This window comes from Durio zibethinus, chromosome 1 (assembly GCF_047325235.1).
Source record: "Durio zibethinus cultivar Kanyao isolate XHJ-2024 chromosome 1, ASM4732523v1, whole genome shotgun sequence".
NCBI classification, from domain to species: domain Eukaryota; kingdom Viridiplantae; phylum Streptophyta; class Magnoliopsida; order Malvales; family Malvaceae; genus Durio; species Durio zibethinus.
In genome coordinates this window covers 14,409,645-14,481,733 of record NC_143162.1, presented here as the reverse complement: position 1 = coordinate 14,481,733, position 72,089 = coordinate 14,409,645, and positions in this window count along the sequence as shown.

Sequence of the window (72,089 nt, the reverse complement as noted above, 5' to 3'; positions counted from 1 at the left end):
GGCTTGCGCATCCCGTCTCTCTGGCGGCGTAGTGCCCGCCTGCCAGCCCACCCGCTCATTTCGTCGTTTGGCTTATTCTTACGAAGTTCATTCCCAGTCTAAGATTGGACTGGACCGAAGGTTGGGGCAGCAGGATCGACAGCACACAGAGGGGCACCCGGCCGATCCCCGGCTTGCACATCTCACCCCTCTTGCTGGCTAAGCGCCCGCACGCTCGTTTCGTGGGTTGACTTAGGCATACGGAGTTCAATCCCAGTCTAAGCATACAGAGTTCATTCCCAGTCTAAGATTGAACTGGACCGAGGGTTGCGCCAGCAAATGCTGGGCTCAGGCATGTGCTGGTGCCACATTTGTCTTCGCCAGGAACCATCGTCGGAGCATCACCGGAGAACCTGACCGACGGCATTGAGGTTTCGACGATCGAGGGGGCCAGGGGGTGTGCGCACATGACGTGCAATGGGTGCTGGTACTTGCCCTTATATTGGCCTCCTATCCCTCATCAAACCTCGAGAACTCACACCCCTTAAACAGCATTTGAGATTTTACAGGTTTACTGCCAGTAGCCATTAAAGTGTCTAAAATGGGGACACTTTTTTCAAATGGTCACAAAATCTTGTACACTTGGAGTTTTTAGCTGAATTTTTTTGTGCATGCCAACAAAAATACAAGGATCACGTCTAAAAGGTTTAGGGCCAAAACTCCATCCGAAAAAATTTTGAAAAATCCCGGATCGCAAAAAGTTTCAAAAATCATGAAAAATAGAAAACGAGTCATCTTGCCATGAAACTTCACGTGAAGGCTTAAGGGACCATTGTACGAATTTACAAGCCATAAAAATGACATTGGCATGCTGAAATATGAAGATGTGCCTAAACCCACCTACCACCCTAGTAATCCACGGCTTGCACATCCCGTCTCTCTAGCTGACGTAGTGCCCGCCCGCCTGCTTACCTGCTGGTTTTGTCGGTTGGCTTAGGCATACGAAGTTCATTCCCAGTCTAAGATTGGACCAGACCGAAGGTTGCGACAGCACATGCCGGGCTCGACAAGTTCTGGTGCCACATTTTTCTTCATCGGGGCACCGGCATTGGGGTTCTGGCGATCGGGGGGGCCGAGGGGGGTGTGCGCACATGATTGGCAATGGGTGCTGGTACTTGGCCCTTATATTGGCCCCCTATCCCTCATCAAACCTCAAGAACTCACACCCCCTTAAAGAGCATTTGAGATTTTACAGGTTTGCTGCCAGTAGCCATTAAAGTGTCTGAAATGGGGACACTTTTTTGAAATGGTCACAAAATCTTGTTCACTTCGAATTTTTAGCTGAATTGTTTTGTGCATGCCAATGAAAATACAAGGATCACGTCTACCAAGTTTGGGGCCAAAAATCCTTCCAAAAAAATTTTAAAAAATCCCAGACCGCAAAAGGTTTTGAAAATCTTGAAAAATAGAAAATGAGTCGTCTCGCCATGAAACTTCACGTGAAGGCTTAAGGGACCATTGTATGAATTTACAAGCCATAAAAATGGCATTGGCACGCATAAATATGAAGATGTGCCTAAACCCACCTACCACCCTATCAATCCACGGCTTACGCATCCCATCTCTCTGGCTGACGTAGTGCCCGCCCGCCTGCCCGCCCGCTCGTTTGGTCGGTTGTCTTAGGCATACAAAGTTCAATCCAATCTAAAGATCAGACCAGACCGAGGGTTACAACAGCAAGATCGGTAGCACGTAGAGGAGGACCCGATCGATCCTCGGCTTGTGCATCTCGCCCCTCTGGCTGGTTGAGCGCCCGCACGCTTGTTTCGTGGGTTGACTTAGGCATATAGAGTTCATTCGCAGTCTAAGCCTATGGAGTTTTTAGCTGGATTTTTTTGTGCATGCCAACAACAATATGAGGATCGTGTATACCAAGTTTGGGGCCAAAACTCCTTCCGAAGAAATTTTAAAAAATCTCGAACCGTGATCTTGCCATGAAACTTCACGTGACGGCATAAGGGACCATTGTATGAATTTAAAAGCCATAAAAATGGCATTGGCACATAGAAATATGAAGATGTGCCTAAACCCACCTACCACCCTATTATCCACGATTTGCGCATCCCGTCTCTTTGGCCGTCGCAGTGCCCACCCGCCCGCCCATCTCGTTTCGTTAGTTACCTTAGGCATACTAAGTTCATTCCCAGTCTATGATCAGACAGGGCCAAGGGTTACAGCAGCAGGATCGACAGCACGTAGAGGGGGACCCGATCGATCACCGGCTTGCGCATGCTGCCCCTCTGGCAGGTGAGCGCCCGCACGCTCGTTTCGTGGGTTGACTTAGGCATACGGAGTTCATTCCTAGTCTAAGCATATGGAGTTCAATCCCAGTCTAAGATCAGACCGGACCGAGGGTTGCGACTGGACATGCTGGACTCGAGCATGTGCTGGTGCCGTATTTTTCTTCGCCAAGGCACCATCGTCGGAGAACCTGACCGACGGCATTGGGGTTTCGGCGATCGGAGGGGCCGGGGGGTGTGCGCACATGATGTGCGATGGGTGCTGGTACCTGGCCCTTACATTGGCCCCTTATCCCTCATCAAACCTCGAGAACTAACACCCCCTTAAAGAGCATTTGAGATTTTACGGGTTCGCTGCCAGTAGCCATTAAAGTGTCTGAAATGGGGACACTTTTTTCAAATAGTCACAAGATCTTGTACACTTTGAGTTTTTAGCTGAATTTTTTTGTGCATGCCAACAAAAATACAAGGATCACGTCTACCAAGTTTGGGGCCAAAAATCCTTCCGGAAAAATTTTAAAAAAATCCCGAACCGCAAAAAGTTTTCAAAATCGTGAAAAATAGAAAATGAGTCGTCTTCCCATGAAACTTCAGGTGAAGGCTTAAGGGACCATTGTATGAATTTACAAGCCATAAAAATGGCATTGGCAGAGAGAAATATGAAGATGTGCCTAAACCCACCTACCGTCCTATCGATCCATGGCTTGCGCATCCCATCTCTCTGGCCGGCGTAGTGCCCGCCCGTCGGCTCGCTCGTTTCATCGGTTGGCTTAGGCATACAGAGTTCATTCCTAGTCTAAGATCAGACTGATTTTTCTTCATCGGGGCACCATCACCGGAGCATCGTCGGAAAACCTAACTAGAGGCATTGGGGTTTCGGTGATCGGGGGGCCGACGGGTGTGTGCGCACATGATGTGCGATGGGTGCGGGTACTTGGCCCTTATATTAGCCCCCTATCCCTCATCAAACCTTGAGAACTCACACCCCCTTAAAAAGCATATGAGATTTTATAGGTTTGCTGCCAGTAGCCATTAAAGTGTCTGAAATGGGGACACTTTTTTCAAATGGTCACAAAATCTTGTACACTTCGAGTTTTTAGCTGAATTTTTTTGTGCATGCAAACAAAAATACAAGGATCACGTCTACCAAGTTTGGGGAAAAAACTCCTTCCGAAAAAATTTTAAAAAATCCCGGACCGTAAAAAGTTTTAAAAATCGTGAAAAATAGAAAAAGAGTCGTCTTGCCATGAAACTTCACGTGAAGGCTTAAGGGACCATTGTATGAATTTACAAGTCATAAAAATGGCATTGGCACGTAGAAATATGAAGATGTGCCTAAACCCACCTACCACTTTATCGATCCACGACTTGCACATCCCGTCTCTCTGGCCGACGTAGTGCTCGCCCGCCTGCCCATCTCATTTCGTCGGTTGGCTTAGGCATACGGAGTTCATTCCCAATCTAAGATTGGACCGGACCGAGGTTCACAGCAGCAGGATCGGTAGCACGCAGAGGGGGACCCGACTGATCCCCGACTTGCGCATCCTGCCCCTATGGCCGGCTGAGCGCCCACACGCTCCTTTCGTGGGTTGACTTAGGCATACGGAGTTCATTCCCGGCCTAAGCATACGGAGTTCTTTCCCAGTCTACGATCGGACCGGACCGAGGGTTGTGGCAGCACATGCTGGGTTTGGGCATGTGCTGGTGCCACATTTTTCTTCGCTGGAGCATCGTCGGAGAACCTGACCGGCAGCTTTGGGGTTCCAGCGATCGAGGGGCTGGGGGGTGTGCGCTCATGATGTGTGATGGGTGCTGGTACTTGGTCCTTATATTGGCCCCCTATCCCTCATCAAACCTCGAGAACTCACACCTTCTTAAAGAGCATTTGAGATTTTACAGGTTTGTTGCCAGTAGCCATTAAAGTGTCTGACATGGGGACACTTTTTTCAAATGGTCAAAAAATCTTCTGCACCATGAGTTTTTAGCTGAATTTTTTTGTCCATGCCAACAAAAATACAAGGATCACATCTACCAAGTTTGGGGCCAAAACTCCTTCTGAAAAAATTTTAAAAAATCCCGAACCATAAAAAGTTTCAAAAATCATGAAAAGTAGAAAATGAGTCGTCTTGCCATGAAATTTCATGTGAAGGCTTAAGGGACCATTGTATCAATTTACAAGCCAGAAAAATGGCATTGGCGTGCAGAAATATAAAGATGTGCCTAAACCCACCTACCACCAAATCGATCCATGGCTTGCGCATCCCGTCTCTCTGGTCGACGTAGTGCGCATCCGCCCGTCCGCCCACTCGTTTCGTCGGTTGGCTTAGGCATACGGAGTTCATTCCCAGTCTAGGATCAGACCGGTCTGAAGGTTACGGTAGCAAGATTGGTAGCACGTAGAGGGTGACCCGGTCGATCCCTAACTTTCGCATCCCGCCCCTCGGCCGGCCGACCGCCTGCACGCTCATTTCGTGGGTTGACTTAGGCATATGGAGTTTATTCCCAGTCTAAGCATGCGAAGTTCATTCCCAATCTAAGATCGAACTGGACCGAGGGTTGTGGCAGCACATGCCGGGCTCAGGCATGTGCTGGTGCCGCATTTTTCTTCGTCGGGTCACCATCGTCGGAGCATCGTCGGAGAACCTGACCGGTGGCATTGGGGTTCCGACGATCCAGGGGGTCGGGGGGTGTGCGCACATGATGTGCGATGGGTGCTGGTACTTGGCCCTTATATTGGCCACCTATCCCTCATCAATCCTCAGGAGCTCACACCCCTTAAAGAGCATTTGAGATTTTACAGGTTTCCTGCCAGTAGCCATTAAAGTGTCTGAAATGGAAACACTTTTTTAAATGGTCACAAAATCTTGTACGCTTTGAGTTTTTAGCTGAATTTTTTTGTGCATGCCAAAAAAAATACAAGGATCACATCTACGAAGTGTGGGACCAAAACTCCTTCTGAAAAAATTTTGAAAAATCCCAAACCGCAAAAAGTTTCAAAAGTTATGAAAAATAGAAAATGAGTCACCTTGCCATGAAACTTCACGTGGAGGCTTAGGGAACCATTGTATGAATTTACAAGCCATAAAAATGACATTGGCACACAGAAATATGAAGATGTGCCTAAACCCACCTACCACCCAAGCGATCCACGGCTTACGCATCCCGTCTCTCTGGCCAGCGTAGTTCCCATCCGCCCGTCCACCCACTCATTTCGTCGGTTGGCTTAGGCATACAAAGTTCGATAGCAAGTAGAGGGGGACCCTGTCGATCCCTGACTTTCGCATCCCGCCCCTCTGGCCGGCTGAGCGCCCGCACGCTCGTTTCATGGGTTGACCTAGGCATATGGAGTTCATTCCCAGTCTAAGCATACGAAGTTCATTCCCAGTCTAAGATCAAACGGGACCGAGGGTTGTGCCAGCACATGCTGGGCTCAGGCATGTGCTGGTGCCATATTTTTCTTCACCGGGGCACCATCGTCGGAGCATCGCCAGAGAACCTGACCGGTGGCATTGGGGTTCTAACGATGGGGGGAGTCGGGGGGGTGTGCACACATGATCTGCGATGGGTGCTGGTACTTGGCCCTTATATTGGCCCCCTATCCCTCATGAAACCTCGAGAACTCACAACCCTTTAAAGAGCATTTGAGATTTTACCGGTTTGCTGCCAGTAGCCATTAAAGTGTCTGAAATAGGGACACTTTTCTCAAATGGTCACAAAATCTTGTACACTTCGAGTTTTTAGCTGAATGTTTTTATGCATGCCAAAAAAAATACAAGGATCACGTCTACCAAGTTTGGGGCCAAAACTCCTTCCAAAAAAATTTTAAAAAATCTCGGACCGTAAAAAGTTTCAAAAATCGTGAAAAATAGAAAACGAGTCGTCTTGCCATTAAACTTAACGTGAAGGCTTAAGGGACCATTGTATAAATTTACAAGCCATAAAAATGGCATTGGCACACAGAAATATGAAGATGTGCCTAAACCCACCTACCACCCTATCGATCCACGGCTTGCGCATCCCATCTCTCTGGTCGACATAGTGCCCGCCCGCCCGCCCACCCGCTCGTTTCGTCGGTTGGCTTAGGCATACGAAGTTCATTCCCCATCTAAGATCGGACCGGAATGAGGGTTGTGGTAGCAAGATCGACAGCACTCAGAGGGGGACCCGGCCGAACCCCGGCTTGCGCATCCTGCCCCTCTGGCCGGCTGAGCGCCCGCACGCTCGTTTCGTGGGTTAACTTAGGCATACGGAGTTCATTCCCAGTCTAAGCATACGGAGTTCATTCCCAGTCTAAGATCGGACTGGACAGAGGGTTTCGACAACACATGCTGGGCTCGAGCATGTGCTGGTGTAGCATTTTTCTTCATCGGGGCACCATCATCGAAGCATCACCGGAGAACCTGATCGGCGGCATAGGGGTTCCGACGATCAGGGGGGCCGGGGTGGTGCGTACATGATGTGCGACGGGTGCTGGTACTTGGCCCTTATATTGGCCCCCTATCCCGCATCAAACCTCAGGAACTCACTCCCCTTTAAAGAGCATTTGATATTTTACGGGTTTGCTGCCAGTAGCCATTAAAGTGTCTGGAATGTGGACACTTTTTTCAAATGGTCACAAAATCTTGTACACTTCGAGTTTCTAGCTGAATTTGTTTGTGCATGCCAACAAAAATACAAGGATCACGTCTACCAAGTTTGGGGCCAAAACTCCTTCCGAAAAAATTTTAAAAAATCCCGAACCGCAAAAAGTTTAAAAAACGTGAAAAATAGAAAACAAGTCGTCTTGGCTTGAAACTTCACGGGAAGGCTTAAAGGACCATTGTTTGAATTTACAAGCCATAACAATGGCAATGGCACACAGAAATATGAAGATGTCCCTAAACCCAACTACCACGCTATCGATCCATGGCTTGCGCATCCCGTCTCTCTAGCCGGCGTAGTGCCCGCCCGCCCGCTCGTTTCGTCAGTTGGCTTAGGCATACGGAGTTCATTCCCAGTCTAAGATCAGACCAGACCAAGGGTTGCGGTAGCAGGATCGACAACACACAGAGGGGGACCCAGCCGATCCCCGACTTGCGCATCCCACTCCTCTGGCCGGCTGAGCGCCCGCACGCTTCTTTCGTGGGTTGACTTAGGCATACGGAGTTCATTGCCAGTCTAAGCATATGAAGTTCATTCCCAGTCTAAGATCAGACCGGGCCGAAGGTTGCGGCAGCACATGCAAGGCTCGGGCATGTGCTGGTGCCGCATTTTTGTTCGCCGAGGCACCATCGCCGGAGAACCTGACTAGTGGCATCGGGGTTCCGACAATCGGAGAGGCCGGGGAGGGGGTCTGCGCATAGGATGTGTGAAGGGTGCTGGTACTTGGCCCTTATATTGGCCCTCTATCCCTCATCAAACCTTGAGAACTCACACCCCCTTAAAGAGCATTTGAGATTTTACAGGTTTGCTGCCAGTAGCCATTAAAGTGTCTGAAATGGGGACACTTTTTTCAAATGGTCACAAAATCTTGTACGCTTCGAGTTTTTAGCTAAATTTTTTTGTGCATGCCAACAAAAATACAAGGATCACGTCTACCAAGTTTGGGGCCAAAACTCCTTCTGAAAAAATTTTAAAAAATCCCGAACTGTAAAAAGTTTTAAAAATTATGAAAAATAGAAAACGAGTCGTCTTGGCTTGAAACTTCACATGAAGGCTTAAGGGACCATTGTATGAATTTACAAGCCATAATAATGGCAATGGCACGTAGAGATATGAAGATGTCCCTAAACCCACCTACCACCCTATCGATCCATGGCTTGCGCTTCCCGTCTCTCTGGCTGGCGTAGTGCTCGCCTGCCCACCCGCCCGCTTGTTTGTCGGTTGGCTTAGGCATATGGAGTGCATGCCAACAAAAATACAACGAACATGTCTACAAAGTTTGGGGCCAAAACTCCTTCCGAAAAAATTTTGAAAAATCTCAAACCGCAAAAAGTTTCAAAAATCATGAAAAATAGAAAACGAGTCATCTTGCCATTAAACAACACGTGAAAGCTTAAGGGACCATTGTATGAATTTACAAGCCATAAAAATGGCGGTTGGCATGCAGAAATATGAAGATGTGCCTAAACCCACCTACAACCCTATCGATCCACGCCTTGCGCATCCTGTCTCTCTAGCTGACGTAGTGCCCTCCCGCCCACCCGCCCACCCGCCCGCTCATTTCGTCAGTTGGCTTAGGCATACGGAGTTCATTCCCAGTCGAAGATTGGATCGGAACGATGGTTGCAGCAGCAGGATCGGCAGGCAGCACGCAGAAGGGGACCCGGTCGATCCCCGAGATGTACACTCGTTTCATGGGTTGACTTAGGCACATAGAGTTCATTCCCAGTCTAAGCATACAGAGTTCATTCCCAGTCTTCACCAGGGCACCATCGTCAAAGCATCACGGGAGAACCTGACTGGCGGCATTGGGGTTTCGATGATCGAGGGGGACGGGGGGGTGTGCGCACATGATGTGCAATGGGTACTGGTACTTGGCAGTTATATTGGCCCTCTATCCCTCGTCAAACCTTGAGAACTCACACCCCCTTAAAGAGCATTTGAGATTTTACAGGTTTGCTGCCAGTAGCCATTACTGTGTCCGAAATGTGGACACCTTTCAAGTGGTCACAAAATCTTGTACACTTAGAGTTTTTAGCTGAATTCTTTTGGGCCTGCCAACAAAAATACAAGGATCACATCTACCAAGTTTGGGGCCAAAACTCCTTCCAAAAAAATTTTAAAAGATCCCGAATCAGAAAAAGTTTCAAAAATCATGAAAAATAGAAAATGGGTCATCTTGCCATGAAACTTCATGTGAAGGCTTAAGGGACCATTGTATGAATTTACAAGCCATAAAAATGGCATTGGCACGTAGAAATATGAAGATGTGCCTAAACCCACCTACCACCCTATCGATCCTCGGCTTGCGCATCCCGCCCCTCTGGCAGGCTGAGCGCCCGCACGCTCGTTTTGTGGGTTGACTTAGGCATACGTAGTTCATTCCCAGTCTAAGCATACAGAGTTCATTTCTAGTCTAAGATCGGACCAGACTGAGGGTTGCGGCAGCACATACAGGGCTCGGGCATGTGCTGGTGCCGCATTTTTCTTCATCGTGGCAACATTCTCGGAGCTTCGCTGGAGAACCTGATCGACGGCATTAGGGTTCCAGCGATCGGGGGGGTGTGCGTACATGATGTGCCATGGGTGCTGGTACTTGGCCCTTATATTGGCCCCCTATCCCTCATCAAACCTCGAGAACTCACACACCCTTAAAGAGCATTTGAGATTTTACAGGTTTGCTGCCAGTAGCAATTAAAGTGTCTGAAATGGGGACACTTTTTTCAAATGGTCACAAAATCTTGTACACTTCGAGTATTTAGCTGATTTTTTTTATGCATGCCAACAAAAATACGAGGATCACGTCTACCAAGTTTATGGCTAAAACTCCTTCCAAAAAAATTTTAAAAAATCCCGAACCGTAAAAAGTTTCAAAAATCATGAAAAATAAAAAACGAGCCATCTTGCCATGAAACTTCACGTGAAGGCTTAGGGGACCAGTGTATGAATTTACAAGCCATAAAAATGGCATTGGCACGCAAAATATATGAAGATGTGCCTAAACCCACCAACCACCCTATCGATACATAGCTTGCGCATCCTGTCTCTCTAGCCGACGTTGTGCCCGCCTGCCCGCCTGCACGCTCATCTCGTCAGTTGGCTTAGGCATACGAAGTTCATTCCCAGTCTGAGATCGGACCGGACCGAGGGTTATGGTAGTAGGATCAACATCACGCAGAGGGGGACCCGATCGATCCCTGGCTTACGCATCCCTCCCCTTTGGCTGGCTGAGCGGCCGAACGTTCGTTTCGTGGGTTGACTTAGGCATACAGAGTTCATTCCCAGTCTAAGCATACGGAGTTCATTCCTGGTTAAGATCGGACTGGACCGAGGGTTACGGCAGCACATGCTGGGCTCGGGCATGTGCTGGTGCTGCATTTTTCTTCGTCGGGGCACCATCGCCGGAGAACCTGACCGGTGGTATTGGGGTTTCGACGATAGGGGGGCCGGAGGGTATGCGCACATAGGTACGATGGGTTCTGGAACTTGGCCTTTGTATTGGCCCCCTATCCCTCATCAAACCTTGAGAACTCACACCCTCTTATAGAGCATTTGAGATTTTATAGGTTTGCTGCTAGTAGCCATTAAAGTGTCTGAAATGGGGACACTTTTTTGAAATGGTCACCAAATCTTGTACAGTTCGAGTTTTTAGCTGAATGTTTTTATGCATGTGAACAAAAATACAAGGTTCACGTCTACCAAGTTTGGGGGCAAAACTCTTCCCAAAAAAATTTTAAAAAATCTCGAACCGAAAAAAGTTTTGAAAATCATGAAAAATAGAAAACGAGTCATCTTGCCATGAAACTTCACGTGAAGGCTTAAGGGACCATTGTATGAATTTACAAGCCATAAAAATGGCATTGGAATGTAGAAATATGAAGATGTGCCTAAACCCACCTACCACCCTATCGATCCACGGCTTGCGCATCCAGTCTCTCTGGCCAGAGTAGTGCCCGCCCGCCCGCCCGCTTGTTTCTTCGGTTGGCTTAGGCATACGGAGTTCATTCGTAGTCTAAGATTGGACCGGACCAAGGGTTGCGGTAGCAGGATTGGTAGCACACAGAGGGGGACCCGGCTAATCCCCGGCTTGTGTATCCCGCCCCTCTTACCGGCTGAGCACCCGCACACTCGTTTCGTGGGTTGGCTTAGACATACGGAGTTGATTCCCAGTCTAAGCATATGGAGTTCATTCCCAGTCTAAGATCGGACCGGACTGAGGGTTGTAGCAGCACATGCTGGACTCAGGCATGTGCTGGTGCCGCATTTTTCTTCGCCGGGGCACCATCACCGGAGCATTGCCAGAGAACCTAACCGACGGCATTGGGGTTCCGACGATCGGGGTCGCCGGGGGGGGGTGTGCGCACATGATGTGCGATGGGTGCTGGTACTTGGCCCTTATATTGGCCCCCTATCCCTTATCAAACCTCGAGAAGTCACACCCCCTTAAAGAGCGTTTGAGATTTTACAAGTTTGCTGCCAGTAGCCATTAAAGTGTCTGAAATGGGGACACTTTTTTCAAATGGTCGGAAAATCTTGTACACTTCGAGTTTTTAGCTGAATTTTTTTGTACATACCAAAAAAAAAATTCAAGGATCACGTCTACCAAGTTTGGGGTCAAAACGCTTTCCGAAAAAATTTAAAAAAATCCCAAACCACAAAAAGTTTCAAAAATCATGAAAAATAGAAAATGGGTCGTCTTGCCATGAAACCTCACGTGAAGGCTTAAGGAACCATAGTATGAATTTACAAGCCATAAAAATGGCATTGGCATGCAAAAATATGAAGATGTGCCTAAACCCACCTAGCACACTATCGATCCACAGTTTGCGCATCCCGTCTCTCTGGCCGACGTAGTGCCCACCCGCCCGCCCGCTCATTTCGTCAGTTGGCTTAGGCATACGGAGTTCATTCCCAGTCTAAGATCGGATCAAACTGAGGGTTGCAGCAGCAGTATCGACAGCACGCAAAGGAGGACCCCGTCGATCATCGGCTTATGCATCCCGCCCCTCTGGCCGGCTGAGCGCCCGCACGCTCGGTTCGTGGGTTGACTTAGGCATACAGAGTTCATTCCCAATCTAAGATCGGACCAAACCGAGGTTTGCGGCAACACATGCTGGGCTCTGGCATGTGCTGGCACCGCATTTTCCTTCGCCGGGGCACCATCGTCGGAGCATCGTCGGAGAACCTGACCGACGGCATTTGGGTTCCGACGATTGGGGGGGCCGGGGGGTGTGCGCACATGATGTGCAATAGGTGCTGGTACTTGGCCTTTATATTGGCCCCCTATCCCTCATTAATCTTCGAGAACTCACACCCCCTTAAAGAGCATTTGAGATTTTACAGGTTTGCTGCCAGTAGCCATTAAAGTGTCTGAAATGGGGACACTTTTTTCAAATGGTCACAAAATCTTGTACACTTTGAGTTTTTAGCTGATTTTTTTTGTGCATGCCAACAAAAATACAAGGATGACATCTACCAAGTTTGGGGCCAAAAATTTTAAAAAATCACGAATCGTAAAAAGTTTCAAAAATCATGAAAAATAGAAAACGAGTCGTCTTGCCATGAAACTTCATGTGAAGGCTTAAGGGACCATTGTATGGATTTACAAGCCATAAAAATGGCATTGGCATGCACAAATATGAAGAGGTGCCAATACCCACCTACCAACCTATCGATCCACGGCTTGCGCATCCCGTCTCTCTGGCCGACGTAGTGCCCGCCTGCCCGCTCGTTTCGTCGGTTGACTTAGGCATACGGAGTTCATTCCCAGTCTAAGATCAGACCAGACTGAAGGTTGCAGCAGTAGGATCGGCAGAACGCAGAAGGGGACCCGACCGATCCCCGGCTTACGCATCTCGCCCCTCTGGCCGGCTGAGCGCCCGCACGCTCGTTTCGTGGGTTGACTTAGGCATACGGAGTTAATTCCCAGTCTAAGCATATGGAGTTCATTCCCAGTCTAAGATCGGACCGGACCGAGGGTTGCGGCAGCACATGCTGGGCTCGGGCATGTACTGGTGTCGCATTTTTTTTCGCCGGGGCACCATCGTCGGAGCATCGTCGGAGAACCTGACTGACGGCATTGGGGTTCCGGCGATTGGGGGGGCCGGGGGGTGTGCGCACATGATGTGCGATGGGTGCTGGTACTTGGCCCTTATATTGGCCCCCTACCCCTCATTAATCCTTGAGAACTCACACCCCCTTAAAGAGCATTTGGGATTTTACAGGTTTGCTGCCAGTAGCCATTAAAGTGTTTGAAATGGGGACACTTTTTTCAAATGGTCACAAAATCTTGTACACTTCGAGTTTTTAGCTGAATTTTTTTGTGCAACCAAACAAAAATACAAGGATGATGTCTACCAAGTTTGGGGCCAAAAATCCTTCAGAAAAAATTTTAAAAAAAATCCCGAACCATAAAAAGTTTCAAAAATCATGAAAAATAGAAAACGAGTCGTCTTGCCATGAAACTTCACATGAAGGCTTAAGGAACCATTGTATGAATTTACAAGCCATAAAAATGGCATTGACATGCAGAAATATGAAGATGTTCCTATACCCACCTACCACCCTATCGATCCACGGCTTGCGCATCCCATCTCTCTGGTCGGCGTAGTGCCCGCCCGCCCACCCGCTCGTTTCGTCAGTTGGCTTAGGCATACGGAGTTCATTCCCAGTCTAAGATCAGACCAGACCAAGGGTTGCAGTAGCAAGATCGATAGCACATAGAGGGGGACCCGACCGATCCTCAGCTTGCGCATCCTGCCCCTCTGGCCGGCTGAGTGTCCGCACGCTCGTTTCGTGGGTTGACTTAGGCATACGGAGTTCATTCCTAGTCTAAGCATAAGGAGTTCATTCCTAGTCTAAGATCAGACTGGACTGAGGGTTACGGCAGCACATGATGGGGTCAGGCATGTGCTATTGCCGCATTTTTCTTCATCGGGGCACCATCGTCGGAGCATCGTCGGAGAACCTGACCGGCGGTATTGGGGTTCTGGCAATTGGGGGGGCCAGGGGGTGTGCACACATGATGTGCGATGGGCGCTGGTACTTGGCTTTTATATTGGCCCCCTATCCCTCATCAAACCTCCAGAATGGACACCCCCTTAAAGAGCATTTTAGATTTTACAGGTTTGCTGCCAGTAGCAATTAAAGGGTCTGAAATGGGGACACTTTTTTCAAATGGTCACAAAATCTTGTACACCTCGAGTTTTTAGCTGAATTTTTTTGTGCACGCCAAAAAAAATACAAGGATCACGTCTACCAAGTTTGGGGACAAAACTCCTTCCGAAAAAATTTTAAAAAATCCTGAACCGCAAAAAGTTTCAAAAATCATGAAAAATAAAAAACGAGTAGTCTTGCCATGAAACTTCACATGAAGGCTTAAGGGACCATTGTATCAATTTACAAGCCATAAAAATGGCATTGACACACAAAAATATAAAGATGTACCTAAACCCACCTACCACCCTATCGATCCACGGCTTGCGCATCCCGTCTCTTTGGCCGACATAGTGCTCACCCGTCCGCTCGTTTCGTCAGTTGGCTTAGGCATACAGAGTTCATTCCCAGTCCAAGATCAGATCAGACCGAGGGTTGTGGTAGTAGGATCGGTAGCACACAGAAGAGGACCCGATCGATCCTCGGCTTGCGCATCCCGCCCCTCTGGCCAGTTGAGCGCCCGCATGCTGGTTTCGTGGGTTGACTTAGGCATACGGAGTTCATTCCCAGTCTAAGATCGGACCGGACCGAGGGTTGCAGCAGCACATGCTGGGCTCGGGCATGTGCTGGTGCCGCATTTTTCTTCACCAGGGCACCATCGCCGGAGCATCGCCGAAGAACCTGACCGGCGGGATTCGGGTCCCGATGATCAGAGGGGCCGTGGGGGGGTGCACACATGATGTGCGATGGGTGCTGGTACTTGGCCCTTATATTGGCCCCCTATTCCTCATCAAACCTCGAGAACTCACACCCCCTTAAAGAGCATTTGAGATTTTACAGGTTTGCTGCCAGTAACCATTAAAGTGTCTGAAATGTGGACAGTTTTTTCAAATGGTCACAAAATCTTGTACACTTCGAGTTTTTAGCTGAATTTTTTTGTGCATGCCAACAAAAATACAAGGATCATGTCTACAAGTTTGGGGCCAAAACGCCTTCCCAAAAAATTTAAAAAAATCCCGAACCGTAAAAAGTTTCAAAAATCATGAAAAATAGAAAACGAGTCATCTTGCCATGAAACTTCACGTGAAGGCTTAAGTTGTATGAATTTACAAGCCATAAAAATGGCATTGGCATGCAGAAATATGAAGATGTGCCCAAACCCACCTACCAACCTATCGATCCACGGCTTGCGCATCCCATCTCTCAGGCCGGCGTAGTGCCCGCCCGCCTGCCCGACCGTCCGTTTCGTCAGTTGGCTTAGGCATACAGAATTCATTCCCAGTCCAAGATCAGATCGGATGGAGGGTTGCGATAGCAGGATCGACAGCACGCAGAGGGGAACCCGGCCGATCCCCGGCTTACGCATCTCGCCTATGGCCGGCTGAGCGCCCGCACGCTCGTTTCATGGGTTGACTTAGGCATACGGAGTTCATTCCCAGTCTAAGCATACGGAGTTCATTCCCAGTCTAAGATTGGACCAGACAGAGGTTTACGACAGCACATGCTAGGATCAGGCATGTGCCGGTGCCGCATTTTTCTTCGCCGTGACAGCATCACCGGAGAACCTGACCGGTGGCATTGGGGTTCCGACGATCGGGGGGTTGTGGCCACATGATGTGCAATGGGTGCTGGTACTGGGCCCTTATATTGGCCCCCTATCCCTCATCAAACCTCAAGAACTCACACCCCTTAAAAAGGATTTGAGATTTTACAAGTTTGCTGCTAGTAGCCATTAAAGTGTCTGAAATGGGGACACTTTTTTCAAATGGTCAGACAATCTTGTACACTTCGAGTTTTTAGCTGAATTTTTTTGTGCATGCCAAAAAAAATACAAGGATCACATCTACCAAATTTGGGGCCAAAACTCCTTCCGAAAAAATTTTAAAAAATCTTGAACCGTAAAAGGTTTCGAAAATCGTGAAAAATAGAAAACGAGTCGTCTTGCCATGAAACTTCACATGAAGGCTTAAGGAACCATTGTATGAATTTACAAGCCATAAAAATGGCATTGGCACGCAGAAATATGAAGATGTCCATAAACCCCCCTACCACCCTATCGATCCATGACTTGCGCATCCCGTCTCTCTGGTCGGCATAGTGCCCGCCCGCCCACCTTCCCGCTCGTTTCGTCGGTTGGCTTAGGCATACAGAGTTCATTCCCAGTGTAAGATCAGACCGGCCCGAGGGTTACGGCAACAGGATCAATTCCACGCAGAGGGGGACCCAACCGATCCCCGGCTTGCGCATCCCGCCCCACTGGGCGGTTGAGCGCCCGCACGCTCATTTCATGGGTTAACTTAGGCATACGAAGTTCATTCCCAGTCTAAGCAAACGGAGTTCATTCCCAGTCTAATATCAGATCGGACCGAGGGTTGTGACAGCACATGCTGGGTTGGGCATTTGCTGGTGTCGCATTTTTCTTCGCCGGGTCACCATCACTTAAGCATCATCGGAGAACCTGACCGACGGTATTGGGGTTCCGATGGTCGGGGGGGCCAGGGGGTGTGCGCAAATGATGTGCGATGGGTGCTAGTACTTGGCCCTTATATTGGCCCCCTATCCCTCCTCAAACCTCAAGAACTCACACCCCCTTAAAGAGTATTTGAGATTTTACCGGTTTGCTGCCAGTAGCCATTAAAGTGTCTAAAATGGGGACACTTTTTTCAAATGGTAACAAAATCTTGTACACTTTGAGTTTTTAGCTGAATTTTTTTGTGCATCCCAACAAAAATAAAAGTATCACGTCTACCAATTTTGGTGTTAAAAATCCTTTTGAAAAAATTTTAAAAAATTTCAAACCGTAAAAAGTTTCAAAAATCATGAAAAATAAAAAACGAGTCGTCTTGCCATGAAACTTCACGTGAAGGCTTAAAGGACCGTTGTATGAATTTACGAGCCATAAAAATGTTATTGGCACACAAAAATATGAAGATTTGCCTAAACCCACATACCACCCTATCGATCCACGGCCTGCGTATCCCGTCTCTCTGGCCGACGCAGTGCCCACCCGCTCGCCCGCTCGCTCGTTTCGTCGGTTGGCTTAGGCATACAGAGTTCATTCCCAGTCTAAGATCAGATCGGACCGAGGGTTGTGGTAGCAAGATTGGTAGTACGTAGAGGGGGACCCGACCAATCCCTGGCTTACGCATCCTGCCCCTCTGGTCGACTGAGCGCCCGCACGCTCGTTTCGTGGGTTGACTTAGGCATACGGAGTTCATTCCTAATCTAAGCATACGGAGTTCATTCCCAGTCTAAGATCAGACCGGACCGAGGGTTGCGACAGCACATGCTGGACTTGGGCATGTGCTGGTGCCGCATTTTTCTACACCAGGGCACCATCGTCAGAGAACCTGACCAGCGGCATTAGGGTTCCAGTGATCGGGAGGGCCGGGGGGTGTGCGCACATGATGTGCGATGGGTGCTAGTACTTGGCCCGATCGTTTCATCGGTTGGCTTAGGTATACGGAGTTCATTCCCAGTATAAGGTCGGATCGGACTGAGGGTTGCGGTAGCAGGATCGACAGCACGCAGAGGGGGACCCGACCGATCCCCGGCTTGTGCATCCTGCCCTACTAGCCGGTTGAGCGCCCGCACGCTCGTTCCGTTGGATGACTTAGGCATACGGAGTTCGTTCCCAGTCTAAGCATACGGAGTTCATTCACAGTCTAGTATCGAACCAGACCGAGGGTTGCGGTAGCAAATACTAGGCTCCGGCATTTGCTGGTGTCACATTTTTCTTCGTCGGGTCACCATCACTAGAGCATCGTCGGAAAACCTGACCGACGGCATTGGGGTTCCAACGGTCGGGGGGGCCGAGGGGGGTGTGCGCACATGATGTGCGATGGGTGCTGGTACTTGGCCCGATCGTTTCGTCGGTTGGCTTAGGCATACGGAGTTCATTCCCAGTATAAGATCAGACTGGACTGAGGGTTGCGGTAGCAGGATCGGCAGCACGCAGAGGGGGACCCGACCGATTCCCCGCTTGCGCATCCTGCCCCACTAGCCGGCTGAGCGCCCGCACGGTCGTTCCGTGGGTTGACTTAGGCATACGGAGTTCGTTCCCAGTCTAAGCATACGGAGTTCATTCCCAGTCTAGTATCAGACCAGACCGAGGGTTTCGGTAGCAAATACTGGGCTCCGGCATTTACTGGTGTCACATTTTTCTTTGCCGAGTCACCATCACCGGAGAACCTGACCGGCGGCATTGGGGTTCCGACGGTCGGGAGGGCCGGGGGGTGTGCGCACATGATGTCCGATGGGTGCTGGTACTTGGCCCTAATATTGGCCACCTATCCCTCATCAAACATTGAGAACTCACACCCCCTTAAAGAGCATTTGAGATTTTACAGTTTGCTGCCAGTAGCTATTAAAGTGTCTGAAATGGGGACTCTTTTTTCAAATGGTCACAAAATCTTGTACACTTCAAGTTTTTAGCTGAATTGTTTTATGCATGCCAACAAAAAAGCAAGGATCATGTCTACCAAGTTTGGGGGAAAAACTCCTTCCAAAAAAATTTTAAAAAATCTTGAACCGTAAAAAGTTTGGAAAATCGTGAAAAATAGAAAACGAGTCGTCTTGCCATGAAACTTCACATGAAGGCTTAAGGGACCATTGTATGAATTTGCAAGCCATAAAAATGGCATTGGCATGAAGAAATATGAAGATGTGCGTAAACCCACCTACCACCCTATCGATCCACGGCTTGCGCATCCCGTCTCTCTGGTCGGCGTAGTACCTGCCCGCCCACCTGCCCGCTCATTTCGTCGGTTGGCTTAGGCATACAGAGTTCATTCCTAGTCTAGGATCGGACCGGCCCGAGGGTTGTAGTAGCAGGATCGGCAGCACGCAAAGGGGGACCCAACCGATCCTCGGCTTGTGCATCCCGCCCCACTGGCCCGCTGAGCACCCGCACGCTCGTTCCGTGGGTTGACTTAGGCATACGGAGTTCGTTCCCAGTCTAAGCATACAGAGTTCATTCCCAGTCTAGTATCGGACCAGACCGAGGGTTGCGATAGCAAATACTGGGTTTTGACATTTGCTGGTGTCACATTTTTCTTCGCCGGGTCACCATCACCGGAGCATCGCCTGAGAACCTGATCGGTGGCATTAGGGTTCTGACGATCGGGGGGGCCGGGGGGTGTGCGCACATGATGTGCGATGGGTGCTGGTACTTGGCCCTAATATTGGCCACCAATCCCTCATCAAACCTCGAGAACTCACACCCCCTTAAAGAGCATTTGACATTTTACAGGTTTGCTGCCAGTAGCTATTAAAGTGTCTAAAATGGGGACACTTTTTTCAAATGGTCTCAAAATCTTGTACACTTTGAGTTTTTAGCTGAATTTTTTTGTGCATGTAAACAAAAAAGCAAGGATCATGTTTACCAAGTTTGGGGAAAAAACTCCTTCCGAAAAAATTTTAAAAAATCCCGCCCACTCGTTTCATCGGTTGGCTTAGGCATAGGGAGTTCATTCCCAGTCTATGATCGGACCGGACCGAGGGTTGTGGTAGCATGATCGACAGCATACAGAGGGTGACTCGGTCGATCCCTGGCTTGCGCATCCCACCCATTTGGCTGGCTGAGTCCCCGCAAACTCGTTTAATAGGTTGACTTAGGCATACAAAATTCATTCCCAGTCTAAGCATACGGAGTTCGTTCCCATTCTAAGATTGGACCGGACCGAGGGTTGCGACAGCACAAGCTGGGCTTGGGCATGTGCTAGTGCCGTATTTTTCTTCGTTGGGGCACCATCGTCGGAGCATCGCCGGAGCACCTGACCGGCGGCATTGGGGTTCCGGTGATCGAGGGGGCCGGGGGGGTGTGCACACATCATGTGCGATGGGTGCTAGTACTTGGCCCTTATATTGGCCCCCTATCCCTCAGCAAACCTCGAGAACTCGCACCCCCTTAAAGAGCATTTGAGATTTTACAGGTTTGCTGCCAGTAGCCATTAAAGTGTCTGAAGTGGGGACACTTTTTTCAAATGGTCACAAAATCTTGTACACTTCGAGTTTTTAGCTGAATTTTTTTATGCATGCCAAAAAAAATTCAAGGATCATGTCTACCAAGTTTAGGGCCAAAACTCCTTCCGAAAAAATTGTAAAAATTCTCGAACTGCAAAAAGTTTTAAAAATCATAAAAAATATAAAACGAGTCGTCTTGCCATTAAACTTCATGTGAAGGCTTAAGGGAGCATTGTATGAATTTACAAGCCATAAAAATGGCATTGGCACGTAGAAATATGAAGATGTGCCTAAACCCACCTACCACCCTATCGATCTACGGCATGTGCATCCCGCCTTTCTGGCCGACGTAGTGCCCTCCCGCTCGTCCTCCTGCTCATTTCATCGGTTGGTTTAGGCATACAGAGTTCATTCCCAGTCTAAGATTGGACTGGACCGAGGGCTACGGCAGCAGGATCGATAGCACGCAGAGAGGGACCCAACCGAGCCCCAGCTTACGCATCCTGCCCTTCAGCCGGTTGAGTGCCCGCATGCTCGTTTCGTGGGTTGACTTAGGCATACGGATTTCATTCCTAGTCTAAGATCAGACCGGACCGAGGGTTACGATAGTGCATGCTGGGCTCGGGCATGTGCTGGTGCCATATTTTTTTCGTCGGGGCACCATCACCGGAGAACTTGACCGGTGGTATTGGGGTTCCGGCGATAGGGGGTCGGGGGGGTGTGCAGACATGATGTGCGATGGGTGCTGGTACTTGGCTCTTATATTGGCCCCCTATCCCTCATCAAACCTCGAGAACTCACACCCCCTTAAAGAGCATTTGAGATTTCACAGGTTTGCTGCCAGTAGCTATTAAAGTGTCTTAAATGGGGACACATTTTTTAAATGGTCACAAAATCTTGTACACTTCGAGTTTTTAGCTGAATTCTTTTGTGCACACCCACAAAAATAAAAGGATCACGTCTACCAAGTTTGGTACCAAAACTCCTTCCGAAAAAAGTTTAAAAAATCTCAAACCGTAAAAAGTTTCAAAAATCGTGAAAAATAGAAAACGAGTCGTCTTGCCATGAAATTTCACGTGAAGGCTTAAGGGACCATTGTATGAATTTACGAGCCATAAAAATGGCATTGGCATGCAGAAATATGAAGACGTGCCTAAACCCACCTACCACCCTATCGATCCATGGCTTGCACATCCCGTCTCTCTGGCCGACGTAGTGCCCGCCCGCCCGCCCGTTCGCTCGTTTTGTCGATTGGCTTAAGCATACAGAGTTCATTCTCAGTCCAAGATTGTACCGAACTGAGGGTTGCGGCAGCAGGATCGACAGCACGTAGAGGGGGACCCGACCGATCCCTGACTTGCGCATCTCGCCCCTTTGGTCAGCTGAGCGCCCGCATGCTCGTTTCGTGGGTTGACTTTGGCATACGCAGTTCATTCCTAGTGTATGATCGAACTGGACTGAGGGTTGTGGCAGTGCATGCTGGGCTCGGGCATGTTCTGGTGCCGCATTTTTCTTCGTCGGGGCACCATCGCTGGAGCATCGTCGGAGAACCTGACCGACGGCATTGACGTTCCGACGATCAAGGGGGCCAGGGGGGTGTGCGCACATGATGTACGATGGTTGCTGGTACTTGGCACTTATATTGGTCCCCTATCCCTCCTCAAACCTTGAGAACTGACACCCCCTTAAAAAGCATTTGAGATTTTACAGGTTTGCTGCCAATAGCCATTAAAGTGTCTGAAATGGGGACACTTTTTTCAAATGGTCACAAAATCTTGTACACTTTGACTTTTTAGCTGAATTTTTTTGTGCATGCCAACAAAAATGCAAGGATCACGTCTACCATGTTTGGGGCCAAAACTCCTTCCAAAAAAATTTGAAAAAATCCCGAACCGCAAAAAGTTTCTAAAATCATTAAAAATAGAAAATGAGTCGTCTTGCCATGAAACTTCACGTGAAGGCTTAAGGGACCATTGTATGAATTTACAAGCCATAAAAATGGCATTGGCATGCAGAAATATGAAGATGTGCCTAAATCCACCTACCACCCTATCAATCCACGGCTTGCGCATCCCGTATCTCTGGCCGGCGTAGTGCCCGCCCGCCTGCCCGCTCGTTTCGTCGGTTGGCTTAGGCATACGGAGTTCATTCCCAATCTAAGATTGGACTGGACCGAGGGTTGCGGCAGCAAGATCGACAGCACATAGAGGGGGACCTGGCCGATCCCCAGTTTGTGCATCCCGCCCCTCTGTCTGGCTGAGCGCCCGCACGCTCGTTTCATGGGTTGACTTAGGCATACAGAGTTCATTCCCAGTCTAAGCAAGCGGAGTTCATTCCCAGTCTAGGATTGGATCGGACCAAGGGTTGCGGTAGCACATGCTGGGCTCAGGCATGTGCTGGTGCTGCATTTTTCTTTGCCGGGGCACCATCATCAGAGCATCGTCGGAGAATCTGATCGGCAGCATTGGGGTTACGACGATCGGGGGGGACAAGGGGGTGTGCGCACATGATGTGCGATGGGTGCTGGTACTTGGCCCTTATATTGGCCCCCTATCCCTCATCAAACCTCAAAAACTCACACCCCCTTAAAGAGCATTTGAGATTTTACAGGTTTGCTGCCAGTAGCCATTAAAGTGTCTGAAATGGGGACACTTTTTTCAAATGGTCACCAAATCTTGTACACTTTGAGTTTTTAGCTGAATTTTTTTGTGCATGCCAAAAAAAATACAAGGATCACGTCTACCAAGTTTTGGGCCAAAACTCCTTCCGAAAAAATTTTAAAAAATCTCGAACCGTAAAAAGTTTAAAAAATCATGAAAAATAGAAAACGAGTCGTCTTGCCATGAAACTTCACGTGAAGGCTTAAGGGACCATTGTATGAATTTACAAGCCATAAAAATGGCATTGGCATGCAAAAATATGAAGATGTGCCTAAACCCACCTACCACCCTATCGATCCACGGCTTGCTTATCTCGTCTCTTTGGCCGGCGTACTGCCCGCCCGTTCACCCGCTCGTTTCATCGATGGGCTTAGGTATACAGAGTTCATTCACAGTCTAAGATTGAATCTGACTGAAGGTTGCGGTAGTAGGATCGACAGCACACAGAGAGGGACCCGACCGATCCCCGGCTTGCACATCCCGCCCTTCTGGCCGACTGAGTGCCCGCACGCTCATTTCATGGGTTGACTTAGGCATACGGAGTTCATTTCCAATCCAAGCATACGAAATTCATTCCCAGTCTAAGATTGGACCGGATCGAGGGTTGCGGCAGCACATGCTGGGATCAGGCATGTGCTGGAGCTACATTTTTCCTCCCCGGGGCACCATCGTCGGAGAACCTGACCGGCGGCATTGGGGTTCCGACGATCGGGGGAGCCCGGGGGTGTGCGCACATGATGTGCAATGGGTGCTGGTATTTGGCCCTTATATTGGCCCCCTATCCCTCATCAAACCTCGAGAACTCACACCCTCTTAAAGAACATTTGAGATTTTACAGGTTTGCTGCCAGTAGCCATTAAAGTGTCTAAAATGGGGACATTTTTTTCAAATGGTCACAAAATCTTGTACACTTTGAGTTTTTAGCTGAATTTTTTTGTGCATGCCAAAAAAAATACAAGGATCACGTCTATCAAGCTTGGGGTGAAAACTCCATCCGAAAAAATTTTAAGAAATCTCGAACTGTAAAAAGTTTCAAAAATCATGAAAAATAGAAAATGAGTCGTCTTCCCATGAAACTTCACGTGAAGGCTTAAGGGACCATTGTATGAATTTACAAGCCATAAAAATGGCATTGGCTCACAGAAATATGAAGATGTGCCTAAACCCACCTACCACCCTATCGATCCACGACTTGCCCATCCCGTCTCTCTAGCCGACGTAGTGCCTGCCCGCCCACCCGCCCGCTCGTTTCATCGGTTGGCTTAGGCATACGGAGTTCATTCCCAGTCTAAGATTGGATTGGACCATGGGTTGCAGCAGTAGGTCGGCAGCATGCAGAAGGGGACCCGATCGATCCCCAGCTTAGGCATCCCACCCCTCTGGCTGATTGAGCACCCGCACGCTCGTTTCGTGGGTTGACTTAGGCATACGGAGTTCATTCCCAGTCTAAGCATAAGAAGTTCATTCCCAGTCTAAGATCAAATCGGACCGAGGGTTATGACAGCACATGCTGGGCTCGGGCATGTGCTAATGCCGCATTTTTCTTCGCCGGGACACCATCGTCGGAGAACTTGATCGGCGAAATTGGGGTTCCGACGATCGGGGGGGGCGGGGGGGCTGTGCACACATAATGCGTGATGGGTGCTGGTACTTGGCCATCATATTGGCCACCTATCCCTCATCAAACCTCGAGAACTCACACCCCCATAAAGAACATTTGAGATTTTACAGGTTTGCTGCCAGTAGCCATTAAAGTGTCTGAAATGGGGACACTTCTTTTAAATGGTCACAAAATCTTGTACACTTCGAGTTTTTAGCTGAATTGTTTTGTGCATGCCAACAAAAATACAAGGATCATGTCTACCAAGTTTAGGGCGAAAACTCCTTCCAGAAAAATTTTAAAAAATCCCAAACCCCAAAAAGTTTCAAAAATCGTGAAAAACAGAAAACGAGTCGTCTTGCCATGAAACTTCACGTGAAGGCTTAAGGGACCATTGTATGAATTTAAAAGCCATAAAAATGGCATTGGCACACAGAAATATGAGAGATGTGCCTAAACCCACCTACCACACTATCGATACACGGCTTGCGCATCCCGTCTCTCTTGCTGACGTAGTGCCTACCCGCCCGCCCGCTCGTTTCATCCGTTGGCTTAGGCATATGGAGTTCATTCCTAGTCTAAGATCGGACCGGACCGAGGGTTGCGACAGCAGGATCAACAGCACACAGAAGGGGACCTGGCCGATCCTCAGCTTGCGCATCCTGCCCCTCTGGTTGGCAGAGTGCCCGCATGCTCGTTTCGTGGGTTGACTTAGGCATACAGAGTTCATTCTCAATCTAAGATTGGACCGAACCGAGGGTAGCGGCAGCACATGCTGGGCTCGGGCATGTGCTGGTGCCGCATTTCTCTTCACCGGGGCACCATCGCCGGGAACTTGACCGGTGGCATTGGGGTTCCGACGATCGGGGGTGCCGGGGGGAGTGTGCACACATGATGTATGATGGGTGCTGGTACTTGGCCCTTATATTGGCCCCCTATCCCTCATCGAACCTCGAGAACTCATACCCCGTTGAAGAACATTTGAGATTTTACAGGTTTGCTGCCAGTAGCCATTAAAGTGTCTAAAATGGGGACACTTTTTTCAAATGGTCGCAAAATCTTGTACACTTCGAGGTTTTGGCTATATTTTTTTGTGCATGCCAACAAAAATACAAGGATCACGTCTACCAAGTTTGGGGCCAAAACTCCTTTCGAAAAAATATTAAAAAATCAGGAACCGCAAAAAGTTTCAAAAATCGTGAAAAATAGAAAACGAGTCGTCTTGCCATGATACTTCACGTGAAGGTTTAAGGGACCATTGTATGAATTTACAAGCCATACAAATGGCATTGGCACGTAGAAATATAAAGATGTGCCTCAACCAACCTACCACCCTGTCGATCCACAGCTTGTGCATCCCGTCTCTCTGGGCGACGTAGTGCCCGCCCACCCGCCCGCCTGCTCGTTTCGTCGATTGGCTTAGGCATACGGAGTTCATTCCCAGTATAAGCATACGGAGTTCATTCCCAGTCTAAGATCGGACCAGACCGAGGGTTGCAGTAGCACATGCTGGGCTCGAGCATGTGCTGGTGCCACATTTTTCTTCGTCGGGGCACCATCACCGGAGCATCGTCGGAGAACTTGACCGGCGGCATTGGGGTTCCGGTGATCAGGGGGCCGGGGGGTGTGTGCACATGATGTACGATGGGTGCTAGTACTTGGCCCATATATTGGCCCCTTATCCCTCATCAAACCTCGAGAACTCACACCCCCGTAAAGAGCATTTGAGATTTTACAGGTTTGTTACCAGTAGCCATTAAAGTGTCTAAAATGAGGATACTTTTTGCAAATGGTCACAAAATCTTGTACACTTTGAGTTTTTAGCTGAATTTTTTTGTGCATGCCAACAAAAAATACAATGATCAAGTCTAGGAAGTTTGGGGCCAAAACTCCTTCCGAAAAATTTTTTGAAAAATCTCGAACCGTAAAAAGTTTCAAAAATCGTGAAAAATAGAAAACGAGTCATTTTGCCATGAAACTTCACATCAAGGCTTAAGGGACCATTGTATGAATTTACAAGCCAAAAAAATGGCATTGGCATGTAGAAATATGAAGATATGCCTAAACCCACCTACCACCCTATCGATCCACGGCTTACGCATCTCGTCTCTTCGGCCGGCATAGTGCCCGCCCGCCCGCTCATTTCGTCGGTTGGCATAGGCATATGGAGTTCATTCCCAGTCTATGTTTAGACCAGACCGTGGGTTGCGGCAGTAGGATCGATAGCACACAGAGGGGGAATCGATCGATCCCCGACTTGCGCATCCCGCCCCTTTGGCCGGTTGAGCACCCGCAAGCTCATTTCGTGGGTTGACTTAGGCATACAGAGTTCATCTCCAGTCTAAGCATACGGAGTTCATTCCCAGTCTAAGATCAGACCGGACCGAGGGTTGCGACAGCACATGCTGGACTTGGGCATATGCTGGGGCTGCATTTTTCTTCATCGGGGCACGATCATCGGAGCATCACCAGAGAACCGGACCGACAGCATTAGGGTTTCGACGATCGGGGGGGGCTAGGGGGTGTGTACGCATGATGTGTGATGGGTGCTGGTATTTGGCCCTTATATTGGCCCCCTTTCCCTCATAAAACCTCAAGAACTCACACCCCCTTAAAGAGCATTTGAGATTTTACAGGTTTGCTGCTAGTAGCCATTAAAGAGTCTGAAATGGGGACACTTTTTTCAAATGGTCACAAAATCTTGTACACTTCGAGTTTTTTGCTGAATTTTTTTGTGCATTCCAAAAAAAATAAAAGGATCATGTCTACCATGTTTGGGGCCAAAACTCCTTCCAAAAAAATTTTAAAAAATCCTAAACCTTAAAATTTTCCAAAATCGTGAAAAATAGAAAACGAGTCGTCTTGCCATGAAACTTCACGTGAAGGCTTAAGGGACCATTGTACGAATTTACAAGCTATAAAAATGGCATTGGCACATAGAAATATGAAGATGTGCCTAAACCCACCTACCACCCTATGATCCATGGCATGCGCATCCCATCTCCCTGGCCGACGTAGTGCCCGTCCGCTTGTTTCGTCGATTAGCTTAGGCATACGGAGTTCATTGCTAGTCTAAGATCAGATCGGACTGAGGGTTGCGGCAGCAGGATCGGCAGCACATAGAGGGGGACCCGATCGATCCCCGACTTGCGCATCCCGCCCCTCTGGCCGGCTGAGCGCTCGCACGGTCGTTTCGTGAGTTGACTTAGGCATACGGAGTTCATTCCCAGTCTAAGCATACGGAGTTCATTCCCAGTCTAAGATCGGAGTAGACCGAGGGTTGTGGCAGCACATGCTAGGCTCGGGCATGTGCTGGTGCCGTATTTTTCTTCGTCGGGGCACCACTATCGAAGCATCACCACAGAACCTGACTGGCGGCATTAGGGTTCTGATGATCGAGGGGGCCGAGGGGGGGTGCGCGCACATGATGTGCAATGGGTGCTGGTACTTTGCCCTTATATTGGCCCCCTATCCCTCATCAAACCTCGAGAACTCAAACCCCTTAAAGAGCATTTGAGATTTTACTGGTTTGCTGCCAGTAGCCATTAAAGTGGCTGAAATGGGGACACTTTTTTCAAATGGTCACAAAAATTTGTACAGTTCGAGTTTTTAGCTGAATTTTTTTGTGCATGCCAATAAAAATACAAGGATCACGTCTACCAAGTTTGGTGCCAAAAATCCTTCCGAAAAAATTTTAAAAACTCCCGAATCACAAAAAGTTTCAAAAATCATGAAAAATAGAAAATGAGTCGTCTTGCCATGAAACTTCACGTGAAGGCTTAAAGGACCATTGTATGAATTTACAAGCCATAAAAATGGCATTGGCATGTAGAAATATGAAGATGTGCCTAAACCCACCTACCACCCTATCGATCCATGGCTTGCGCATCCCGTCTCTCTGGCCGGCATAGTGCCCGCCCGCCCGCCCACTTGTTTCGTCGGTTGGCTTAGGCATACGGAGTTCATTCCCAATCTAAGATCAGACCGAATCGAGGGTTGTGGCAGTAGGATCGGCGGCACGTAGAGGGGGACCCGATTGATCCTCAGCTTATGCATTCTGCCCCCTCTGGCCGGCTGAGCGCCCGTACGCTCATTTTGTGGGTTGACTTAGGCATACGGAGTTCATTGCCAGTCTAAGGTCGGACTGGACCGAAGGTTGCGGCAGCACATGCTGGGCTTAGGCATGTTCTGGTGCCACATTTTTCTTCATCGGGGCACCATTGCCTGAGCATCGCCAGAGAACCTCACCGGCGGCATTGGGGTTCAGGCGATCGGGGGGGTCGGGGGGGAGTCGCACATGATGTGTGATGGGTGCTGGTACATGGCCCTTATATTGGCCCCCTATCCCTCATCAAACCTTGAGAACTCACACCCCCATAAAGAGCATTTGAGATTTTGCAGGTTTGCTGCCAGTAGCCATTAAAGTGTCTGAAATGGGGACACTTTTTTCAAATGGTCACAAAATCTTGTACACATCGAGTTTTTAGCTGAATTTTTTTGTGCATGCCAACAAAAATACAAGGATCACGTCTACCATGTTTGAAGCCAAAACGCCTTTTGAAAAAATTTTAAAAAATCCAGAATCGCAAAAAGTTTTAAAAATCATGAAAAATAGAAAACGAGTCGTCTTGCCTTGAAACTTCACGTGAAGGCTTAAGGGACCATTGTATGAATTTACAAGCCAGAAAAATGGCATTGGCACACAAAAATATGAAGATGTGCCTAAACCCACCTACCACCCTATCGATCCACGGCTTGTGCATCCCGTCTCTCTGGCCGGCGTAGTGCCCGCCCTCCTACCCGTCCGCTCGTTTCGTCGGTTGACTTAGGCATACGGAGTTCATTAATAGTCTAAGATCAGATCAAACTGAGGGTTGTGGCAGCCAGATCGATAGGACGTAGAGGGGGACCCGACCGATCCCCGACTTGCGCATCCCACCCCTCTGGCAGGCTGAGCGCCCGCATGCTTATTTCGTGGGTTGACTTAGGCATACGAAATTCATTCCCAGTCTAAGCATATAGAGTTCATTCCTAGTCTAAGATCAGATCGGACCAAGGGTTGTTCAGCACATGCTGGCCTAGGGCATGTGTTGGTGCCGCATTTTTCTTCGTCGGGGCACCATCGCCAGAGCGTCGTCGGAGAACCTAACCGACGGCATTGGGGTTTCGACGATCGGGGATGCCGGGGGGGTGTGCACACATGATGTGTGATGGGTGCTGGTACTTGGCCCTTATATTGGCCCCCTATCAATCATCAAACCTCGAGAACTCACACCCCCTTAAAGAGCATTTGAGATTTTACAGGTTTGCTGCCAGTAGCCATTAAGGTGTCTAAAATGGGGACACTTTTTTCAAATGGTCACAAAATCTTGTACAGTTTGAGTTTCTAGCTGAATTTTTTTGTGCATGCCAAAAAAAATACAAGGATCATGTCTACCAAGTTTGGGACCAAAAATCCTTCCAAAAAAATTTTAAAAAATCCTGAACCGTAAAAAGTTTCAAAAATCGTGAAAAATAGAAAACGAGTCGTCCTGCCTTGAAACTTCACGTGAAGGCTTAAGGGACCATTGTATGAATCTACAAGCCATAAAAATGGTATTGGCATGTAGAAATATGAAGATGTGCCTAAACCCACCTACCACCCTATCGATCAACGGCTTGCGCATCCCATCTCTCTGGCCGACGTTGTGCTCGCCCGCCCGCCCCCTCGTTTCGTCTGTTGGCTTAGGCATACAGAGTTCATTCCCAATCTAAGATCAGACCGGATTGAGGGTTGCGGCAGCAGGATCGGTAGCACGCAAAAGGTGGCTCGATCGATCCTCGGCTTGCGCGTCCCGCCCCTCTGGTCGGCAGAGCGACCGCATGCTCATTTCGTGGGTTGACTTAGGCATATGGAGTTCATTCCCAGTCTAAGCATACGGAGTTCATTCCCAGTCTAAGATTGGACTAGATCGAGGGTTGCGGCAGCACATGCTGGCCTCAGGCATGTGATGGTGCCACATTTTTCTTCATCGGGGCACCATCGCCGGAGCATTCCGGGAGAACCTGATCGACGGCATTAGGGTTTTGGTGATCGGGGGGGCCGGGGGGTGTGCGCACATGATGTGCGATGGGTACTGGTACTTGGCCCTTATATTGGCCCCCTATCCCTCATCAAACCTTGAGAACTCACACACCCTTAAAGAGCATTTGAGATTTTACAGGTTTGCTGCCAGTAGGCATTAAAGTGTCTAAAATGGAGACACTTTTTTCAAATGGTCACAAAATCTTGTACACTTCGAGATTTTTGCTGAATTTTTTTGTGCATGCCAACAAAAATACAAGGATCACGTCTACCAATTTTGGGGCCAAAACTCCTACCAAAAAATTTTAAAAAATCCCGAACCGTAAAAAGTTTTGAAAACCGTGAAAAAAAGAAAACGAGTCGTTTTGCCATGAAACTTCACGTGAAGGCTTAAGGGACCATTGTATGAATTTACAAGCCATAAAAATGGCATTGGCACATAGAAATATGAAGAAGTGCCTAAACCCACCTACCACCCTATCGATCCACGGCTTGCGCATCCCTCTCTCTAGCCGACGTAGTGCCCGCCTGCCCACTCGTTTCGTCAGTTGGCTTAGGCATACGGAGTTCATTTCTAGTCTAAGATCAGACCGGATCGAGGATTACGGTAGTAGGGTTGGCAGCACGCCGAAGGGGACCCGGCCGATCCCCAGCTTGCGCATCCCGCCCCTCTGGTCGACTGAGCGACCGCACGCTCATTTTGTTGGTTGACTTAGGCATACGGAGTTCATTCCCAGTCTAAGCTTACGGAGTTCATTCATAGTCTAAGATCAGACCAGACCGAGGGTTGTGGCAGCACATGCTGGGCTCGGGCATGTGATGGTGCCACATTTTTCTTCGTCGGGGCACCATCACTGGAGCATCCCGGGAGAACCTGACTGATGGCATTGGGGTTTTGGCAATCGGGGGGGCCGGGGGTGTGTGCACATGATGTGCGATGGGTGCTGGTACTTGGCCCTTATATTGGCCCCCTATCCCTCATCAAACCTTGAGAACTCACACACCCTTAATGAGCATTTGAGATTCTACAGGTTTGCTGCCAATAGCCATTACAGTGTCTGAAATGGAGACACTTTTTTCAAATGGTCACAAAATCTTGTACACTTCGAGATTTTAGCTGAATTTTTTTGTGCATGCCAACAAACATACAAGGATCCCGTCTTCCAAGTTTAGGGCCAAAAATCCTTCCGAAAATTTTTTAAAAAATCCCGAACCGCAAAAAGTTTTGAAAATCATGAAAAATAGAAAACGAGTTGTTTTGCCATGAAACTTCATGTGAAGGCTTAAGGGACCATTGTATGAATTTACAAGCCATAAAAATGGCATTGGCATGCAGAAATATGAAGATGTACCTAAACCCACCTACCACCCTATCGATCCACGGCTTGCGCATCCCGTCTCTATGGCTGGCGTAGTGCCCGCCCGCCCACCCGCCCGCTCGTTTCGTCGGTTGGCTGAGGCATACGGAGTTCATTCCCAATCTAAGATTAGGCCTGATCGAGGGTTGCGGCAGTAGGATCGACAGCACGTAGAGGGGGACCCGACCGATCCCCGGCTTGCACATCCCACCCCTCTGGCCGGCTGAGCACCCGCGCACTCGTTTCGTGGGTTGACTTTGGCATACGGAGTTCATTCCCAGTATAAGATCGGACCGGAGCGAGGGTCGTGGCAGCACATGGTGGGCTCGGGCATGTGCTGATGCCGCATTTTTCTTCGCCAGGGCACCATGACTGGAGCATCGTCGAAGAACCTGACTGATGCCATTGGGGTTCCGGCGATCAGGGGGCCGGGGGGGGTGTGCGCACATGATGTGCGATGGGTACTGGTACTTGCCCTTATATTGGCCCCCTATCGCTCATCAAACCTTGAGAACTCACACCCCATTAAAGACCATTTGAGATTTTACAGGTTTGCTGCCAAATAGCCATTAAAGTGTCTGAAATGGGGAAACTTTTTTCAAATGGTCACAAAATCTTGTACACTTCGAGTTTTTACCTGAATTTTTTTATGCATGCCAACAAAAATACAAGGATCCCGTCTACCAAGTTTATGGTGAAAACTCCTTCCGAAAAAATTTTAAAAAATCCCAAACCGTAAAAAGTTTGAAAAATCATGAAAAATAAAAAATGAGTCGTGTTGCCATGAAACTTCACGTGAAGGCTTAAGGGACCATTGTACAAATTTACAAGCCATAAAAATGGCATTGGCATGCAGAAATATTAAGATGTGCCTAAACCCACCTACACCCTATCGATCCACGGCTTGTGCATCCCATCTCTCTGGCCGAAGTACTGCCCGCCCGTCCCCTCGTTTCGTCGGTTGGCTTAGGCATACGGAGTTCATTCCCAGTCTAAGATTGGTCTGGACCGAGGGTTGCAGCAATAGGATCGGTAGCACGCAGAGGGGGACGTGGCTAATCCCCGGCTCATGCATCCCGCCCCTCTGGCCGACTGAGCACCTGCACGCTCGTTTCGTGGGTTGACTTAGGCATACAGAGTTCATTCCCAGTCTAAGATCAGAATGGACCGAGGGTTGCAGTAGCACATGCTGGGCTCGGGCATGTGCTGGTGCCGTATTTTTCTTCGTCGGGCCACCATCATTGGAGCATCGTCGGAGAACCTGACCGACAGCATTAGGGTTCCGATGATCGAGGGGGTCGGGTGGGGGTGTGCGCACATGATGTGCGATGGGTGCTGGTACTTGGCCCTTATATTGGCCCCTTATCCCTCATCAAACCTTGAGAACTCACACCCCATTAAAGACCATTTGAGATTTTACAGGTTTGCTGCCAGTAGCCATTAAAGTGTCTGAAATGGGGACACTTTTTTTGAATGGTCACAAAATCTTGTACACTTCAAGTTTTTAGCTGAATTTTTTTGTGCGTGCCAACAAAAATACAAGGATGACATCCACCATGTTTGGGGCAAAATTCGTTCCGAAAAAATTTTAAAAAATCCCGAACCTTAAAAGGTTTCAAAAATCATGAAAAATAGAAAATGAGTCGTCTTGCCATGAAACTTCACGTGAAGGCTTAAAGGACCATTGTATGAATTTACAAGCCATAAAAATGGCATTGGCATGCAGAAATATGAAGATGTGCCTAAACCCACCTACCACCCTATCGATCCACAGCTTGCGCATCCTGTCTCTCTGGCCGGCGTAGTGCCCGCTCGCCCGCCCGCCCGCTCATTTGGTCGGTTGGCTTAGGCATAAAGAGTTCATTCCCAGTCTAAGATCGGACCGGACCGAGGGTTGTGGCAGCACATGCTGGGCTTGGGCATGTGCTGGTGCTGCATTTTTCTTCGTCGGGGCACCATCGCCGGAGCATCGTCGGAGAACCTGATCGGCGGCATTGGGGTTCCACCGATCAGGGGTGCCGGGGGGGTTCTGCGTAGATGATGTGCAATGGGTGCTGGTACTTGGCCCTTATATTGGCCTCCTATCCCTCATCAAACCTCGAGAACTCACACCCCCTTAAAGAGCATTTGAGATTTTACAGGTTTGCTGCCAGTAGCCATTAAAGTGTCTGAAATGGGGACACTTTTTTCAAATGGTCACAAAATCTTGTACACTTCCAGTTTTTAGCTGAATTTTTTTGTGCATGCCAATAACAATACAAGGATCACTATTACCAAGTTTGGGGCCAAAAACCCTTCCAAAAAAATTTTAAAAAATCCCGAACCGCAAAATGTTTCCAAAATCATGAAAAATAAAAAACGAGCCGTATTGCCATGAAACTTCACGTGAAGGCTTAAGGGACCATTGTATGAATTTACAAGCCATAAAAATGGCATTGGCATGCAGAAATATGAAGATGTGCCTAAACCCACCAACCACCCTATCGATCCACGGCTTGCGCATCCCGTCTCTCTGGCCGGCGTAGTGCCCTCCCACCCGTCAGCCCGTTCGTTTCGTCGGTTGCCTTGGGCATACGAAGTTCATTCCCAATATAAGATCGGACCAGATCGAGGGTTACGGTAGCACATTCTAGCTCGGGCATGTGCTGGTGCCGTATTTAACTTTGTTGGGGCACCATCGTCGGAGCATCACAGGAGACCTTACCGGTGGCATTGGGGTTCCGACGATCGGGGGGGCCGTGGGGGGTGTGCGCTCATGATGTGCGATGGGTGCTGGTACTTGGCCCTTATATTGGCCCCCTATCCCCCATCAAACCTTGAGAACTCAGACCCCTTTAAAGAGCATTTGAGATTTTACAGGTTTGCTGCCAGTAGCCATTAAAGTGTCTGAAATGGGGACACTTTTTTCAAATGGGCACAAAATCTTGTACACTTCGAGTTTTTAGCTGATTTTTTTTTGTGAATGCCAAAAAAAATACAAGGATCATGTCTACCATGTTTGGGGCCAAAACTCCTTCCGAAAAAATTTTAAAAGATCCCGAACCGTAAAAAGTTTTGAAAATTGTGAAAAATAGAAAATGAGTCGTCTTGCCAAGAAACTTCACGTGAAGGCTTAAGGGACCGTTGTATGAATTTACATGCCCGAGCCCAGCATGTGCTGGTGCCACAATTTTCTTCACCGGGGCACCATCGTCGGAGCATCGTCGGAGAACCTAACCGGTGGCATTGGGGTTCCGGCGATCGGGGGGGCCAGGGGGGTGTGCGCACATGATGTGCAATGGGTGCTAGTACTTGGCCCCTATATTGGCCCCCTATCCCTCATCAAACCTCTAGAACTCACACCCCCTTAAAGAGCATTTGAGATTTCACAGGTTTGCTGCCAGTAGCCATTAAAATGTTTGAAATGGGGACACTTTTTTCAAATGGTCACAAAATCTTGTACACTTCAAGTTTTTAGCTGAATTTTTTTGTGTATGCCAACAAAAATACAAGGATCACGTCTACCAAGTTTGGGGCCAAAACTCCTTTTGAAAAAATTTTAAAAATCCTGAACCGCAAAAAGTTTTGAAAATCATGAAAAATAGAAAACGAGTCGTCTTGCCATGAAACTTCACGTGAAGGCTTAAGAGACCATTGTATGAATTTACAAGCCATGAAAATGGCATTGGCACGTAGAAATATCAAGATGTGCCTAAACCCACCTACCACCCTATTGATCCATGGCTTGCGTATCCCGTCTCTTTGGTCGGCGTAGTGCCCGCCCGCCCGCTCTGGCCGGGATGCCATCTTTGGAGCATCGCCGGAGAACCTGACCGACGGCATTGGGGTTTCGGTGATCGGGGGGGCCACGGGGGTGTGCGCACATAATGTGCGATGGGTGCTGGTACTTGGCCTTTATATTGGCCCCCTATCCCACATCAAACCTCGAGAACTCACACCCCCTTAAAGAGCATTTGAGATTTCACAGGTTTGCTGTCAGTAGCCATTAAAGTGTCTGAAATTGGGACACTTTTTTGAAATGATCACAAAATCTTGTACACTTCGAGTTTTTAGCTGAATTTTTTTGTGCATGCCAAAAAAAATAAAAGGATCACGTCTACCAAGTTTTGGGCCAAAACTTCTTCCGAAAAAATTTTAAAAAATCCCGAATCACAAAAAGTTTTGAAAATCATGAAAAATAGAAAACGGGTCATCTTGCCATGAAACTTCACGTGAAGGCTTAAGGGACTTTGTATGAATTTACAAGCCATAAAAATGGCACTGGCATGCAGAAATATGAAGATGTACCTAAACCTACCTACCACCCTATTGATCAACGGCTTGCGCATCCCGTCTCTCTAGCCGGCGTAGTGCCCACCTGCCCGCCCGCTCATTTCATCGGTTGGCTTAGGCATACGAAGTTCATTCTCAGTCTAAGATCAGACAGGACTGACGGTTGCGGCAGTAGGATTGGCAGCACGCAGAGGGGGACCTTGTCGATCCCCGGCTTGCCCATCCTACCCCTCTGGCCTGCTGAACGCCTGCACGCTCATTTCGTGGGTTGACTTAGGCATACGAAGTTCATTCCCTGTCTAAGCATATGGAGTTCATTCCCAGTCTAAGATTGGACTGGTCCGAGGGTTACGGCAGCACATGCTGGGCTTCGGCATGTGCTGGTTTCGCATTTTTCTTCGCTGGGGCACCATCGTCGGAGAACCTGATCGACGGCATTGGGGTTCCGGTGATCGGAGGGGCCGGGGGGTGTGCGCACATGATGTGCGATGGGTGCTGGTACTTGGCCCTTATATTGGCCCCCTATCCCTCATCAAACCTCAAGAACTCACACTCCCTTAAAGGGCATTTGAGATTTTACAGGTTTGCTGCCAGTAGCCATTAACATGTCTGAAATAGGGACACTCTTTTCAAATGGTCACAAAATCTTGTACACTACGAGTTTTTAGCTGAATTTTTTTGTGCAGGCCAAAAAAAATAAAAGGATCACACCTACCAAGTTTGGGGCCAAAAATCTTTCCGAAAAAATTTTAAAAAATCCCGAACCGCAAAAAGTTTCGAAAATCATGAAAAATAGAAAATCAGTCGTCTTGCCATGAAACTTCATGTGAAGGCTTAAGGGACCATTGTATGAATTTACAAGCCATAAAAATGGCACTGGCATGCAGAAATATGAAGATGTACCTAAACCTGCCTACCACCCTATTGATCAACGGCTTGCGCATCCCGTCTCTCTAACCGGCGTAGTGCCCACCCGCCCGCCCGCTCGTTTTGTCGGTTGGCTTAGGCATACGGAGTTCATTCTCAGTCTAAGATCAGATCGGACTGACGGTTGTGGCCGTAGGACCGGCAGCACGTAGAGGGGGACCCTGTCGATCCCCGGCTTGCGTATCCTACCCCTCTGGCCTACTGAATGCGTGCACGCTCACTTCATGGGTTGACTTAGGCATATGAAGTTCATTCCCAGTCTAAGCATATGGAGTTCAATCCCAGTCTAAGATTGGACTGGTCCAAGGGTTACGACAGCACATTCTGGGCTCCGGCATGTGCTGGTGCCACATTTTTCTTCGCCGGGGCACCATCGTCGGAGCATCGTCGGAGAACCTGACCGACGGCATTGGGGTTCCGGCGATCGGGGGGGCCGGGGGGTGTGCGCTCATGATGTGCGATGGGTGCTGGTACTTGGCCCTTATATTGGCCCCCTATCCCTCATCAAACCTCGAGAACTCACACCCCCTTAAAGGGCATTTGAGATTTTACAGGATTGCTGCCCGTAGCCATTAAAGTGTCTGAAATGGGGACACTTTTTTCAAATGGTCACAAAATCTTGTACACTTCGAGTTTTTAGCTGAATTTTTTTGTGCAAGCCAAAAAAAATACAAGGATCACACCTACCAAGTTTGGGGCCAAAAATCTTTCCAAAAAAATTTTAAAAAATCCCGAACCGCAAAAAGTTTCAAAAATCATGAAAAATAGAAAATGAGTCGTCTTGCCATGAAACTTCATGTGAAGGCTTAAGGGACCATTGTATGAATTTACAAGCCATAAAAATGGCATTGGGATGCAGAAATACGAAGATGTGCCTAAACCCACCTACCACCCTATCGATCCATGGCTTGCGCATCCCGTCTCTCTGGCCGACGTAGTGCTGGGCTCGGGCATGTGCTGGTGCCACATTTTTCTTCATCGGGGCACCATCGCCGGAGAAGCTGACCACCCACACGCTCCTTTCGTGAGTTGACTTAGGCATACGGAGTTCATTCCCAGTCTAAGCATACGGAGTTCATTCCCAGTCTAAAATTGGATCGGACCGAGGGTTGCGGTAGCACATGCTGGGCTCAGGCATGTGCTGGTGCCTTTTTTTTCTTCGCCGGGGTACCATTGTCGAAGCATCGCCGAAGAACCTGACCGACGTCATTGGGGTTCCGATGATCGGGGGTACCAAGGGGGTGTACGCACATGATGTGTGATGGGTGCTAGTACTTGGCCCTTATATTGGCCCCCTATCCCTCATCGAACCTCGAGAACTCACACGCCCTAAAAGAGCATTGTATGAAAAACGAGTCGTCTTGCCATGAAACTTCACGTGAAGGCTTAAAAGACCATTGTATGATTTTACAAGCCATAAAAATGGCATTGGCACGCAGAAATATTAAGATGTGCCTAAACCCACCTACCACCCTATCGATCCACGGCTTGCGCATCCCATCTCACTGGCCGGCATAGTGCCCGCCCACCTGCCCGCCCGCTCGTTTCGTCGATTGGATTAGGCATACGGAGTTCATTCCCAGTCTAAGATCAGACCGAACCGAGGGATGCGACAGCAGGATCGGCAGCACGTAGAGGGGGACCTGACCGATCCTCGGCTTACGCATCCTGCCCCTCTGGCCAGCTGAGCGCCTGTACGCTTGTTTCGTGGGTTAACTTATGCATATGGAGTTCATTCCCAGTCTAAGCATACGGAGTTCATTCCCATTCTAAGATCGGACCGGACCGAGGGTTGAGATAGCACATGCTGTGCCGCATTTTTCTTCGTCGGGGAACCATCGTCGGAGCATCGCCGAAGAACCAGACCGATGGTGTTGGGGTTCCAGCGATCAGGGGGGCTGGGGGGGTATACGTGCATGATGTGCGATGGGTGCTGGTACTTGGCCCTTATATTGGCCCCCTATCCCTCATCAAACCTCGAGAACTCACACCCCCTTAAAGAGCATTTGAGATTTTATAGGCTGCTGCCAGTAGCTATTAATGTGTTTGAAATGGGGACACTTTTTTCAAATGGTCACAAAATCTTGTATGAATTTACAAGCCATAAAAATGGCATTGGCATGCAGAAATATGAAGATGTGTCTAAACCCACCTACCACCCTATCGATCCACGGATTGCGCATCCTGTCTCTCTGGCCGACGTGGTGCCCATCCGCCCGATCGTTTCGTCGGTTGGCTTAGGCATACGGAGTTCATTCTCAGTCTAAGATTATACCGGACTGAGGGTTACGACAGCAAGATTGGGAGCACGCAGAGGGGGACCCGAACGACCCCTGATTTACCCATCCTGCCTCTCTGGCCGGCTGAGCGTCCGAACACTCATTTCGTGGGTTGACTTAGGCATACGAAGTTCATTCCCAGTCTAAGCATATGGAGTTCACTCCCAGTCTAAGATCGGACCGAACCGAGGGTTGTGGCAGCACATGCTGGGCTTGGGCATGTGCTGGTGTCGCATTTTTCTCCATCGGGGCACCATCGTCGGAACATCACCGGAGAACCTGACCGACGGCATTGGGGTTCTGACGATCGGAGGGGCCGGGGGGTGTGCGCACATGATGTGCGATGGGTGCTGGTACTTGGCCCATATATTGGCCCCCTATCCCTCATCAAACCTCGAGAACTCACACTCCCTTAAAGAGCATTTGAGATTTTACAGGTTTGCTGCCAGTAGCCATTAACGTGTCTGAAATGGAGACACTCTTTTCAAATAGTCACAAAATCTTGTACACTTTGAGTTTTTAGCTGAATTTTTTTTTGACATTCCAACAAAAATACAAGGATTACGTCTACCAAGTTTGGGGCCGAAACTCTTTCTGAAAAAATTTTAAAAAATTTCAAACTGCAAAAAGTTTCAAAAATCATGAAAAATAGAAAAGGAGTCATCTTGCCATGAAACTTCACGTGAAGGATTAAGGGACCATTTTATGAATTTACAAGCCATAAAAATGGCATTGGCACACAGAATTATGAAGATGTGCCTAAACCCACCTACCACCCTATCGATCCACAGCTTGCGCATCTCGTCTCTCTAGCCGCCGTAGTGCCCGCCGCCCGCCCGCCCGCTCGATTCATTGGTTGAATTAGTCATATGGAGTTCATTCCCAGTCTAAGTTTAGACTGAACCGAGAGTTGTGATAGCAGGATCTGCAGCACGTAGAGGGGACCCAACCGATCCCCGGCTTGCGCATCCCGCCCCTCTGGCCGGTTGAGCGCCTGTACGCCCGTTTCGTGAGTTGACATACGCATACGAAGTTTATTCACAGTCTAAGCATACGGAGTTCATTCCCAGTCTAACATCGGACCAGACCAAGGGTTGTGGCAGCACATGCTAGGCTCGGGCATGTGCTGGTGCTGCATTTCTCTTCATCGGGGCACCATCGCTGGAGCATCGTCGGAGAACCTGATCAACGGCAATGGGGTTCCGGCGATCGGGGGGCCGGGGGGTGTGCGCACATGATGTGCGATGGGTGCTGGTACTTGGCCCTTATATTGGCCCCCTATCCCTCATCAAACCTCGAGAACTCACACCCCCTTAAAGAGCATTTGAGATTTTACAGTTTTGCTGCCAATCGCCATTAAAGTGTCTAAAATGGAGAACTTTTTTCAAATGGTCACAAAATCTTGTACACTTCGAGTTTTTAGCTGACTTTTTTTGTGTATGCCAACAAAAATCAAGGATCACGTCTACCATGTTTGGGGCCAAAACGCCTTCCAAAAAAATTTAAAAAAAACCTAAACCGCAAAAAGTTTCAAAAATCGTGAAAAATAAAAAACGAGTCGTCTTGCCATGAAACTTCACGTGAAGGCTTAAGGGACCATTGTATGAATTTACAAGCCATAAAAATGGCATTGGCAGACAGAAATATGAAGATGTGCCTAAACCCACCTACCACCCTATCTATCCACGGCTTGCACGTCTCGTCTCTCTGGCCGGCGTAGCGCCCGCCCGCCCGCCCGTCCACTCGTTTTGTCGGTTGGCTTAGGCATACGGAGTTCATTCCCAGTCTAAGATCATACTGGACCAAGGGATGCGGCAGCACATGCTGGGCTCGGGCATGTGCTGGTGCTGCATTTTTCGTGGCCGGGGCACCATCGTCAGAGCATCGTCGGAGAACCTAACCGACAGTATTGGGGTTCCGACGATCAGGCAGGCCGGGGGGTGTGCGCACATGATGTGCAATAGGTGCTGGTAATTGGCCCTTATATTGGCCCCCTATCCCTAATCAAACCTCGAGAACTCAAACCCCCTTAAAGAGCATCTGAGAATTTATAAGTTTGCTGCCAGTAGCCATTAAAGTGATTGAAATGGGGACACTTTTTTCAAATGTTAACAAAATCTTGTACACTTCGAGTTTTTAGCTGAATTTTTTTTTGCATGCCAAAAAAAATACAAGGATCACGTCTACCAAGCTTGGGGCCAAAACTCCCTCCAAAAAAATTTTAAAAAATCCTTAACCACAAAAAGTTTCAAAAATCGTGAAAAATAGAAAATGAATCGTCTTGCCATGAAACTTCACGTGAAGGCTTAAGGGACCATTGTATGAATTTACAAGCCACAAAAATGGCGTTGGCACATAGAAATATAAAGATGTTTCTAAACCCACCTACCACCCTATCGATCCACGGCTTGCGCTTCCCGTCTCTCTGGCCGGCGTAGTGCTCGCCCGCTCGTTTCATCGGTTGGCTTAGGCTTATAGAGTTCATTCCCAGTCTAAGATAGGATTGGACTGAGGGTTACAGTAGTAGGATTGATAGCATGCAGAGGGGGACCCGATCGATCCCTGGCTTTCGTTTCCCCCCCTCTGGCCGGTTGAGCGCTCTCACGGTCATTTCATGGGTTGACTAAGGCATACAGAGTTCATTCCCAGTCTAAGCATAGGGAGTTCATTCCCAGTCTAAGATCGAACCGGACTGAGGGTTACGGAAACAGGATCGACAGCACGCAGTGGGGGACCCGACCGATCCCCGGGATGCACGCTCGTTTCGTGGGTTGACTTAGGCATACGGAGTTCATTCCTAGTCTAAGCATAGGGAGTCCATTCCCAATCTAAGATCGGATAGGACTGAGGGTTGCAGCAGCACATATTGGGCTCGGGCATGTGCTGGTGTTGCATTTTTCTTCGTTGGGGCACCATCACCGGAGCATCATCGGAGAACCTGACCAGCGATATTGGGGTTTCGACGATCGGGGGTTTCGGGGGGGTGTAAGCACATGATGTGCGATGGGTGCTGGTACTTGGCACTTATATTGGCCCCCTATCCCTCATCAAAATTCAAGAACTCACACCCCCTTAAAGAGCATTTAAGATTTTAGAGGTTTGCTGTCAGTAGCCATTAAAGTGTCTAAAATGGGGATACTTTTTTCAAATGGTCACAAAATCTTGTACACTTCGAGTTTTTAGCTAAATTTTTTTGTGCAAGCCGCAAAAATAGAAGGATCATGTCTACCAAGTTTGGGGCCAAAACTCCTTCCAAAAAAATTTTAAAAAATCCCGAACTGCAAAAAGTTTTGAAAATCGTGAAAAATAAAAAATGAGTCGTCTTGCCATGAAACTTCACGTGAAGGCTTAAGGGACCATTGTATGAATTTACAAGCCATAAAAATGGCATTGGCACACAGAAATATGAAGATGTCCCTAAACCCACCTACCACCCTATCGATCCACGACATGCGCATCTCGTCTCTCTGGCAGGCATAGTGCCCGCCCACCCGCCCGTTGGTTTCGTCAATTGGCTTAGGCATACGAAGTTAATTCCCAGTCTAAGATCAGACAGGACCGAGGGTTGTGGCAGCAAGATCGACAGAACACAGAGGGGGACCCGATCGATCCCTGGCTTGCGCATCTCGCCCCTCTGGCCGGTTGAGCGCCCGCACGCTCGTTTCATGGGCTGACTTAGGCATATGGAGTTCATTCCCAGTCTAAGATCAGACCGGACTGAGGGTTACGGCAGCACATGCTGGGCTCGGGCATGTGCTGGTGTCGTATTTTTCTTCGTCGGGGCACCATCATCAGAGAACCTAACCGACGGCATTCAGGTTCCGACGATCGGGGGGGCCGGGGGGTGTGCGCACATGATGTGCGATGGGTGCTGGTACTTGGCCCTTATATTGGCCCCCTATCCCTCATCAAACCTCGAGAACTCACACCCCCTTAAAGAGCATTTGAGATTTTACAGGTTTGTTGCCAGTAGCCATTAAAATGTCTGAAATGGGGACACTTTTTTCGAATGGTCACAAAATCTTGTACACTTCGAGTTTTTAGCTGAATTTTTTTGTGCATGCCAAAAAAAATACAAGGACCACATCTACCAAGTTTGAGCAAAACTCCTTCCAAAAAAATTTTAAAAAATCCCAAACATTAAAAATTTCAAAAATCATGAAAAATAGAAAACGAGTCGTCTTGCCATGAAACTTCACGTGAAGGCTTAAGGGACCATTGTATGAATTTACAAGCCATATAAATGGCATTGGCACATAGAAAAATGAACATGTGCCTAAACCCACCTACCACCCTATCGATCCACGGCTTGCACATCTTGTCTCTCTGGCCGGCATACTGCCCGCCTGCCCGCTCGCTCGTTTCGTCGGTTGGCTTAGGCACACGGGGTTCATTCCCAATCTAAGATCAGACCGGACCGAGGGTTGTGGCTGTAGGATCGGCAGCACGCAGAGGGGGACCCGATCGATCCCCGGCTTGCACGCTCGTTTCGTGGGTTGACTTAGGCATACAGAGTTCATTCCCAGTCTAAGCATACGGAGTTCATTCCCAATCTAAGATCAGACCGGACCAAGGGTTGTCATAGCACATGCTGGGCTTGGGCATGTGCTGGTGCCGTATTTTTCTTCGCCGGGGCACCATCGTCGGAGCATCACTGGAGAACCTGACCGACGGCATTGGGGTTCCAACGATCAGGGGGTCGAGGGGGGTGTGCGCACATGATGTGCGATGGGTGCTGGTACTTGGCCCTTATATTGGCCCCCTATCCCTCATCAAACCTCGAGAATTCGCACCCCATTAAAGAGCATTTGAGATTTTACAGGTTTGCTGCCAGTAGCCATTAAAGTGTCTAAAAAGGGGACACTTTTTTCAAATGGTCACAAAATCTTGTACACTTTAAGTTTTTAGCTGAATTTTTTTGTGCATGCCAACAAAAATAAAAGGATCACGTCTACCAAGTTTTGGGGCCAAAACTCCTTCCGAAAATATTTTAAAAAATCCTGAACCGTAAAAAGTTTCAAAAATCATGAAAAATAAAAAATGTGTCGTCTTGCCATGAAGCTTCACGTGAAGGCTTAAGGGACCATTGTATGAATTTACAAGCCATAAAAATGGCATTTTCATGTAGAAATATGAAGATGTGCCTAAACCCACCTACCACCGTATCGATCCACGGCTTGCGCATCCCGTCTTTCTGGCGACGTAGTGCCCGCCCGCCCGTCCGTTCGCACGTTTCGTCGGTTGGCTTAGGCATACGGAGTTCATTCCCAGTCTAAGATTGGACCGGACTGAGGGTTGTGACAGCAGGATCGGCAGCAGGCAGAGGGTGACCCGACCGATCACCGGCTTGCGTATCCCACCCCTCTGGCCGACTGAGCGCCCGCACGATCGTTTCATGGGTTGACTTAGGCATACGGAGTTCATTCCCAGTCTAAGATCGGATCGGACCAAAGGTTGCGGCAGCACTTGCTGGGCTCAGGCATGTGCTGGTGCCGCATTTTTCTTCGTCGGGGCACCATCGCCGGAGAATCCTTGGAGAACCCTAAACCCCGAACCCTAAAAAGCTTCAAAAATCATGAAAAATAGAAAACGAGTCATCTGGCTATGAAACTTCACATGAAGCCTTAAGGGACCATTGTATGAATTTACAAGCCATAAAAATGGCATTGGCATGTAGAAATACGAAGACATGCCTAAAGCCACCTACAACCTATCGATCCACGGCTTGCGCATCCCGTCTCTCTGGCCGGCATAGTGCCCGCCCGCCCGCCCGCTCGCTTGTTTCATCGGTTGGCTTAGGTATACAGAGTCCATTCCCAGTCTAAGATCAGATCGAACTGAGGGTTGTGGTAGTAGGATCGGCAACATGCAGAGGGGGACCCAGCCGATCCCCGGCTTGCGCATCCCGCCCCTCTGGCCGGCTGAGCGCCCGCACGCTCATTTCATGGGTTGACTTAGGCATACGAGTTCATTCCCAGTCTAAGCATATGGAGTTCATTCCCAGTCTAAGATCAGACCGGATTGAGGGTTGCAGCCACACATGCTGGGCTCAAGCATGTGCTGCTGCCACATTTTTCTTCGTCAGGGCACCATCGCCAGAGCATTGCCGGAGAACCTGACCGGCGGCATTGAGGTTCCAACGATCGGGGGGGCCGGGGGGGTGTGCGCACATGATGTGCGATGGCTGTTGGTGCTTGGCCCTTATATTGACCCCCTATCCCTCATCAAACCTCGAGAACTCACACCCCCTAAAAGAGCATTTGAGATTTTATAGGTTTGCTGCCAGTAGCAATTAAAGTGTCTGAAATGGGGACACTTTTTTCAAATGGTCACAAAATCTTGTATACTTCGAGTTTTTAGCTAAATTTTTTTGTGCACACCAACAAAAATAGAAGGATCACGTCTACCATGTTTGGGGCCAAAACTCCTTCCAAAAAAATTTTAAAAAATCCTAAACCACAAAATGTTTCAAAAATCGTGAAAAATAGAAAATGAGTTGTCTTGCCATGAAACTTCACGTGAAGGCTTAAGGGACCATTGTATGAATTTACAAGCCATAAAAATGGCACTGGCACGTAGAAATATGAAGATGTACCTAAACCTACCTGCCACCCTATTGATCAATGGCTTGCGCATCCCGTCTCTCTAGCCGGCGTAGTGCCCACCCGCCCGCCCGCTCTGGCCGGGGCGCCATCGTTGGAGCGTCACCGGAGAACCTGACCGACGGCATTGGGGTTTCGGTGATCGGGGGGCCACGGGGGTGTGCGCACATAATGTGCGATGGGTGCTGGTACTTGGCCTTCATATTGGCCCCCTATCCCACATCAAACCTCGAGAACTCACACCCCCTTAAAGAGCATTTGAGATTTTACAGGTTTGCTGCCAGTAGCCATTAAAGTGTCTGAAATTGGGACACTTTTTTGAAATGATCACAAAATCTTGTACACTTCGAGTTTTTAGCTGAATTTTTTTTGTGCATGCCAACAAAAATAAAAGGATCACGTCTACCAAGTTTTGGGCCAAAACTTCTTCCGAAAAAATTTTAAAAAAATCCCGAATCGCAAAAAGTTTCAAAAATCATGAAAAATAGAAAACGAGTCATCTTGCCATGAAACTTCACGTGAAGGCTTAAGGGACCATTGTATGAATTTACAAGCCATAAAAATGGCACTGGCATGCAGAAATATGAAGATGTACCTAAACCTACCTACCACCCTATTGATCAATGGCTTGCGCATCCCGTCTCTCTAGCCGGCGTAGTGCCCACCCGCCCGCCCGCTCATTTCATCGGTTGGCTTAGGCATACAAAGTTCATTCTCAGTCTAAGATCAGACCGGATTGACGGTTGCGGCAGTAGGATTGTCAGCACGTAGAGGGGGACCCTACCGATCCCCAGCTTGCGCATCCTACCCCTCTGGCCTGCTGAACGCCTGCACACTCGTTTCGTGGGTTGACTTAGGCATACGAAGTTCATTCCCAGTCTCAACATATGGAGTTCATTCCCAGTCTAAGATTGGACTGGTCCGAGGGTTACGGCAGCACATGCTGGGCTTCGGCATGTGCTGGTGCCGCATTTTTCTTCGCCGGGGCACCATCGTCGGAGCATCGTCGGAGAACCTGACCGACGGCATTGGGGTTCCGATGATCGGGGGGGCCGGGGGGTGTGCGCACATGATGTACGATGGGTGCTGGTACTTGGCCCTTATATTGGCCCCCTATCCCTCATCAAACCTCGAGAACTCACACTCCCTTAAAGAGCATTTGAGATTTTACAGGTTTGCTGCCAGTAGCCATTAACATGTTTGAAATGGGGACACTCTTTTCAAATGGTCACAAAATCTTGTACACTTCGAGTTTTTAGCTGAATTTTTTTGTACAAGCCAAAAAAAATACAAGGATCACACCTACCAAGTTTGGGGCCAAAAATCTTTCCGAAAAAATTTTAAAAAATCCCAAACCGCAAAAAGTTTTGAAAATCATGAAAAATAGAAAACGAGTCGTCTTGCCATGAAACTTCACGTGAAGGCTTAAGGGACCATTGTATGAATTTACAAGCCATAAAAATGGCATTGGCACTCAGAAATATGAAGATTCACCTAAACCAACCTACCACCCTATCGATCCACGACTTGCGCTTCCCGTCTCTCTGGCTGGCGTAGTGCCCGCGCGCTCGTTTCGTCGGTTGGCTTAGGCGTATGGAATTCATTCCCAGTCTAAGATAGGATCGGACTGAGGGTGACAGTAGTAGAATTGATAGCATGTAGAGGGGGACCCGGTCGATCCCCGACTTTCGCTTCCCGCCCCTCTGGTCGGTTGAGCGCCTGCACGGTCATTTCGTGGGTTGACTTAGGCATACAGAGTTCATTCCCAGTCTAGGCATACGGAGTTCATTCCTAGTCCAAGATCGGACTAGATCGAGGGTTGCGACAGCACATGCTGGGCTCAAGCTTGTGCTAGTGCCGTATTTTTCTTCGTCGGGGCACCATCGTCGGGGCATCACTGGAGAACCTGACCGATGGCATTGGGGCTCCAGCGATAGAGGGGGTCGGGGAGGTGTGTGCACATGATGTGCGATGGGTGCTGGTACTTGACCCTTATATTCACCCCCTATCCCTCATCAAACCTTGAGAACTCACACCCCCTTAAAGAGCATTTGAGATTTTACAAGTTTGTTGCCAGTAGCCATTAAAGTGTCTGAAATGGGGACATTTTTTTCAAAAGGTTACAAAATCTTGTACACTTCGAGTTTTTAGCTGAATTTTTTTTTGCATGCCATCAAAAATACAAGGATCACGTCTACCAAGTTTGGACCCAAAACTCCATCCAAAAAAATTTTAAAAAATCCTGAACCGTAAAAAGTTTCAAAAATCATTAAAAATAGAAAATGAGTCGTCTTGCCATGAAACTTCACGTGAAGGCTTAAGGGACCATTGTATGAATTTACAAGCCATAAAAATGGCATTTTCATGTAGAAATATGAAGATGTGCCTAAACCCACCTAGCACCCTATCGATACACGGCTTGCGCATCCCGTCTCTCTGGTCGATGTAGTGCCCGCCCGCCCGCTCGTTTCATCAGTTGGCTTAGGAATACAGAGTTCATTCCCTGTCTAAGATCAGACTGGACCAAGGGTTGCTGCAGTAGAATCAGCAGCACGCAGAGGGGAACCCTATCTAAGCATATAGAGTTCATTCCCAGTCTAAGATCGGATCGGACCGAATGTTGCGACAGCACATGCTGGGCTCGAGCATGTGCTGGTGCCACATTTTTCTTCGTCGGGGCACCATCGTCGGAGCACCGCCAGGGAACCTGACCAGCGGCACTGGGGTTCCGGTGATCTGGGGGCCGGGGGGGTGTGTACACATGATGTGCAATGGGTGCTGGTACTTGGCCCTTATATTGGCCCCCTATCCCTTATCAAACCTTGAGAACTCACACCCCCTTAAAGAGCATTTGAGATTTTGTAGGTTTGCTGCCAATAGCCATTAAAGTGTTTGAAATGGGGACACTTTTTTCGAATGGTCACAAAATCTTGTACACTATGAGTTTTTAGCTGAATTTTTTTGTGCATGCCAAAAAAAGAATACAGGGATCACGTCTACCAAGTTTGGGGTCAAATCTCCTTTCGAAAAAATTTTAAAAAATCCCGAACCGCAAAAAGTTTCAAAAATTGTGAAAAATAAAAAACGAGTCGTCTTGCCATGAAACTTCACGTGAAGGCTTAAGGGACCATTGTATGAATTTACAAGCCATAAAAATAGCATTGGCACGTAAAAATATGAAGATGTGCCTAAACCCACCTACGACCCTATCGTTCCACGGCTTGCGCATCCTGCCTCTCTTGTCGACGTAATGCCCGCCAGCCTGCCTGCCAGCTCGTTTCGTCGGTTGGCTTAGTCATACGTAGTTCTTTCCCAATCTAAGATCAGACCAGATTGAGTGTTTCGGTAGCAGGATCAGCAACACGTAGAGGGGGACCCGGTCGATCCCCGGCTTGCGCATCCTGCCCCTCTGGTTGACTGAGCGCCCGTACTTTCGTTTCATGGCTTGACTTAGGCATACGGAGTTCATTCCCAGTCTAACCATTCGGAGTTCATTCCCAGTCTAAGATCGGATCGGACCGAGGGTTGCAGCAACACATGCTGGGCTCGGGCATGTGCTGGTACCGCATTTTTCTTCGTCGGGGAACCATCACCGAAGAACCTGACCGGCGGCATTGGGGTTCCGACGATCAGGGGGCCGAGGGGTGTGTGCAAATGATGTGCGATGGGTGCTGGTACTTGGCCCTTATATTGGTCCCCTATCCCTCATCAAACCTCAAGAACTCACACCACCTTAATGAGCATTTGAGATTTTACAGGTTTGCTGTCAGTAGCCATTAAAGTGTCAGAAATGGGGACACTTTTTTCAAATGGTCACAAAATCTTGTACACTTCGAGTTTTTAGCTGAATTTGTTTGTGCATTCCAACAAAAATACAAGGATCACATCTACCAAGTTTGCGGCCAAAACTCCTTCCGAAAAAATTTTAAAAAATCCTAAACCACAAAAAGTTTCAAAAATCGTGAAAAATAGAAAATGAGTTGTCTTGCCATGAAACCTCACGTGAAGGCTTAAGGGACCATTGTATGAATTTACAAGCCATAAAAAAGGCATTGTCACGCAGAAATATGAAGATGTGCCTAAACCCACCTACCACCCTGTCGATCCACGGCTTGCGCATCCCGTCTCACTGGTCGGCGTCATGCCCGCCCGCCCGCCCGCCCGCTCGTTTCGTCGGTTGGCTTAGGCATACAGAGTTCATTCCCAGTCTAAGATTAGATCAGATTGAGGGTTGCGGTAGCAGGATCGACAGCACGCAGAGGGGGACCCGTTCGATCCCCAGCTTACGCATCTTGCCCCTCTGGCCGGCTGAGCGCCCGCACGCTCATTTCGTGGCTTGACTTAGGCATACGGAGTTCATTCCCAGACTAAGCATACGGAGTTCATTCCCAGTCTAGGATCGGATCGGATCGAGAGTTGCAGCAGCACATGCTGGGCTCTGGCATGTGCTGGTCCTGTATTTTTCTTCGTCGGGGCACCATCGCCGGACGGCATTGGGGTTTCGACGATCGGGGGGGCCAGGGGGTGTGCGTACATGATGTGCAATGGGTGGTGGCACTTGGCCCTTATATTGGCCCCCTATCCCTCATTAAACCTCGAGAACTCACACCCCCTTAAAGAGCATTTGAGATTTTACAGGTTTGCTGCCAGTAGCCATTAAAGTGTTTTAAATGGGGACACTTTTTTCAAATAGTCACAAAATCTTGTACACTTCGAATTTTTAGCTGAGTTTTTTTGTGCGTGCCAATAAAAATACAAGGATCACGTCTACCAAGTTTGGCGCCAAAACTCCTCCCGAAAAATTTTAAAAAATCCTGAACCGTAAAAAGTGTCAAAAATCATGAAAAATAGAAAACGAGTCGTCTTGCCATGAAACTTCACGTGATGGCTTAAAGGATCGTTGTATGAATTTACAAGCCATAAAAATGGCATTGGCACACAAAAATATGAAGATGTGCCTAAACCTACCTACCACCCTATCGATCCATGACTTGCACATCCCGTCTCTCTGGCCAACATAGTGCCCGCCCACCCGCCCGCCAGCTCGTTTCGTCAGTTGGCTTAGGCATACGGAGTTCATTCTCAGTCTAAGATCAGACCAGCTCGAGGCTTGCGATAGCAAGATCGGTAGCACGCAGAGGGAGACCCGACCGATCCCCAGCTTGTGCATCTTGGCCCTCTGGCCGACTGAACACTCACACTCTCATTTCGTGGGTTGACTTAGGCATACGGAGTTCATTCCCAGTCTAGGCATACAGAGTTCATTCCCAGTCTAAGATCGGATTGGACCGAGGGTTGTGGCAGCACATGCTGGGCTCGGGCATGTGCTGGTCTCGCATTTTTCTTCGTCGGGGCACCATCGTCGGATGGCATTAGGGTTTCGATGATTGGGGGGGCGGGGGGCTGTGCGCACATGATGTGCGATGGGTGCTGGTATTTGGCCCTTATATTGGCCCCCTATCCCTCATCAAACCTTGATAACTCACACCCCCTTAAAGAGCATTTGAGATTTTGCAGGTTTGCTGCCAGTAGGCATTAAAGTGTTTTAAATGGGGATACTTTTTTCAAATAGTCACAAAATCTTGTACACTTCGAGTTTTTAGCTGAGTTTTTTTGTGCATGCCAGTAAAAATACAAGGATCACCTCTACCAAAATTGGGGCCAAAACTCCTTCTGAAAAAATTTTAAAAAATCTTGAACCGTAAAAAGTTTCAAAAAATCGTGAAAAATAGAAAACAAGTCGTCTTGCCATGAAACTTCACGTGATGGCTTAAAGGACCGTTTTATGAATTTACAAGCCATAAAAATGGCATTGGCACACAAAAATATGAAGATGTGCCTAAACCCACCTACCACCCTATCGATCCATGACTTGCGCATCCCATCTCTCTGGTCGACGTAGTGCCCGCCCGTCCGCCCGCCAGCAGATCAGACCGGCTGGCTTAGGCATACGGAGTTCACTCCCAGTCTAAGATCAGACCGGTGAGTGTTTTGACAGCAGGATCGGTAGCACATAGAGGGGGACCTGGCCGATCCCTGGCTTGCGCATCCCGCCTCTCTGGCCGATTGAGCGCCCGCACGCTCATTTCATGGGTTGACTTAGGCATACGGAGTTCATTCCCAGTCTAAGCATACAGAGTTCATTACCAGTTTAAGATGGGATGGGACCGAGGGTTGCAGTAGCACATTCTGGGCTCGGCCATGTGCTTGTGCCAGATTTTTCTTCGTCGGGGCACCATCGTTGGATAACCTGATCGGCGGCATTGAGGTTCCGGTGATCGGGGGGGCCGGGTGGCGTGTGCGCACATGATGTGCGTTGGGTGCTGGTAGTTGGCCCTTATATTGGCCCCTTATCCCTCATCAAACCTTGAGAACCCACACCCCCTTAAAGAGCAATTGAGATATTACAGGTTTGCTACCAGTAGCCATTAAAGTGTCTGAAACAGGAACACTTTTTTCAAATGGTCACAAAATCTTGTACACTTCGAGTTTTTAGCTGAATTTTTTTGTGCATGCCAAAAAAAATACAAGGATCACATCTACCAAGTTTGGGGCCAAAAATCCTTCCGAAAAAATTTTAAAAAATCCCAAACTGCAAAAAGTTCCAAAAATCGTGAAAAATAGAAAGCGAGTCGTCTTGCCATGAAACTTCACGTGAAGGCTTAAGGGACCATTGTATGAATTTACAAGCCATAAAAATGGCATTGGCAAGTAGAAATATGAAGATGTGCCTAAACCCACCTGCCACCCTATCGATCCACGACTTGCGCATCCCGTCTCTTTGGCCGGCATAGTGCCCTTCCGCCCGCCCGCCCGCTCGTTTCATCGGTTGGCTTAGGCATACGGAGTTCATTCCCAGTCTAAGATCGGACTGGGCCAAGGGTTGTGGCAGCATGCAGAGGGGGACCCGATCGATCCCCAGCTTGTGCATCCCGCCCCTCTGGCTAGCTGAGCGCCCGCACGCTTGTTTCGTGGGTTGACTTAGGCATACGGAGTTCATTCCCAGTCTAAGCACACGGAGTTCATTCCCAGTCCAAGACCGGACCAGACCAAGGGTTGCGGTAGCACTTGCTCAGCTAGGGCATGTGCCGGTGCCACATTTTTCTTCACCGGGGCACCATCACCGGAGCATCGCTGGAGAAGTTGACCGGTGCCATTGGGGTTTCGACGATCGGGGGGGTCGGGGGGTGTGCGCACATGATGTGCAATGGATGCTGCTACTTGGCCCTTATATTGGCCCCTATCCCTCATCAAACCTTGAGAACTCACACTCGCTTAAAGATCATTTGAGATTTTACAGGTTTGCTACCAGTAGCCATTAAAGTGTCTGGAATGGGGACATTTTTTTCAATTGGTCACAAAATCTTGTACACTTCGAGTTTTTGGCTGAATTTTTTTGTGCATGCCACCAAAAATTCAAGGATCCCGTCTACCAAGTTTAGGGCCAAAACTCTTTCCGAAATAGTTTTAAAAATCTCAAACCGCAAAAAGTTTCAAAAATCGTGAAAAATAGAAAACGAGTCGTCTTGCCATGAAACTTCACGTGAACCCTAAAGGGACCATTGTATGAATTTACAAGCCATAAAAATTTCATTGGCATGCAAAAATATGAAGATGTGCCTAAGCCCACCTACCACCCTATCGATCCACAGCTTGTGCATCCCGTCTCTCTGGCCCACATAGTGCCCGCCTGCCCGCCCGGTCGTTTCATCGGTTGGCTTAAGCATACGGAGTTCATTCCCAGTCTAAGATCTGACCGGATTGAGGGTTGTGATAGCAGGATCTGTAGCACACATAGGGGGACCCGACTGATCCCCGGCTTGTGCATCCCGCCCCTCTGGCCGGCTGAGCGCCCGCACACTCATTTGATGGGTTGACTTAGGCATACGGAGTTCATTCCCAGTCTAAGCATATGGAGTTCATTCGTAGTCTAAGTTTGGACTGGACTGAGGGTTGTGGCAGCACATGCTGGGCTCGGGCATGTGCTGGTGCCTCATTTTTCTTCGTCGGGGCACCACGTCGGAGCATATCGGAGAAACTGACTGGCGGCATTAGGTTTCTGACGATCGAGGGGGCGGGGGGGTGTGCGCACATGATGTGCGATGGGTGCTGGTACTTGGCCCTTATATTGGCCCCCTATCCGTCATCAAACCTTGAGAACTCACACCCCGATAAAGAGCATTTGAGATTTTACAGGTTTGCTGCCAGTAGCCATTAAAGTGTCTGGAATGGGGACACTTTTTTCAAATGGTCACAAAATCTTGTACACTTTTATTTTTTAGCTGAATTTTTTTGTGCATGCTAACAAAAATACAAGGATCACGTCTACCAAGTTTGTGGCCAAAACACCTTTTGAAAAAATTTTAAAAAATCCAGAACCGTAAAAAGTTTCAAAAATCATGGAAAATAGAAAATGAGTCGTCTTGCCATGAAACTTCACGTGAAGGCCTAAGGGACCATTGGATGAATTTACAAGCCATAAAAATGGCATTGGCATGCAGAAATATGAAGATGTGCCTAAACCCACCTACCACCCTATCGATTCACGGCTTGCACATCTCGTCTCTCTGGCCAACGTAGTGCCCGCCCGGCCGTCTGCCCACTCATTTTGTCGGTTGGCTTAGGCATACGGAGTTCATTCTGACTCTAAGATCGGACCAGACCGAGGGTTGCAGCAGCACATGCTGGGATCGGGCAAGTGCTGGTGCCGTATTTTTCTTCGTCGGGGCATCATCGGAGCATCGCCGGAGAACCTGACCGGCGACATTGGGGTTCCGGCGATCGGGAGGCCGGGGGGGTGTGCGCACATGATGTGTGATGGGTGCTGCTACTTGGCCCTTATATTGGCCCCCTATCCCTCATCAAACCTTGAGAACTCACACCCCCTTAAAGAGCATTTGAGATTTTACAGGTTTGCTACCAGTAGCAATTAAAGTGTCTGAAATGGGGACACTTTTTTCAAATGGTCACAAAATCTTGTACACTTTGAGTTTTTAGCTGAATTTTTTTGTGCATGCCAAAAAAAATACAAGGATCATGTCTACCAAGTTTGGGGCCAAAAATTCTTCTGAAAAAATTTTAAAAAATCCCGAACCGCAAAAAGTTTCAAAAATCATGAAAAATAGAAAACGAGTCGTCTTGCCATGAAACTTCACGTGAAGGCTTAAGGGACCATTGTATGAATTTACAAGCCATAAAAATGGCATTGGCATGAAGAAATATGAAGAAATGCCTAAACTCACCTACCACCTTATCGATCCACGGCTTGCGCATCCCGTCTCTCTGGCCGATGTAGTGCCAGCCCGCCCGCCCGCTCGTTTCGTATGTTGGCTTAGGCATACGGAGTTCATTCCCAGCCTAAGATTGGATCAGGCCGAGGGTTGCGGCAGCAAGATCAGCAGCATGCAGAGGGGGACCCGGCCAATCCCCGGGTTGCGCATCCCGCCCCTTTGGCCGGTTGAGCGCCCGCACGCTCATTTCGTGGGTCGACTTAGGCATACGGAGTTCGTTCCCAGTCTAAGCATACGGAGTTCATTCCCAGTCTAAGATCAGATCAGATCGAGGGTTACGGCAGCACATGCTGGGCTCGGGCATGTGCTGGTGCCACATTTTTCTTCACCGGGGAACCATCGTCGGAGCATCACCGGAGAATCTGACCGGCGGCATTGGGGTTCCGATAATCGGGGGGGCCGGGGGGTGTGCGCACATGATGTGCAATGGGTGCTGGTACTTGGCCCTTATATTGGCACCCTATCCCTCATCAAACCTTGAGAACTCACACCCCCTTAAATAGCATTTGAGATTTTACAGGTTTGCAGGCAGTAGCCATTAAAGTGTCTCAAATGGGGACACTTTTTCAAATGGTCACAAAATCTTGTACACTTTGAGTTTTTAGCTGAATTTTTTTGTGCATGCCAATAAAAATAAAAGGATCATGACCACCAAGTTTGGGGCCAAAACTCCGTCCGAAAAAATTTTAAGAAATCTCGAACTGCAAAAAGTTTCAAAAATTGTGAAAAATAGAAAACAAGTCGTCTTGCCATGAAACTTCACGCTAAGGCTTAAGGGACCATTGTATGAATTTACAAGCCATAAAAATGGCATTGGCACTCAGAAATATGAAGATGTGCCAAAACCCACCTATCGCCCTATCGATCCACGGCTTACGCATCCCGTCTCTCTGGCCGGCGTAGTGCCCGGTTGCCTGCTCACCCTCTTGTTTCGTCGGTTGGCTTAGGTATACGGAGTTCATTCCCAGACTAAGATTGGACAACACCGAGGGTTGTGGTACTAGGATCAGTGGCACGCAGAGGGGGACCCGGCCGATCCCTGGCTTGTGCATCCCGCCCTTCTGGTCGGTTGAGCGCCCGCACGCTCATTTCTTGGGTCGACTTAGGCATACGGAGTTCGTTCCTAGTCTAAGCATACGGAGTTCATTCCCAGTCTAAGATCGGATCGGACCGAGGGTTGCGGCAGCGCATGCTGGGCTTGGGAATGTGCTGGTGTCGCATTTTTCTTTGCCGGGGCACCATCGTCGGAGCATCGCTGGAGAACTTGACCGGCGGCATTGGGGTTCCGATGATCAGGGGGCCCGGGGGGTGTGCGCACATGATGTGCGATGGGTGCTAGTACTTGGCCCTTATATTGGCCCCCTATCCCTCATCAAACCTCGAGAACTCACACCCCCTTAAAGAGTATTTGAGATTTTACAAGTTTGCTACCAGTAGCTATTAAAGTGTATGAAATGGGGACACTTTTTTCAAATGGTCACAAAATCTTGAACATTTCGAGTTTTTTGCTGCATTTTTTGCGCATGCCAAAAAAAATACAAGGATCACGTCTACCAAGTTTGGGGAAAAAACTCCTTCCGAAAAAATTTTAAAAAATCTTGAACCGTAAAAGTTTCAAAAATCATGAAAAATAGAAAATGAGTCGTCTTGCCAAGAAACTTGACGTGGAGGCTTAAAGGACCATTGTATGAATTTACAAGCCATAAAAATGGCATTGGCACGCAGAAATATGAAGATGTGCCTAAACCCACCTACCAACCTATCGATCCACGGCTTGCGCATCCCGTCTCTTTGGCTGACGTAGTGCCTACCCGACCGTCCGTCCGCTCATTTCGTCGGTTGGCTTAGGCATACGAAGTTCATTTCGACTCCAAGATTGGACCAGACTGAGGGTTGTAGCAGCACATGCTGGGATCGGGCATGTGCGGGTGTCACATTTTTCTTCGTTGGGGCACCATCGTCGGAGCATCATCAGAGCATCATCGGAGCATCGCCGGAGAGCCTGACCAATGGCATGCAGAGGGGGACCCAGTCGATCCCCGTTTTATGCATCCCGCCCCTCTGGCCGGCTGACAGCCCGTGCGCTCGTTTCGTGGGTTGACTTAGGCATACGGAGTTCATTCCCAGTCTAAGCATACGGAGTTCATTCCCAGTTTAAGATCGAACCGGACCGAGGGTTGTGGCAGCACATGCTGGGCTTGGGCAAGTGCTGGTTTCACATTTTTCTTCACCGAGGCACTATCGTCGGAGCATCGTCGGAGAACCTGACCGACGGCATTAGGGTTCCGGCAATCAGCGGGGCTAGGGGGGTGTGCGCACATGATGTTTGATGGGTGCTGGTACTTGGCCCTTATATTGGCCCCATATCCCTCATCAAACCTCAAGAACTCACACTCCCCTAAAGAGCATTTGAGATTTTACAGGTTTGCTGCCAATAGCCATTAAAGTGTCCGAAATGACGACACTTTTTTCAAATGGTCACTAAATCTTGTGCACTTCGAGTTTTTAGCTGAATTCTTTTGTGCATGCCAATAAAAATACAAGGATCACGTCTACCAAGTTTGGGGCCAAAACTCCATCCAAAAAAATTTTGAAAAAATTTTGAACCACAAAAAGTTTCAAAAATCATGAAAAATAGAAAACGAGTCGTCTAGCCATGAAACTTGACGTGAAGGCTTAAGGGACCATTGTATGAATTTACAAGCCATAAAAATGGCATTGGCATGAAGAAATATGAAGATGTGCCTAAATCCACCTACCACCCTACCGATCCACGGCTTGCGCATCCCGTCTCTCTGGCTGGCATAGTGCCCGCGCTCCCGACTGCCCGCTCATTTTGTCGGTTGGCTTAGGCATACGGAGTTCATTCCCAATCTAAGATCAGACCGGATCGAGGGTTGCGGTAGCAGGATCAGCAGCACGCAGAGGGGGACCTGGCTGATCCCCTACTTGCGCATCCCAGCCCTCTAGCCGGCTGAGCGCCCGCACGTTCATTTCGTCGATTGACTTAGGCATACGGAGTTCATTCCCAGTCTAAGCATACGAAGTTCATTCCCAGTCTAAGATCGGACCGGACCGAGGGTTGCGGCAGCACATGCTGGCCTCGGGCATTTGTTGGAGCTGCATTTTTCTTTGTCAGGGCTCCATCGTCGGAGCATCATCGGAGAACCTGACCGACGGCATTGGGGTTCCGGCAATCGGGGAGGCCGGGAGGGGGGGTGTGCACACATGATGTGCGATGGGTGCTGGTACTTGGCCCTTATATTGGCCCCCTGTCCCTCATCAAACCTCGAGAACTCACACCCCCTTAAAGAGCATTTGAGATTTTACATGTTTGCTGCCAGTAGCCATTAAAGTGTCTAAAATGGGGACACTTTTTTCAAAAGGTCACAAAATCTTGTATACTTTGAGTTTTTAGCTGAATTTTTTTGTGCATGCCAAAAAAAAAATACAAGGATCACTTCTACCAAGTTTGGGGCCAAAACTCCTTCCAAAAAAATTTTAAAAATTCTCGAACCGTAAAAAGTTTTGAAAATCGTGAAAAATAGAAAACGAGTCGTCTTGCCATGAAACTTCACGTGAAGGCTTAAAGGACCATTGTATGAATTTACAGGCCATAAAAATGGCATTGGCATGCAGAAATATGAAGATGTGCCTAAACCCACCTACCACCCTATCAATCCATGACTTGCGCATCCCATCTCTCTGGCCGACGTATTGCCCGCCCGCCCGCTCGTTTCGTCGGTTGGCTTAGGCATACGAAGTTCATTCCCAGTCTAAGATCAGACCGAACTGAGGGATGTGGCAACAGGATTGACAGCACGTGGAGGGGGAGCTGGCCGATTCCCGGCTATCGCATTCTGCCCCTCTGCCCGGCTGAGTGCCCGCACGCTCGTTTCGTGGGTTGACTTAGGCATACGGGGTTCATTCCCAGTCTAAGCATACGAAGTTCATTCCCAATCTAAGATCAGACCAAACTGCAGGTTACGGCAGCACATGCTGGGCTCGAGCATGTGCTGGTGCCGTATTTTTCTTCGTCGGGGCACCATCGCCGGAGAACCTGACCGGCGGCATTGAGGTTCCACTGATCGGGGGGCCGGGGGGGGTGTGCGCACATGATGTGTGATGGGTACTGGTACTTGGCCCTTATATTGGCCCCCTATCCCTCATCAAACCTCGAGAACTCACACCCCTTTAAAGAGCATTTGAGATTTTACAGGTTTGCTGCCAGTAGCCATTAAAGTGTCTGAAATGGGGACACTTTTTTCAAATGGCCACAAAATGTTGTACACTTCGATTTTTTAGATAAATTTTTTTGTGCATGCCAAAAAAAATACAAGGATCACGTCTACCAAGTTTGGGGCCAAAACACCTTCCGAAAAAATTTAAAAAAATCTCAAACCGTAAAAAGTTTCAAAAATTGTGAAAAATAGAAAATGAGTCGTCTTGCCATGAAACTTCACGTGAAGCCTTAAGGGACCATTGTATGAATTTATAAGCCATAAAAATGGCATTGGCATGCATAAATATGAAGATGTACCTAAACCCACCTACCACCCTATCGATCCACGGCTTGCGCATCCCGTTTCTCTGGCCGACGTAGTGCCCTCCCGCCCGCCTACCCGTTCGTTTCGTCGGTTGGCTTAGGCATACGGAGTTCATTCCCAGTGTAAGATCAGACTGGATCGAGGGTTGCGATAGCAGGATCGACAGCATGCAGAGGGGGACCCGATCGATCCCCGGCTTGCGCATCCTGCCCCTTTAGCTGACTGAAAGCCCGCACGCTCGTTTCGTGGGTTGACTTGGGCATACGGAGTTCATTCCCAGTCTAAGCATACGGAGTTCATTCCCAATTTAAGATCAGACCAGATCGAGGGTTGCGGCAGCATATGCTGGGCTCGGGCATGTGCTGGTGCTGCATTTTTCTTCATCGGGGCACCAGCGTCGGAGCATCGTCGGAGAGCTTGACCGGCGGCATTGGGGTCCGGTAATAGGGGGGCCGGGGGGTGTGCACACATGATGTGTGATGGGTGCTAGTAGTTGGCCCTTATATTGGCCCCCTATCCCTCATCAAACCTCGAGAACTCACACCCCCTTAAAGAGCATTTGAGATTTTACAGGTTTACTGCTAGTAGCCATTAAAGTGTTTGAAATGGGGACACTTTTTTCAAATGGTCACAAAATCTTGTACACATCGAGTTTTTAGCTGAATTTTTTTGTGCATTCCAAAAAAAATACAAGGATCACATCTACCAAGTTTGGGGCCAAAACTCCTTCCGACAAAATTTTAAAAAATCCAGAACCGCAAAAAGTTTCAAAAATCGTGAATAATAGAAAATGAGTCGTCTTGCCATGAAACTTCACGTGAAGGGTTAAGGGACCATTATATGAATTTACAAGTCATAAAAATGGCATTGGCATGCAAAAATATGAAGATGTCCCTAAACCCACCTATCACCCTATCGATCCACGGCTTGCGCATCCCATCTCTCTGGCCGACATAGTGCCCGCCCGCCCGCCCGCCTGTTCGTTTCGTCGGTTGGCTTAGGCGTACGGAGTTGATTCCCAGTCTAACATTGGACCAGACCGAGGGTTGCAATAGTAGGATCGACAGCACGCAGTGGGGGACCCGACCGATCCTCGACTTGCGCATCCCCCCTCTGGCCGACTGAGCGCCCGCACGCTTGTTTCATGGGTTGACTAAGGCATACGGAGATCATTCCCAGTCTAATCATACAAAGTTCATTCCCAGTCTAAGATCAGACCAGACCGAGGGTTGCGACAGCACATGCTGGGCTCAGGCATGTGCTGGTGTCGCATTTTTCTTCATCAGGGCACCATCTTCGGAGCATCATCAGAGAACCTGACTGTCGGCATTGGGGTTCCGACGATCGGGGGGGCCGGGGGGATGTGTGCACATGATGTGCGATGGGTGCTGGTACTTGGCCCTTATATGGGCAAACCTCGAGAACTCACACCCCCTTAAAGAGCATTTGAGATTTTACAGGTTTGCTGCCAGTAGCCATTAAAGTGTCTAAAATGCGGACACTTTTTTCAAATAGTCACAAAATCTTGTACACTTCGAGTTTTTAGCTGAATTTTTTTATGCATGCCAACAAAAATACCAGGATCTACCAACTTTGGGGCAAAAACTCCTTCCAAAATAATTTGAAAAAATCCCGTAAAAAGTTTTGAAAATTGTTAAAAATAGAAAACGAGTCATCTTGCCATAAAACTTCACGTGAAGGCTTAAGGGACCACTGTTTGAATTTACAAGCCATAAAAATGGCATTGGCATGCAGAAATATGAAGATGTGCCTAAACCCACCTACCACCCTATCGATCCACGGCTTGCGCATCCCGTCTTCTGGCCGGCATAGTGCCCGCTAGTCCGCTCGTTTCATCGGTTGGCTTAGGCATATGAAGTTCATTCCCAGTCTAAGATTGGACCGAACTGAGGGTTGGGGCAGCAGGATCGGCAGCACGCTGAGGGGGACTCGGCTGATCCCCGACGTACGTATCCCGCCCCTCTGGCCGGTTGAGCGCCCGCACGTTCATTTTGTGGGTTGACTTAGGCATACGGAGTTCATTCCCTGTCTAAGCATGCAGAGTTCATTCCTAGTCTAAGATCGAATCAGACCAAGGGTTCCGATAGCACATGCTGGGCTCGGGCATGTGCTGGTGCCACATTTTTCTTCACTGAGGCACCATCGCCGGAGAACCTGATCAACGGCATTGGGGTTCCGATGATCGGGGGGCTCGGGGGTGGTATGCGCACATGATGTGCGATGGGTGCTGGTACTTGGCCCTTATATTGGCCCCCTATCCCTCATCAAACCTCAAGAACTCACAACCCTTAAAGAGCATTTGAGATTTTACAGGTTTTCTGCCAGTAGCAATTAAAGTGTCTAAATTGGTGACACTTTTTTCAAATGTTCACAAAATCTTGTACACTTCGAGTTTTTAGCTGAATTTTTTTGTGCATGCCAACAAAAATACAAGGATCACATCTACCAATTTGGGGCCAAAACTCCTTTCGTAAAAATTTTAAAAAATCCTGAACCATAAAAAGTTTTGAAAATCGTGAAAAATAGAAAACGAGTCGTCTTGCCATGAAACTTCACGTGAAGGCTTAAGGGACCATTGTATGAATTTACAAGCCATAAAAATGGCATTGGCACATAGAAATATGAAGATGTGCCTAAACCCACCTACCACTCTATCGATCCACGGCTTACGTATCCCGTCTCTCAGGCCGACGTAGTGCCGCCCGTCCGTCCGGACGCTCGTTTCATGGGTTGAATTAGGCATACGGAGTTCATTCCCAGTCTAAGCATATGGAGTTCATTCCCAGTCTAAGATCGGACCGGACCGAGGGTTGCGGCAGCACATGCTGGGCTCAGGCATGTGCTGGTGTTGCGTTTTTCTTCGTCGGGGCACCATCGTCGGAGCATAGCAGGAGAACCTGACCGACGGCATTGGGGTTCCGACGATCGGGGGGGCCGGGGGTGTGTGTGCACATGATGTGCGATGGGTGCTGGTACTTGGCCCTTATGTTGGCCCCCTATCCCTCATCAAACCTCGAGAGCTCACACCCCCTTAAGGAGCATTTGAGATTTTACAAGTTTGTTGCCAGTAGCCATTAAAGCGTGTGAAATGGGGACACTTTTTTCAAAAGGTCTCAAAACCTTGTACAGTTCGAGTTTTTAGCTGAATGTTTTTGTCCATGCCAACAAAAATACAAGGATCACGTTTTCCAAGCTTGGGGCTAAAACACCTTTCGAAAAAATTTTAAAAAATAAAGAACAGCAAAAAGTTTCAAAAATTGTGAAAAATAGAAAACGAGTCGTCTTGCCATTAAACTTCACGTGAAGGATTAAGGGACCATTGTATGAATTTACAAGCCATAAAAATGGCATTGGCACGCAAATATATGAAGATGTGCCTAAACCCACCTATCACCCTATCGATCCACGGCTTGCGCATCCCGTCCCTCTGGCCGGCGTAGTGCCTGCCTACCTGCCCGTCCACTCGTTCCGTCGGTTGGCTTAGGCATACGGAGATGTTTCCCAGTCTTAGATCAGACCAGACTGAGGGTTGCAGCAGCAGGATTGGTAGCATGCAGAGGGGGACTGGGTTGATCCCCGGCTTGCCCATCCTGCCCCTCTGGCTGGCTGAGCACCAGCACGCTCGTTTCGTGGGTTGACTTAGGCATACGGAGTTCATTCCCAGTCTAAGCATACGGAGTTAATTCCCAGTCTAAGATCAGACCAGATCGAGGGTTGCGGCAGCACATGCTGGGCTCGAGAATGTGCTGGTGTTGCATTTTTCTTCGCTGGGGCACCATCGTCGGAGCATCACCGGAGAACCTGACCGACGGCTTTGGGTTCCAGCGATCGGAGGGGTCGGGGGGGTGTGTGCAAATGATGTGCGATGGGTGCTGGTACTTGGCCCTTATATTGGCCCGCTAATCCTCATCAAATCTTGAGAACTCACACCCCCTTAAAAAGCATTTGAGATTTTACAGGTTTGCTGCCAGTAGCCATTAAAGTGTCTGAAATGGGGACACTTTTTTCAAATGGTCACAAAATCTTGTACACTTCGAGTTTTTAGCTAAATTTTTTTATGCATGCCAACAAATACAAGGATCACGTTTACCAAGTTTGGGACCAAAACTCCTTTCGAAAAGACTTTAAAAAATCCCGAACCGTAAAAAGTTTCCAAAATGGTGAAAAATAGAAAATGAGTCGTCTTGCCATGGAACTTAACGTGAAGGCTTAAAGGACCATTGTATGAATTTACAAGCCACAAAAATGGCTTTGGCAAGTAGAAATATGAAGATATGCCTAAACCCACCTACCACCCTATCGATCCACGGCTTGCACATCCCATCTCTCTGGCCGACGTAGTGCCCGCCCGCCTGCCCACCCGCTCGTTTCGTCGGTTGGCTTAGGCATATGGAGTTCATTCCTAGTCTAAGATTAGGCCGGATAAAGGGTTACGATAGTAGGATCGACAGCATGCATTGGGGGTCCCGACCGATCCTCGGTTTATGCATCACGCCCCTCTGGCCGGCTGAGTGCCCGCACGTTCATTTCATGGGTTGACTTAGGCATACGAAGTTCATTCCCAGTCTAAGCATACGGAGTTCATTCCCAGTCTAAGATCAGACCGAACTGAGGGTTGTGACAGCACATGCTGGGCTCAGGCATGTGTTGCTGCCGTATTTTTCTTCATCGACGCACCATCGTTGGAGCATCGTCGGAGAACCTGACCGGCGACATTGGGGTTCCGACGATCGGGGGGGCCAGGGGGTGTGCGCACATGATCAAATCGGTTGGCTTAGGCATATGGAGTTCATTCCCAGTCTAAGATCAAATCGGATTGAGGTTGCGGCAGCCGGATCGGTAGCATGCAAAGGGGGACCCGGTCGATCCCCGGCTTGCGCATCCCGCCCCTTTGGCCGACTGAGCGCCCGCACGCTCGTTTTGTGGGTTGACTTAGGCATACGGAGTTCATTCCCAGTTTAAGCATACGGAGTTCATTCCCAGTCTAAGATCAGACCGGACCGAGGTTTGAGGTAGCACATACTGGGCTCGGGCATGTGCTGGTGCTGCATTTTTCTTCACCGGGCACCATCACCGGAGAACCTGACCGACGGCATTGGGGTTCCGATGATCGGGGGGCCGGGGGGTGTGCGCACATGATGTGCGATGGGTGCTGGTACTTGGCCCTTATATTGGCCCCCTATCCCTCATCAAACCTCCAGAACAAACACCCCCTTAAAGAGCATTTGAGATTTTACAGGTTTGCTGCCAGTAGCCATTAATGTGTCTGAAATGGGGACACTTTTTTCAAATGGTCACAAAATCTTGTACACTTCGAGTTTTTTGCTGAATGTTTTTGTGCATGCCAACAGAAAAACAAGGATCACGTTTACCAAGTTTGGGGCCAAAACTCCTTTCAAAAAAATTTTAAAAAATCTCGAACCGTAAAAAGTTTCAAAAATCATAAAAAATAGAAAACGAGTCGTCTTGCTATGAAACTTCACGTGAAGGCTTAAGGGACCATTGTATGAATTTAGAAGCCATAAAAATGGTATTGGCAAGCACAAATATGAAGATGTGCCAAAACCCACCTACCACCCTATCGATCCACGGCTTGTGCATCCTGTTTCTCTGGCCGACGTAGTGCCCGCCCGCCCACCAGCTCGTTTCGTCAATTGGCTTAGGCATACGGAGTTCATTCCCAGTCTAAAATCAGATCAGACCGAGGGTTGCGGCAGCAGGATCGGCAGCACGTAGAGGGGGACCTGGCCGATCCCCGGCTTACGCATCCCGCCCCTTTGGCCGGCTGAGTGCCCGTCACTAGTTTCATGGGTTGACTTAGGCATACGGAGTTCATTCCCAGTCTAAGCATACGGAGTTCATTCTCAGTCTAAAATCGAACCGAACCGAAGGTTGCGGCAGCACATGCTGGGCTCGAGCATGTGCTGGTGCCACATTTTTCTTCGTCGAGGCACCATCCCCGGAGAACCTGACTGGCAGCATTGGGGTTCCGACGATCAGGGGGGCCGGGGGGTGTGCGCACATGATGTACGATGGGTGCTGGTACTTGGCCCTTATATTGGCCCACTATCCCTCATCAAACCTCAAGAACTCACACTCCTTTAAAGAGCATTTGAGATTTTATAGGTTTGCTGCCAGTAGCGATTAAAGTGTCTAAAATGGGGACACTTTTTTCAAATGGTCACAAAATCTTGTACACTTCAAGTTTTTAGCTGAAATTTTTTGTGCATGCCAACAAAAATACAAGGATCACATCTACCAAGTTTGGGGCCAAAAATCCTTCATAAAAAATTTTAAAAAAATCTCGAACCGTAAAAAGTTTCAAAAATCAAGAAAAATAGAAAATGGGTCGTCTTGCCATGAAACTTCACATGAAGGCTTAAGGGACCATTGTATGAATTTACAAGCCATAAAAAGGGCATTGGCACGTAAAAATATGAAGATGTGCCTAATCCCACCTACCACCCTATCATCCACGGCTTACGCATCCCGTCTCTCTAGTCGGCGTAGTGCCCACCCGCCTGCCCGCTTGTTTCGTCGGTGGCTTAGGCATACTGAGTTCATTCCCAGTCTAAGATCAGACTAGACCGAGGGTTGTGGCAGCAGGATCGGTAGCACGCAAAGGTGAACCCGACCGATCCCTGACTTTCGCATCTCGCCCCTCTGCCCAGCGTAGTGCCCGCCCGCCCGTCCGCTCATTTCATCGGTTGGCTTAGGCATACGGAGTTCATTCCCAGTCTAAGATCGGATCAGACTAAGGGTTGCGGTAGCAGGATCGGCAGCACGCAGAGGAGGACTCGGTCGATCCCTGGCTTGCGCATCCCGCCCCTCTGGCCGGCTGAGCGCCCGCACGCTTGTTTTGTGGGTTGACTTGTCATACGAAGTTCATTCCTAGTCTAAGATCGGTCCGGACGAAGGGTTCCAACAGCACATGCTGGGCTCAGGCATTTGCTGGTGCCGCATTTTTCTTTGCCGGGGCACCATCGTCGGAGCATTGCAGGAGAACCTGGCTGGCGGTATTGGGGTTTTGACGATCGAGGGGCCAGGGGGTGTGCGCACATGATGTGCGATGGGTTCTGGTACTTGGCAATTATATTGGCCCCCTATCCCTCATCAAACCTTGAGAACTCACACCCCCTTAAGGAGCATTTGAGATTTTACAGGTTTCCTGCCAGTAGCCATTAAAGTGTATGAAATGGGGACACTTTTTTCAAATGGTCACAAAATCTTGAACACTTCGAGTTTTTAGCTGAATTTTTTTGTGCATGCCAACAAAAATAAAAGGATCACATCTACCAAGTTTGAAGCCAAAACTCCTTCCAAAAAAATTTTTAAAAATCCCAAACCGCAAAAAGTTTCCAAAATCGTGAAAAATAGAAAACGAGTCGTATTGCCATGAAACTTCAAGCGAAGGCTTAAGGGACCATTGTATGTATTTACAAGCCATAAAAATGGCATTGGCATGCAGAAATATGAAGATGTGCCTAAACCCAGCTACCACCTTATCGATCCATGGCTTGCGCAACCCGTCTCTCTTATCGGTGTAGTGGCCGCCCGCCCACCCGCCCACTCGTTTCATCGGTTGGCTTAGGCATACAGAGTTCATTCCCAGTCTAAGATCAGACCAGATTGAGGATTGTGGCAGCAAGATCGGTAGCACACAAAGGGGGACCCGGTCGATGCCCGGGTTGCGCATTCTGCCCCTCTGGCCGGCTGAGTGCCTGCACGCTCGTTTCGTGGGTTGACATAGGCATACGGAGTTCATTCCCAGTCTAAGATCGGATCAGACCGAGGGTTGCAGCAGCACATTCTGGGCTCATGCATGTGCTGGTGCCGTATTTTTCTTCACCGGGGCACCATCGCTGGAGCATCGCTGGAGAACCTGACCGGCGGTATTAGGGTTCCAGCAACCGGGGGGGCCGGGGGGGTGTGCGCACATGATGTGCGATGGGTGCTGGTACTTCGCCCTTATATTGGCCCCCTATCCCTCATCAAACCTCAAGAACTCACACCCCTTTAAAGAGCATTTGAGATTTTATAGGTTTGCTGCCAGTAGCGATTAAAGTGTCTGAAATCGAGACACTTTTTTCAAATGGTCACAAAATCTTGTACACTTTGAGTTTTTAGCTGAATTTTTTTGTGCATTCCAACAAAAATACAAGGATCACATCTACCAAGTTTGACGCCAAAAATCCTTCCAAAAAAATTTTAAAAAATCCCAAACCGCAAAAAGTTTCCAAAATCGTGAAAAATAGAAAACGAGTCGTATTGCCATGAAACTTCACGTGAAGGCTTAAGGGACAATTGTATGTATTTACAAGCCATAAAAATGGCATTGGCATACAGAAATATGAAGATTTGCCTAAACCCAGCTACCACCTTATCGATCCACGGCTTGCGCAACCCGTCTCTCTTGCCGGCGTAGTGGCCGCCCGCCCGCCCGCTTATTTCGTTGATTGGCTTAGGCATACAGAGATCATTCCCAGTCTAAGATCAGATCAGACCAGACCGAGGGTTGCGGCAGCAGGATCGACAGCACACAGAGGGGGACCCAGGTGATCCCTAGCTTGTGCAACCCGTGCCTCTGGCCGGCTGAGCGCTCGCACGCTTGTTTCGTGGGTTGACTTAGGCATACGGAGTTCATTCCCAGTCTAAGCATACGGAGTTCATTCCCAGTCTAAGATCAGACCAGACCGACTGTTGCGGCAACACATGCTGGGCTCAAGCATGTGTTGGTGCCATATTTTTCTTTGTTGGAGCGTCGTCGGAGAACCTGACCGGCGGCATTAGGGTCCCGGTGATCGGGGGGGCCAGGGGGTGTGCGCACATGATGTGCGATGGGTACTGGTACTTGGCTCTTATATTTGCCCCTTATCCCTCATCAAACCTCGAGAACTCACACATGATGTGAGATGGGTACTGGTACTTGACTCTTACATTGGCCCCCTATCCCTCATCAAACCTCGAGAACTCACACCCCCTTAAAGAGCGTTTAAGATTTTACAGGTTTGCTACCAGTAGCCATTAAAGTGTCTAAAATGGGGACACTTTTCTCAAATGGTCGCAAAATCTTGTACACTTCAAGTTTTTCGCTGACTTTTTTTATGCATGCCAACAAAAATACAAGCATCACGTCTACCAAGTTTGGGGCCAAAACGCTTTCAGAAAAAATTTTAAAAAATCCTAAACCGTTAAAAGTTTCAAAAATCATGAAAAATAAAAAATGGTTCGTCTTGCCATGACACCTCACGTGAAGGCTTAAGGGACCATTGTATGAATTTACAAGCCATAAAAATGGAATTGGCACGCAGAAATATGAAGATGTGCCTAAACCCACCTACCATACTATCGATCCACCACTTGCGCATCCCGTCTCTCTGGCCGGCGTAGTGCCCACCCACCCGCCCACTCGTTTCATCGGTTGGCTTACGCATACGGAGTTCATTCCAAGTCTAAGATCAGACCGAACAGAGGGTTGCGACAATAGTATTGGTAGCATGCAGAGGGGGACTCGATCGATCCCCGACGTGCGCATCCTGCCCTTCTGGCCGACTAATTTCCCGCACGCTCGTTTCGTGGGTTAACTTAGGCATACGAAGTTCATTCCCAGTCTAAGCATACGGAGTTCATTCCCAGTCTAAGATCAGACCAGACCGAGGGTTGCAACAGCACATGCTGGGCTCGGGCATGTGTTGGTGCCGTATTTTTCTTCATCGGGGCACCATCGCCGGAGCATCACCGGAGAACCTGACCGGTGGCATTGGGGTTCCGGCGATCGGGGGGGTCGGGGGGGTTTGCGCACATGATGTGCAATAGGTGCTGGTACTTGGCCCTTATATTGGCCCCCTATCCCTCATGAAACCTCAAGAACTCACACCCCCTTAAAGAGCATTTGAGATTTTATAGGTTTGCTGCCAGTAGCCATTAAAGTGTCTAAAATTGGGACACTTTTTTCAAATGGTCACAAAATCTTGTACACTTCGAGTTTTTAGCTGAATGTTTTTGTGCATGCCATCAAAAATACAAGGATCACGTCTACCAAGCTTGGGGCCAAAAATCTTTCCAAAATAATTTTAAAAAATCCCGAACCGTAAAAAGTTTTGAAAATCATGAAAAATAGAAAACGAGTCGTCTTGCCATGAAACTCCATGTGAAGGCTTAAGGGACCATTGTATAAATTTACAAGCCATAAAAATGGCATTGGCACACAGAAATATGAAGATGTGCCTAAACGCAGCTACCACCCTATCGATCCACGGCTTGCGCATCCCGTCTTTCTGGCCGGCGTAGTGCCCGCCCGCCCTCCCGCTCGCCTTCCCGCCCGCTCGTTTCATCGGTTGGCTTAGGCATATCGAGTTCATTCCTAGTGTAAGATCAGACCGGACCAAGGGTTGCAACAGCAGGAATGACAGCACGCAGAAGGGGACTTAACCGATCCCCGTCTTGCGCATCTCGCCCCTCTGGCCGACAGAGCGCCCACACGCTCATTTCGTGGGTTGACTTAGGATACGAAGTTCATTCCTAGTCAAAGCATGCGGAGTTGATTCCCAGTTTAAGATCAGACCAAACAGAGGGTTGCGGCAGCACATGCTGGGCTCAGGCATGTGCTGGTGCCACATTTTTCTTTGCCGAGGCACCATCGTCAGAGCATCGTCGGAGAACCTGACCGGCGGCGTTGGGGTTCCGACGATCGGGGGGCCGGGGTGGTGTGCACACATGATGTGTGATGGGTGCTGGTACTTGGCCCTTCTATTTGCCCCTATCCCTCATCAAACCTCAAGAACTCACACCCTCTTAAAGAGCATTTGATATTTTACAGGTTTGCTGCCAGTAGCCATTAAAGTGTCTTAAATGGGGACACTTTTTTTAAATGGTCACAAAATCTTGTACACTTCGAGTTTTTAGCTTAATTGTTTTGTGCATGCCAACATAAATATAAGGATCACGTCTACCATGTTTGGGCCAAAAATCCTTTCGAAAAAATTTTAAAAAATCTTGAACCGTAAAAAGTTTCAAAAATCATGAAAAATAGAAAGCGGGTCATCTTGCCATGAAACTTCACGTGAAGTCTTAAGCGACCATTGTATGAATTTACAAGCCATAAAAATACCATTGGCAAGCAGAAATATGAAAATGTGCCTAAACCCACCTACCACCCTAACGATCCACGGCTTACGCATTCAGTCTCTCTGGCCGGAGTAGTGCCCGCCCGCCCGCCTGCTTGTGTCGTCGGTTGGCTTAGGCATATGGAGTTCATTCCCAATCTAACATTGGACCGAACTGAGGGTTACGGCAGTAAGATCGACAGCACATAGAGGGGGACCCGATCGATCCTCGATTTACGCACCCCGCCCTCTGGCTAGCTGAGAGCCCGCACGCTCGTTTCGTGGGTTGACATAGGCATACGGAGTTCATTCCCAGTCTAAGCATACGGAGTTCAATCCCAATCTAAGATCGGATCAGACCGAGGGTTACGGTAGCACATGCTGGGCTTGGGCATGTGCTGGTGCCAGATTTTTCTTTGCCGGAGCACCATCGTCGGAGCATCACCGGAGAACCTGACCGACGGCATTTGGGTTCCGACAACCGGGGGGCCGGGGGGTGTGCGCACATGATGTGCAGTGGGTGTTGGTACTTGGCCCTTATATTGGGCCCCTACCCCTCATCAAACCTTGAGAACTCACCCCCATTAAAGAGCATTTGAGATTTTACAGGTTTGCTGCTAGTAGCCATTAAAGTGTCTAAATGGGAACACTTTTTTCAAATGGTCACAAAATCTTGTACACTCCGAGTTTTCAGCTGAAGGTTTGGCATGCAAAAATATGAAGATGTGCCTAAACCAACCTACCAGCCTATTGATCCACGGCTTGCGCATCCCATCTCTCAGGCCGACGTAGTGCCCGTCCGCCTGTTCGTTTCATCGGTTGGCTTAGGCATACGGAGTTCATTCCCAGTCTAAGATCAGACCAGACTGAGGGTTGATGTAGCAGGATCAACAGCACTTAGAGGGGGACCCGGCCGATCCCCGTCTTGTGCATCCTGCCCCTCTGGCCAGCTGAGCGCCCGCACGCTCGTTTCGTGGGTTGACTTAGTCATACGGAGTTTATTCCCTGTCTAAGCATACGGAGTTCATTCCCAATCTAAGTTCAGACCAGACTGAGGGTTGCGGCAGCACATGCTAGGCTCGGGCTGGTGCTGGTGCCGCATTTTTCTTCGTCGGGGTACTATCGCCGGAGCATCATCGGAGAACCTGACCAGCGGTATTAGGGTTCCAACAATCGGGGGGGGTGTGCGCACATGTTGTGCGATGGGTGCTGGTACTTGGCCCTTATATTAGCCCCCTATCCCTCATCAAACCTTGAGAACTCACACCCCTTTAAAGAGCATTTGAGATTTTACAGGTTTGTTCCCAGTAGCCATTAAAGTGTCT